At 40.9% G+C, this 62,230-nt stretch overlaps 1 protein-coding gene across 1 annotated transcript; it reads left to right on the top strand.

Annotated features, from left to right (window-relative positions):
- Positions 1-28,750: 28,750 nt before the first annotated feature.
- SP4 (Sp4 transcription factor) lies at positions 28,751-58,872 on the top strand. The gene is made up of 6 exons (XM_074574828.1): positions 28,751-29,235; positions 29,909-30,009; positions 30,495-32,049; positions 50,940-51,168; positions 51,404-51,603; positions 55,551-58,872. The coding sequence occupies exons 1-6, from the start codon at positions 29,229-29,231 to the stop codon at positions 55,796-55,798; spliced, it is 2,340 nt and encodes a 779-aa protein (XP_074430929.1). The 5' UTR covers positions 28,751-29,228; the 3' UTR covers positions 55,799-58,872.
- Positions 58,873-62,230: the final 3,358 nt, after the last annotated feature.

A 62,230-nucleotide genomic window follows, 5' to 3' on the forward strand; every position in this document is an offset into this window, starting at 1 on the left:
GCTTTTACTCTGACATATTTACAAAATCAATCTGATTCTTCTTTGACATACTAAGACCTATGTTTACAATACAGACACTCATCTTCTTAGCAGTTGTAAGTTTTCTCTCTAGGCACTTCCTTGTACTTCCATTTCTTTCTGAACAAACAGTATTTGCAAGTTGTCAATGCTGCCTACGGTACCTCCCACTATTTTTTTTTTTTATTAAATATTTTGGTACCATAGCTATACATGTGAGAAAAACAACACCTGTTGCCAAAGTACAGTACGGGCCAGGTTTACAGCTTTCAGCATTCACATGTGCGCACATAAACTTGGGCAGGTACAGTTTATATCCGTGCTTTGCGAACAGGAAAGATTTCCCATTCTGAGCATCTGGTTATCCACAAATACTGTCTCTCTGGCCTGTGAAACACACACAGAGCAACATGCTTTGGAGAATCCTCTCAATTGCTTCAAAATGCCACTTTCTCCTAGGACTGTAAGACGTGAAATCTTTCAGAGGAAAAAAATAATTTATCTTTATCTCTAAACAAGGTACAACACAAGCATGAAGATTAGGCTTTGCTAGAAAACTTCTAAAATTGCTTTGCTTTTACTCTGCATTTTGGTATCAATCTTCTCCAGCACTTCCCCTGTAAATATATTTTTACTCTGAAACTACACAGTACAGTAATTTCGTCCTGTATGTTCTCTTACAGCAGGGTGCAATTGAGGTAATCGTCTTGTCACTGATTAAAAGTTCCTCAGTGGGGAACTTTGGTGGCTACTAAGCCAGGAGACATTTTCTCAACAGCCCATTGCATTTCCACATAGATACCAGCTTGTTGACACGGCAACTTGAACTCCATCCTTCTGCTTTATATAGAGTTACTATCTACTGTCTACTACACTGATGCTGGAGCTTCACCTTTTCATGGGAATAAAATACAGACCACAACCTCCAGTGGAAATAATTTTGTTTTATCAAATGTCACAACAAGAAGGAAAGCTTGTTCTGTACTAACACACTGGACTGGCTACCAAAGACAATTAAAACATTATTCCTGCCCTTTATTCTCTCCATATATATACACCCCATTAGCCAGTTGCCTATAGTTGCCACCTGTTACTATAGGGACTTTCATCCCAGATTTTTAATCCTGTGGATTCCTAATGTAGAACAGAGAATAAGCACTACCTTTATTTATCATCAGCATTTCAAAAATACTGTCAATGCCATCATATGTGGGAATTAGATCATTCTTTGCCTTTTAAGCATCTCTATGCTTAAAATAACAACATTTAAATGAGTAGATGGCATTATATTAGCCTCTAAAGTTCTAAACTTTTACGAAGCTCTTTCACCCTGAACAGTGTGGAAGTTATGTCAGTTTGAGAACATAGCCTTCCATCCTGCTCACTACTGTTTTGGCGCTCTGCCCCGACTCCTGTCTCATGATCCTGCCCCCAGGTGATATTCCCAGACTGACAGTCTGCAGATGTCCTTGTCCTCCCTTTATCTTTAAATCCACTTGCTCAGTTTCATTCCAGCCTGTATAGTCACTTACTTCACAGCTATCCTTTGAGAAGCTCCTCCTCCAAAAGCATCAATGAGAAACACCCCTGGCATTCACCTTTCTCTGGTGAACTCTCTTTGACCAACTGGTGGCTCTGAAACAACTGATACAAACAGCTGCACAGTAAAAGTCTGGCTCCTCGGATGTTGAGACAGCTAAGATTACCCTGGAACTCCCTTCTAGCCCTGTTTTACTATGTTTCTATATTTAATCATTATGATATTGATGAAAAATATTTATCAAGTAGTGCTTCTTCATGATACCATACAATAACAGTTGCATGCATTCTCCTGCACAGCAGGACAATGCTTGCCAGGAAGGGGCAGATACAGATCAGGAATGTGAGATTGATGGTACCTCCCTCTAATTAATTGGTGAGCTTGTGGTTTCATCGGTCAGCTTGCCAGGTGTGAAGCTTGAATTATATGAAATAGCTCTCAAAAGTGACTTCAGAAAACAAAACTTCAGTAGACTTTCTTAGTACAGAGCTATCAACAACATGTTGTAAAATAACTTTTTGTCTACAGAAAAATAAAAATAAAGACATTCAAGAACAAGTTTTCATCCAGCCTGCACAGTTTTAAATGTAAGAGTGTTAAAAATGGCAAGACACAAACTAAATAAAAGAAAACAAAGCCTATAAAAATGCATCCGGGGGAAATTCAAATTAAGTCGGTATATGCTTTTAGAGATAAAAAGGCAATTATGAACAATTCCGAGCCAATTTTTGAAGACAGACATATCTAAAAAGTTTGATTAGGTTTTGGGAATCAGTGAAGGCTCATTTAGGTTTTGTAAGGTGAATTTCTTTGCCGGTATGGCCAGCCCAAAGGCTGCACACTGCATACAGCCCAAATTCATCTTCTCCCCGGGGCTTAATTAATGAGATTGTAAATTAGCAAAGGTGCAGAGGCCGCTCTTTCCCCATGGGTGTTTTTTTCCTGCAAATACTTTCTCAGGCCTCTTCTATCTACCATTTCATTCTCATTTCACTCTTTGAACCTTCTGTTTTGAATGAGGTTATGAGCAACCTGCCAAAGGGACTCTGAAGGCATCACTTAACTCTTCCTAATCAATATCAGTAACTGCCAAGCAAATAAGTTTCAGAGAAATATTGAGAGTCTAAGGGAACCATTTGAGGAAACCTGAGGACTGTGTTATTTGGGATCATCACAACGGTCACTTCTGTCCAAGATAATATGCAAAACAGTAGAAGAGGAGCCCCCCTTTACCAACGCTTCTTTCAAAACAGCGCCGAACTGGAAGAAATACATTGATTGCATGAAACCCGGGTGCTTCTAAATAGACATTTATCACAGCAACATTGTAATAGAAGAGAGAAGCGTCTTCTCCTCCCTCTTTATGCTGTGAAGAAACACTGGGTGTGGCAAACCGATGTCCTGCCTTGGATGCCAAAATATCCTTCTGTAGCACTGCCCCTGGGCCTGTACCTATTAAACAGTTGGTTGGTTGTGTCTGTTTCTGTAGGTTTACTTTAATGGAAATAACAGCATCTGAAACACAAAAATGTTCTTTCAGCACTGAAAAAAATTTCACACATAGCATTTTAAAGTACCAATATAGGCTGTAATGTGGTTCCTAGTCTCTCGGGTGTTTTAAGTCATGGAAATATGGACAACTGGCGTGAGACATACTTCCTCTTCTTGCTTCTCACGAGTGTGTTCAGTAGCCAGTGCTTGCTTTATTCAGAAAGTGAGTAACAAAGATCAAAGTTCATTTCCAAGGATGGAAATGAATTAGATATGCTTTAAAGTAGAGATTTCATTTTTTTGCAAGTACTTAAAAAAAAAAGTCAAAAGTTACAGAATGTGATGATTTCTTTTTAAAGGAAAACCCAAACTTGGGCCCTTATTTAGAATCCCTCTGTATTGAAAGTGTTACAGCATGACTAATATCGTTTACCAAGATCTGTAGTACCTGTTAATCCATTTATTTTTTCTTAATACTGTCCTGCAGGACATTCATCATTTATGTATGCAGAATTTGAATGAAATTAATTTTATTTAAAGATACAATATTTCTACCTATAATTCGATAGCAGTACACAATTTCAAGTTATTAATCTTGTATTTCACGTTTCCATGTTGAAATTTCTATGGATCTCATTCCAGATTTATGCCAGAGATTAATTGCAAAAAGACAGCGTAAGTAATTTTCATTTGCGTATTAATATATCTTGGTTCTTAACCTCATCATAAATACTATATTCAACATATGTGACTCATGAAGGTACACAGCTAGTAAATTTTCCTGTGGCAAAGTGCATTGAAACTCTTTCTGTATACCTTTCTTTTACAGGCATATTAATAAGACTTTTTACTACTAGACTGTCAAATACTGACTCTAGGACTACGTCCATTTCAGGAAAGAAGGCATTAATATTATTTCAGAAGGCCATATTTGTAGTTTTACTAAGTATTAAAAATTGTGTGAATATTGTGTTACAACTTACCGTTTATCTACTTTAAGGAGGATAATTCTCAATTGAGTGGTCTCAACTGCCACTGTGGTTGTGCTGCATTTAATGGGAACCTGTGGTGCTCATCACCGTGCTGGGATGAGACTGAAGGGAACAAAACACTGCATTTCACTGTAAGCTCTGTAAGCTGGCTGGGGTTTGGATCAGATCCTATGTACTTTAAGGTAGAAAATCCCTCAATTACCTTTAGAAAAGCAGTTTCTAAACAAACAAGCAAGCAAAAAGCCCTGCTTTACAGTAGTCTCTGTTGCTGAAAGGAGTCTGGTGCCCAGTTCCTGATCCGTGCTTACGCACCTCCTGAAATGGATCGGGATGCTCCTAGTTCTATAGAATTTCTTGGGGTACCATAACCACCCTCTGGAACTGTCAGATTAGCCTGTACAAGTCTGTATCTGCATTTTGCCTAGTGCATGCAGAGATTCCACCTAACAGTGTTGAAGACCAGACAGCTATACATTTAACATAAGTACTTATCACCTGTCTATCCATAGGTGGAGACATAGATCTTCCAGGGACTTGTATGACTTCCGTGCTGCAACTTGGTTTTTGAAAAGCAGACGTAACACATGTTTTCAGTAAACCTAATTTTCTAGCCTGCTGCTCCTTTCTCTATAGGAATAATAGATGAAGTAAAATGGGTAGCATTGACCAGCTCCCTTTTTCTTCCCAGAATTCACCCCACAGGCTGCTAAGGAAAGTGCCAGTGCTCAGACATGTTGACCGCTGTCCTGGTCCTGTTTCCCATCCACCTTGTGCATTTTCTGGCAAAAATAAAGCGCCGCATTTTTATCATATGCATTTCATATCTTCTTCTTCATCTTTGCAAGGCCTTTTTATGGTTTTCCCAGCCTTAATTCATTTTTCTACCCCTTTTTTGCTGCCCTGCACAGGCAGGTGTTCACAGGTCACCTTGACATCAGCTGACTTTTTCAGCCAGATGATGATATTTACATTGATATTAGAGGCAAATGCTTTAATAACCTTAAATTAGGCAATTACAGTAAAGTTAAAATCTAAGATGCATGCTAGAGACCCAGAATAATTCAGGTGACTCAACTGAAGCTCATGCATACGGGCGGTTTATCAGCAACGAGACGTCTAAGACTATGAGGGACTCTTGTCGGAAAGAGCTGTCATTCTCTCCTGATAGAGCCTGAAAGAAGCCGGCTTCTCCACTTGCCTTCAGAGCTTGATAATGACTGGTAGGCTGCAGAAAAAGGAAAGAGTATGAGATTCAATGAAGAAACCAATAGCTCTTATTTGCTTCCTACAGGCTGGGGTGCTGAATTCAATATCCATGTACTAACATCCCACTATTACCCGGCCTTCTGCATGCGCAGTTGAACTGCTTCATGATCTCACTACGCTAATTGTGACCCAGCACTGGTTAGTTTCCTTAATGCAGTTTCTGAAAAGGCCAGCCACCAAAATTTGAGAAAATAAATGGTTAAAAAGTATTCACATCCTCACCACAGATACAGCATAATAACTGCACGTACTTGTAGCTCTCTCACCACAATAGTAATTCATACATAGTGAACCATAGAGAACGTAAATGCTTTTAATAGACAATTGGGGGATTTTGTACAAGATGGGTATGACATATCCTTCTTGGTATTTACGCTGGAATGGTGGTCTGCTCTGCCTGTCTTCAGTAGGTGGGATGGCTGCTGGTGGGTACGTCTTAGAGCAAGTACAACCTATTTCTAGAGACAAGGTTAGGAGGAAAGTCCAGAAGCCATAAGTGATGGTTACTGCTCATTCTCTTCTACTGAGTCACTGCCACAGATGCGCTAGAAAATTATTTCTAGAGACTACAATGTCATCTTTTTGCAGAACTGCCTTCCTTTCTCCATAAATTTCCCTCTCCAGACTGACTCACTCTCTGCACTTAGTGTCTGTACACAGAAGATATTTTCACCCTAGCTCTAGGCTGGTCTCCATTTTTGCAATTTTTGGCCAAGAGCTATTTTTGCCAGAAGTCACATGTATGTGGGATTCTGCCACAAAACCAACCTTTTAAAAACCACTAGTACCAATAATAAACTCTAAAATTAAAATGGGGAGGAGGACTGAATCTAAAAGTGTGGTCTATTTTAGGTAATGGATCGATGTTCCTATTTTGAAGTAAATTATCTTCCAAATGTGGTTCTGTTTTTCAGCAAAAGAGCATAATATCAAATTGAGTAGATTATTTTTCAGCAAAACAAAGGATATGCACATGAGTTTTGGTGACTGCCTGTCCCAAACTTACAGTCAGATGTAGAAACCTTGATCCAGGCTACTAGAAGATTGTAACTCTTTAAGGAAGACATTAGAAATTTATAAACTATCTCACTGATTTGATCTCAAACAACAGATAACATTTATGCAGCAACTTTAAGACAAAAATATTTCATTTCCTTACAAACTTCCTATTGAAATTAATCCCGTTGCTACTATTTTTTTTAAGTATATTTGAACAGCTTTTGTACGGTAAATCAATCAATCACAGCTATATAGTCAAGCCCTTTGTGTATCAATCTTTTCACATGCTAGTCAGGATCTTATCCCAAATATTTATCACATAGTAAATACTAGCAATAAAAAGTCCAAGTATCTAAACCTATTGGCTTTATAGACAGTTGCTCTGTGTAAAGATAGGTACGGAGCCAAGGCTGACAGAAAACATCGTCTTTGTACTTTTTATTAGCCAAGTTCATGCTACTTGTATGAAAACAGTGATGGCAACTGTTCTAACCCTTAAAAAGAATAAAAAAATATCTTTCTCTTACCTGAATAAATGAAAAATTTATTTTGCATAGTGGGGTAAAAATAGCAAAAATTGAGATAAAAGCTAGTGAAGTTTATGCAGAGGTACCTGTGGTGGACAGCACACAAACCGAGGTGCTTAATAACAATATTCCTAATAATTTTAGAACAAAACTCTTGGCGATGTTTATGCTGCTGACACCCATGAAAAGTATAGAAAATTACAAGATGGCTTCTGCAGAGACAATAAATGTTTGCAGTAGTGTTATCCGTCATCTTTCATATATACATCACCTGTTTGTGACATAGTTTTCCAGGATGCAGCCATGCTATAATCATATATTTATGTAGACCAAATAATTCCTCTTTTGCCTTCAGCTTATTAGCTCCTTTTTCAGCTGACACAGTGTTGTTGCAAAATTTGATTGGAAAGGAGTAATTTTCATCTGTGGCCACATGGTGTCTGTGACCATGGAAATTCCAAATACTTTCTGATATTTCTATGCTACCACATGGTTAAAGGAGAACAATCCATTGTTTTACCTGTCTTCAATCTCTTTTCCTCATCTGCCTGGAAGTTCCTGCAGGACATGCCTGTTTTCACTCTGAAATAGATGGAATTGTTAGGGCACATTCTCCCAAGGGGGTGTCTGTCCGGGTTTTGGGGACTGAAAGTGGTAGCTTCAGGTTTCCTTTCCTTACAGTGGTAACAAATACAGAGCTGTGGCTAAGAAAAGGCTGGACAGACCACCTTGCTGAGAGAGCCCAAGGGCAGAATGTGGTTACTGAGAGTCCTCTGGTGAGTTTGCATCAGGGGGTGTGTCACCACAGCCCTTCTGTGCCTCGTTCTCTCCTGAATCACTACCTCGTCCTTCAGCTTCTGCTACCTCCATCTCCTCACTCGAGCCTACCATTACTCCAGATGAGTTGTGTTGCTGCTTTGCATTTGGCCTGACTGGTACAGACAGGTTACCAGACGAAGCCACAAGAAAGCTGCACACTCCTACTGACTCTGATTTTTACTTACGTGGCAAACCAGAGCCTAGCCCAACATCTGGGCCGTGATCAGAACTTGGGACTACTCAACAACACTAACAAAATTGCAGCATTAAGAATTACTTTAAATTAAGTAAAAAGTCTTCCTATTTGCCTTATGCAAATAGTGCAATATGAAACTGGATGCAGCTCAAGGAATTGGGGCTTGTGTTTTTTTAACATGCTTAGGTCAATTTCTCTATGACTGGATGTTGGTTTTGTAGCCACCAAAGAAATAACTGAAAGTGTTTATGATATTCTCTGGAAGCCTCATAAAATGAAAACATAATGTTTCCAGAAAACATTAGTAAGTTGGCTTTGCTATCTGTCATTAGAAAATCATTTTTTTGTGTTGCTTGCAATCTGATATACTTGCAACTTATCTCTTCTTCATAATAATTGTTCTTTTTTCCACCTCAGTAAGCTAACAGCAAGATCTGGGTTCTGAGCTCGTCATTCCTTCTTCATTCACTCTTCCTTTCAACCAGGCACACAGAAAAAAACCTCTTATTAAATACCGAAGTACTGGATCCTATCTTTTCAATGCTGAAAAGAAAAACCATTGGCTTTTTTAATTTAAAAAGCCACACTTGTTATTCTTCCCCTTCAAGCCTAATCACACATATTTAAGGTGTCTGACAGACACATGTGACATTGCTTACAGTCTCTTGAAGCTTGCATTCTTGATAGCTTTAATATCCTTTTAAATAACTGCTACTTGTAACTTTCCTTTAAAAGAGAAAAGTGCCCATTTTTTTAACAGTACTTCATTAGTGCAAAATTAATCCTTTTGGATCTGAAAGAGCTGTCTATTTATAAACCTATCTCTTCTTGTACCTTCTCTGAAGTTGGCAGCGGAGCTGGCTGGAAGGGGCCAGTGGGCTGACCTGGGCAAGTCCCCTTTACACAACCCGTTGTGCAAGAGTGTCCCCAGTCGGCCCAACGTGCCTCAGATGATCAGCCACTCTAAACTAACGCTTTAGTTTTATTTTCTGTTTCTTTGTTCAGTTGGAAAGAACCTACAACGACCATCTAGTCCAACTTCAGGGCTGACTAAAAGTTAAAGCATGTTAATAAGGGCATTGTCCAAATGCCTCTTAAACACTGACAGCCTTTGGGCATCAGTCACGTCTCTAAGGAAGCCTTTGGCTCTGGTTTAGCTTGTTTTCATGCCTTTACTGACGTATGCCTGACCCTTATCACTGTCTGCAGCCATACAGGCCTTCCCCCTGAGCGGCAATGAGAGGCTAGTTCATGAGGAGGTAGAGGAGCTGCAGTTTCTAGCACGCTTGGTGAAAGGAACAAGCCACATTAGCCCACGTGGAACAGAAGCTAGGGAAACCGAAAAATAGTTCTGCTTTCTTGTAGTTTCACTTTTCCAGTTGCTCTGAACACCGTAATATCCAGAGACTAGAGATACGGCCCCGTAGGTGCTGGCTGTGCTTTGAACCGTACCCTCAGTAGGTACCGTGACTGCTGGGAGAAGACTTGCATAGTCCTCAAAACTTTGTTAGGCTGCCGTGAAGAGCTGGCACTGGCAGCGTGCACATTGACAGAATCGCAGAGAACTAGTCCCACCAGCAGCTCCCCTCCCTCACCCTAATTGACTTAGCAAAAAAAAGCCCTTTCTTTTTTCACTAAACCTACTTGGAGGGTGAAGTTACATTAAACAGGGTGAGCTGATGAAACCACTCCTCTTCACTGAAAAGGGAAGAAGCCTCCTTGTCTTTTACCTCCTGTGTGTTCCCCAGCACCTGGCCCCACCATGTAGATAGCACTGCAGACCTCTCCATGACCCTGTGCAGCTCAGTAACCCAGCACACAAGCCCAGGAGACCAAGAAAAGGAGCATATTCTGCATTAGTTGGCTCAGGGAGGGGATTGATGAGTATTAGAGCAAGAGAAGGAGAAAGGACTGCGTGGTCACTGCCAGTGATTACAGAAGAGAGACTTGCAAGGAGGCCCTCTGAGCACAGGAGGAGCAAGACCGCCCCTTCTCAGGGGGCAGTGAGATGTTAGAAAAGCCCAGAGGCTTATGGAAACACACCCTGGAAAAATTCAGCCTCTGTTTTTTTCAAACGTGTCAGCGTTTACTTGTGTGAGTGTTGCCAGGAATAATACTGATGAGAAGGAAGAAAGACGAAATACAGTGAAAACAGATTGTCTTTGTAAAATCGCTGGAACAGTATTAACCTGGACAAGTATAAGAACAAAAAAACCCCCACTGCATATGTTCAGCACATGTTTTTCTTTTTTTTAATATATTGCTGCTTTCTGACAAGTTTCATGTATTTAATATTTTTTGTTGTTTCAAGGCTACCTAATACTAACTGACTTAAATTCTGGCATTTAAATCTAGTTTTCACTTACTAAATCAAACCCTTTGAATGTCCTGAAAAGAATAGCTCATTATTATAGCACCAAATAAAACCTAAATACATTACCCATACATTACCCATAGGTTTGGTAAAATAACAACACTTAAATACTGATTTTCTATACACTCTGCATTTCATAAAACCAGATTTATTAATAAAATTTTATTTTAAAAAATAAAATAAAATGCCAATTATTACATTATGAAAATATAAACAGATTTATTGAGCTAAAACTTATATTCTGTAAAGTAAGACCAGTGTGTGCTGTCGATTTTGTACAGCTGTAATAACCTTAATGCTTAGATAAAAATATTAAAAATAATTATATGATTTTGAAGATCCACAGGTCAACCATCTATACACCAGTCTGAAAGTGGCTTCCAAGAGGCCGTAAGTGTGGCGTTCTTCACCTCTTTCTACCTCGCTGTGCATGAAGTTTGTTCACGCAAAGCCTGACGACTTCTGTGGGCTACCAATGGACAGCACTTCTGAGCATCCTGAGAGCGGACCCTGAAGCCAACCTTTGGACCATTCTCAAGAGGCGATGTCAACATACCTGTGTGTGCATCTGCACACCACAGATAGGCCTGGGGAAGACCATGCACAGCTCCGAAGTCCTACTCTGTTACCACTGATATTTAAAACCCCCAGAACGAGGCACAGTAAAGCATATTCTATCTATCTACTACATTTTTTGAATGTTACCTGTTAGGAATTCAACTTTTTTGTTCCTTTTGGCTGGTCTCCTACATCCAGCATAAAAAATTAGAAGTCCCATCAAGAATTCCTTTCATGCCAGGGAAAATTCCTTTAGAAGATATTTGCTCCACGCTCTATGTACGTCCATTTTAAATTTCCTTTCTTAGCCATAAAAAAATGTATGCAAGCCCCCTCTAAATATCTCTACCAAACTGATTTAATATATAATAAAGCTACAGATTTAGAGCCATGATTATATTCATAAATGATTATAAACGCTGAGAAGTATTTTAACACTAATATAGCAAAGTGAGCTCAGAAGATAAGAGCATCCTATTTTTTAACAGTTTAGATTTAACCTTAAAACTGATTCTTTTTTTTTTTTTCCCATGCTATACATTCCAAATAGATGTACAGGCTGTCACCATACTGGCTTCTGAGTAACAGCAGCAACAACAACAACTTGTTCTAAAGCAATGTTAAGATAATCTATGGAGTATCTCTTTTTTTTTTTTTCCCCCCAGAGGAATGCCTCCACTTCCCTGACTTCCATCCCTCAAGGCTTCAGCATAACCCAGTATTCCCTAATTGAAGCTTGGTTTTGATGTCATGGATGTTATTTTTCTTCAAAACTTTACAGCTTTCATTTTCCTTAGTCATGAAAGGCATCATATGCATCAGCAGCTATTTTATATCCTTTCTGCCCTCCCGTGACCTATATCCAAAACTCCTCCTACATGAAAATCTCTTTACACACTCCACAAAGTACTTTAAACCCAGCTTTAAAGGAACTCTTTGTCGCAATCTTATTGAGACAACAAAGTCTAGTAGTAAGGAAGATCCTCTGGGATTGGGCAGGTTTAAGTTCAGTGCCTGTTCCCCAGCGGCTTTTCTTACCACCTCAGGCAAGTCAGCTAGTGGGATCCATGCACTTAAATATCTTTTTTGAATATGGACTTTAACATCTCTGTGTTTTGATATCCCAGCTGTACTGGGGGTAATAAAACTCCCTGATTTCACCAAAGTGTTGTGAGCATAAGAATGTCAAAAATTAGAGGTGTCTCACACACCCTGGAAGAAGCATTTAGGGATAAGAACCCCTTTATGAGTCTTCTGGGGCTCTGACAGATTACAATGTATAGAGTCTCAAGTAATTGTTCAGAATGTATGTATGTAGGTATGTGTGTGGGTTTTATGAACAACAGAGAGATCTTGATTAAATTTTGATGCAAAATGGGAATTATGCAAAAAAAAGTGCAATAAAAAACAGCTATTGCATTATTAATTAAGAAATAGAAGTAATAATTAAATTAAACAATCAGTGTACTTTTTACTATTAAATTAATTATTAAATACTAGAAATAGCTTAAGCCTTCCTCAGTGTTCCAGTTATGTTTCAACTGCATACTACTCTGTTATCAGTGGTACATCTGCAGCGAATTAAGACTTGAATAACGTTACCTTCCAGCCTACATCAGTAATTGCAGCAACACTGTTAACCACAGTTCATAGAACCTTACTGATAAGTATTTTCACTGCCCTCGCTTGCGAGACAGACTGTTCAGCTTTGAGGGGATGGTTTCACAGCTCTGGTAAGCTGAATTAACACCCTGCCACGGCTGATGCACACACTGCTCCCTGCCCTTCCCACCCTTCCTTTCTGCCCCAGCGCTAACCACTCACTCCTGCTGTTTACAGCATGCCAGCTCCGGAGCTAATGAGGTACCTCTGCGAGCCAGTTTCAGTCACTTAAACAGCAGAAATCCAACCCAGCAGTCAGTTAGATCAGCTTACAGCAAAGCCTGCCTACTGTCAGAGCTGGAACGAGGAAGGATGGGGGCTTGAGGGGACAGGAACACATGGATGAGGAAAAGCGGGAGCAAGGGGATAGGGAGTAAAGCTTTCTTGGCCACTGAGATCACTTTCATTCACTGCTCACTCTTGTCTTTAGTGCGTTCTTTCACTAATAGTAAATACATGCTGAAAAGATCAGAGGGCAGGGCAGGTTTGTTCATGCTGAAGTGATACTTTTGGCAGTTCTTTCCTGAAGTGTGTTTGGTACAGAATCATAGAATAGTTAAGAGTTGGATGGGATCTTGAAGATCATCTGTTCCAACTCCCCTGCCAGAGGCAGGGACACCTCCCACTGGACCAGGCTGCTCAAAGCCCCATCCAGCCTGGCCTTGAACACTTTAAGGGATGGGGCATCCACAACTTCTCTGGGCAACCTGTTCCAGTGCGTCACTACCCTCACAGTAAAGAATTTCTTACTAATACCTAATCTAAATCTACCCTCTTACAGGGGTATCTGCTGATGAGTCACATCCCAGACACATTCTTCAGGTTTTGGGGTCTTCTTTTGGTGAACTAGAAGACCAGACACTTGGGCTAACAGCAGCCTTGACAGGTTCTCCCCAGACCGCAGGCACAGCTAATGGCACAAGCATCCTTTCCCCAGAAGCCAAATAGAGGATGTCACAATGATGGTCCTTAACTCGTGTGTGTGGCTGGGAGGTCCTGGGCTGGTCAAGAACTGGTTTTTCTTGAAAACAAATAATATTGTCTGTAATTAAAAAAAAAAAAAAGATGACAGATTTTAAATCAGATCTTAAACAATACAAAATGCCTAGCCAAGGAACTTCTCCAAATTACAAAATACCTTGAGACTTGTAAAACCAGTGGAATAGCAGTGCCTGATCACTCAGTTCAGCTTCTGCCATAAGAGAAATGGCTGGGAGCAAGGCCAAAGAGCATCCTGGACCAGCTATTCTCACACACCACGGTAGCTCTCCAGGGAATGTTACTGTGTTGTATCAGTTAAAGCAGCATTATCCTCTCCTTGTAAATATCTGGATCAGAAACGTGGTAGAGAGGATCAGCTTTCAAAAATGTTTTGAGAAGTAACAGTAATTGTTTCATCCATATTACTTATTTGTAGGTTCATCCACATATTGTATGAAATTCAATATATGTCCTTTCAAATTCCTGTGAGGCCATCACCTGTCCTGATGCTGCTGGTATACAGTCAATACAACAATCAATACAACACAATATATCAACAATCTTGGTCAACAGGGGAGGTACAAGATGACTGGAGAGTGGCTGATTTGACGCCCATCTACAAGAAGGGTCGGAAGGAGGATCCAGGGAACTACAGGCCTGTCAGCCTCACCTCTGTACCAGGAAAGATCATGGAGAGGATCATCTTGAGTGAGCTCTCACGGCAAGTGCAGGGCAGCCACGGAATCAGGGCCAGCCAGCATGGGTTTAGGAAAGGGACGTCGTGCTTGACCAACCTGATCTCTTTCTATGACCATGTGACCCGCCTTCTGGATGCGGGGAAGGCTGTGGACGTTGTCTATCTGGACTTTGGTAAGGTCTTTGACACCGTCCCCCACAGCATTCTCCTGGAGAAGCTGGCAAATCATGGCATAGACAAGTGTATTCTTCGCTGGATTAAAAACTGGCTGGATGGCCGTGCCCAGAGAGTTGTGATTAATGGGGTGAAATCCTCTTGGTGGCTGGTCACCAGTGGTGTCCCTCAGGGCTCAGTTTTGGGGCCAGTTTTGTTTAATATCTTTATCAATGATGTGGATGAGGGGATTGAGTGCACCCTCAGTAAGTTTGCAGACAACACCAAACTAGGTGGGAGTGTTGATCTGCTTGAGGGTAGGAAGGCTCTACAGAGGGACCTGGACAGGCTGGATCCATGGTCCAAGGCCAACTGTATGAGGTTTAATAAGGCAAAGTGCCGGGTCCTGCATTTTGGTCACAACAACCCCAAGCAACGCTACAGGCTTGGGGCAGAGTGGCTGGAAAGCTGCCCAGCAGAAAAGGACCTGGGGGTGCTGGTGGACGGCCAGCTTAACATGAGCCAGCAGTGTGCCCAGGTGGCCAAGAAGGCCAACAGCATTCTGGCTTGTATCAGGAATAGCATGGCCAGCAGGAGCAGGGAAGGGATCGTGCCTCTGTACTCGGCACTGGTGAGGCCTCACCTCGAGTACTGTGTTCAGTTCTGGGCCCCTCTGTACAAGAGGGACATTGAAGTGCTGGAGCGTGTCCAGAGGAGAGCTACCAGGCTGGTGAGGGGTCTGGAGACCAGGTCATATGAGGAGAGGCTGAGGGAGCTGGGCATGTTTAGCTTGGAGAAGAGGAGGCTGAGGGGAGACCTCATTGCCCTCTACAGCTACCTGAAAGGAGGTTGGAGAGAGGTGGGTGTTGGCCTCTTCTCCCAGGTGAATACTGACAGGACCAGAGGAAATGGTCTGAAGTTGCGGCAGGGGAGGTTTAGATTAGATATTAGGAAGAATTACTTTACTGAAAGAGTGGTCAGGCACTGGAACAGCCCTGACTGGAACAGGGCATGCTCTGAAGGGCAGAGATTGTAGGTTGTTGATTTTTGGGGTTTTTTTTTTTTTTGTGTGTGTGTGTATGGTTGGACTCGATGATCTCAAAGGTCCTTTCCAACCATGAAGATTCTATGATTCTGTGATTCTATACCACGTCTCATGCAAACTCCTTGTGGGGCATCCTTTATGCTGGGCTTAATTGTTATGTATAACTTAAGCTAACTCTGGCCCATGTGGCCTATGAAGGTCAGACTAATTTCTCCGGTTTGCACTTCCTAGTTGAGTTTCACCTCCTAGCACATCAGTCAACTTGTCCTTATAAACAAGTTGAAGTGAAATCTACTGTGGATAAATGCGGAGCCTGCACTTGAAACCTGAGCTGAAGTAACAGCCATAAGGTACTCGTGTGGCGCATGCTGCCAGCAAAGGCAGGTGAAGGGTCCAAATACAACGTGCACCTCTTCTCAGCTGTGCTACAAATACAGTCTCACAGCGTGGCTGAGCCTATTATGAAGGAGGGAGAGAAGAAAAGACCTCACGACAGCAAGGGAAATTGGTGCAGAGGCATTCTGCTAAGCCCACAGTGAAGAAGCAGTTTCACATCTCTTGTAGCTGAACTCCCCTGCTGCTGAAAGGTGCAATTCCAGTCTCTGCCTAGCCATGTCTTCTCACCTTCCCTTTGTGTTGGGGCTGTGATGCTTTGTCAGCACAGGCAGCTGCAACAGCTTGCTGACCCAGCTGAGAACATACCTTTTTTGTGGTTGTTTCTTCCAGCTGGGTCAAGTGAGCTCCTCTGAGTCACTGCAAGGCCACACAAGCGCCAGTACTACCACAAGGGAGTCAACGGTGACGCACACCAGGGCAAGAAGGAGAATCACTCTCTTTGTAAGAGCATCTTCCCAAGTTGGCAAAAGATAGTTGTGAAACCACACAGCTGAATATGAACCCAGCGCAGGTAAATATGTGGCTGTGAATCAGCACACAAAACTACATGCCAAACCCAGAAGATTTTAATTAGGCTATTGTTAATGTAGCACTGCAGTTGGTAATGACTAGCGCTGCAAGGACCAGTGAGATCGGTATAGATGACTGTGATTTGCAATATCATGGCTTTTCTGACGGTGAGAGTATTGTTAAGTACAAGCAAACTGAGAGAAAGCACAAATGTTAAAAGTTTCTGAAGTCTTTCTGTTACTAACAATGGAAGATTATAAATTCTAGCAAAACTAGAATAATTTTTAAATAAGAGTTGAAACTACGGAATCCAAAATATGTCCTCAGATACAGGATAGCAGAAGGGATCAAACTGGCATTAAGCTCCACTGGGCTCATTTTTTTCTGCTTCTAGAGATGCTTCCTGCTTTGTTGTGTTCGAGGCTGGCCATCTCAGCTTTGGGGAGAGACTCTGCAGGAACTTTGCACAAAGCTTATGCTGGTCACACAAAACAGAAGGTGTCAGGTTTGACTTTGGTTATCCCTGTCATTCCCCTTCTCTGTCTCTGTTCGAAGCAGGAAAAATAGGTAGTGTCAATGTAGGCATGGGGACCAGGGAATTCAAGCTATGGTATAATTTGTTGTCAAACTGACAAAATATTTTAGCCGCTCGGAGCCAGATCTTCCATCTGCATCACTGTGTCATGACAGCAGCCACTGCCCAGCTGTTTTGTGCCCTTACCTCTCCCTAGTGATTAAACACATGCATTCCCTCCGAGGGAGACTTAATGGCACCCAAAGAGTTGGGATCTCCATGCCTGCTCTTTAGTCATGAGAGGCAGCAGAGCAGTGCTTACTCCAGAGCTGTGAGGTGCCCTTGTGGAGTTTGTGGGCAGACTTTTCTCTAACGAGAAAATCTTCCATTTTTTTAATATGTAAAATATACACATTAAAACAGAAAGCTTATATCTCTTTCTCTTAATTAGCTTTTAATTATTATTTTTCAAGTAGGTAAAGAGAGAAGTTATTTCCATATTGTATTTTATGTTGCGCTTAGTCACTTGTTTGGCAAGTTTAGTGTTTCATTGTAGAAAAAAATGCCAAAATATGAAAGATATCTTTCACTATCTAGTAACTGAATTTTGCAGTGCTCATACATTTGTCATTGCAAATATGTATTTCAGCAGGAAACCACACGAGATGAATTAGATTTCCTGTTCAGCTTAGAGAGTAGCAGAAGGCTATTGATGCATCTAGCTGGTTCAGGGCTGTTATCTACCGTTACAGGAGATACAACTCTGACATTAAAACTCTTTAGTTGTTCTTCATCTGAAGACTAAAGCGAGTGGGCTACATGGTGTCAAATTGGTTCTGTCCACTTCTGTGAGCTGCTTGTTGCAACGTACAGATATTGAGGCAGCAAAGTACAATAAATTTGCGGCCTAGGAAAGCTGCCTTTGATGTCAGGCAACTGTGCCTGTGCTCTAAAATAAAAATTTAACCACGCAGATATAAATTGAGGTGCTCTTCTAAGTCAGATGGAGAGCTGTTCATGGTCACATTCTTTTGCCAAGCAGAAAAGGTCAAACTCTCTTATTTCTTAGCAACAGCATCTTATAGCATCACATAATTCCAAGGAGTATCCAAAAGCGATTTCCTTTCTTCTTTCTCATAATAACTAATACTTGATGAAAAGAGAAGACTTCTGTAATGATTTAGAATGTGACTTTTACACTTTGGAGGTGAATCTTAGCAATCTGCATAAAGCTCTTTATAAAGCAGAAGGGACTTTTTACATTTCCATCATAATTCAACACAAAAACAAGTTAAAAAATACTGAAACAAAATGACAAAAGGTGTCATTTTCTTCTCTGGTTTTTTGACAATTTTTCCTTAAAACAGAAGAAAGAACAGATTCAAGTAATCATTGGACCTTCCACAGCCCATAACATCAAATGGAGATAGCTTTGCTTGCAAGGCCAACAGTAAACAGGTGCTTTCCAGAGAGGTTTAAATTTCACTAACAAAAATCAGTTATGTTTGAAAGGTTCCAACTGTATTTTTTATGTTTTTTAGTATCCAGAGTCCCATCTGTGGCAGAAGAGCTATTCTGTGCTCACTTGTGTGATAAAGCTCACCTGTGTGTGATAAAGCTCACCTGCACACCCACAAAGATCCTCAGAAAGACAGTGGTAGCAGAAAGAACCGAAATAATACCCTTCCAGGCTACCCTCAGGCCCATCGCAGGGGGCTCACCGAAGGCCCACCTCCACAAGCCCAGGGGAGCACAGCGACGCAGGGTGGCAGGCAGGAACCTGAACCTGAGGAACCTGAATGACCACTGAGGAACAAACACCTTGCCCAGTCTCCGCCATGGGCTGTACCAGCAGAGCCTCACACCTGGTATCCAGGTAAAAAACTCATCATGATGAGGCACTGTGAGCGAGCATGTCTCTGGATCACCTTTTGGACCAAAGCGGGATTGCTGCCCAGGGATGCAGGAGAAAAGCAGTTTGGGATTATACAGGACATACTACGTGATGTTTAGGGGAGGAACCAAAGGTGGGAAAAGGGAGACTTAGGTGATTTGGAAAGGAACGAGAGTGGGAAAATAGAGGGATAAGGGCAGAAAAAAGGCTGGTTGTGTGCAAATAGTGTGTATTTCAGTATTTCTGTATCTCACTACCTGCATCCTAATGTTTCGTTCACCTTTTTAACTCCTTTCGCCCATCAACCTCTTGCCAGTCAACTTTCAAGTAAGCAATTTGGCAACCAGCACTTTAAAAAAGCATAGTTTTGGGAAAGAAAATTAATAAGTATTTAAATGGCTTCTTGTAATAACTGTTGGCAATATTTAGAAAGAAAAGTCTGCTAAGTTACAAAGAATACTAATGCACTGGTCGTACAATTTTCCTTCTGATAAGTTATTCTACTTTATTCCTTTCTGTCTTGTAAATTTTGTCTTTAACAACACTTACCTAATTTACCTCTTCTTACACCAAGAGTCAAATATTCATTTTAAGCACAGGGTCGTCATTTCTATGTTCACTCTTTATCTAAATATGTTCACTCTTTATCTAAATATTCAGCTTAGAAATTTTCTGTGGAGTGGTTCTAGAATTTAAACATTCATAACGCTTCATTGCCATCACTGTCTTCAAGAATTCATGGAAGATGGGTGAGTCTGAATAGAGGAGAATATAATATTATCTTAAGAAAGAAAGGAGGAATCAGCAGTCAACACAATTTCAGTATCAAGAGCAATAGTCAAATTAATTATTAAACAGCGACACTAAAAGCACCTGGAGGGTCAGTGAAAAAGAAACAGACAGTAAGGATTTGTTGCAAACAACAGTTTGTTAAACTGCTGCATTTTCCTTCTTTAATAGACTATCTGGGCTGCAGCGAAAGAGGAAGTAGAATTGATGTGTATTGACTTTAGGGAATCTTTGGGCACTATCTTACATGACATTCTCATAAACAGCGTACAGAAATATTTTATTCTCAGCTAAATTGCTACACAGTAGGTGCACAATTGCTTGCAGCAAATACTCCAAGACTTATCAATATTGTGTTTTCAAACAAAAAGGATATATAATATAGAATTCCGCTGGGGTCTAGCCAAGATCTGATACAATTCAACATTTTCATTCATGACTTGGTTGATGGAAAGGAGCGCACACTTACAAAATTTGCACAGGATGCCAAAGTGGAAGGGGCCGCAAGGGAGCTGAAGGATTAGAATTCAAAATGACTTTGATAAATGGGAGAAGTGGTCTGTAATCAATAAGATGAAACTCAATAAACACAAGTACCAAGTATTATATTGAAGCAAGAAAAAAATCAAATGTATAAATACAAAATGGAGAATAGCAGCACTGTAAAAAGAGGCCTGGGTGTTGCAGTAAACCACATATTGAATATGAGTCAACAATATGATGCTGATGCAAAAATAGAAAAACTCATCCTGGGACATTTTAATACGTGTGTCATATGCAAGACAGGGTTAGTAATTGTTTTTCTTAACTCACCTCTCAGAAGTCTTAGTTTGGTGTAGTTTAATAGGATATTACAAAAAGAAGTTAAAAAAAAAAGTGTAAAAGGTGGAGAATAATTGAAAAAGGGAAAGGATATATTTGCTCTAAAAAAATAAAGGCTGATGGCAGGTGTGGATGTGATATGATAACAACCTTCTGATAAGTAGAAGGTTCTCATAAACAGGGTTACCACTGATTGCTCTTCATGACACTGAGGTCATGACAAAACCTAACTGGCTTCAATTGCAGCAGGAACGGTTTAGGCTAAGACAGGAAAAACTTCTAACTCTAAGGACAGCTATGGACAGAAATAGGTCACCTAAAGACGCAGTATAATCTCCAACATTCAGCTTTCTAAGAAGAGGCGAAAAATATACTCATCAGAGATTCTCTGTTCCTTGGAGCATGAGGCAAACAGCGTGACATCCTGCAGTTTTTTTCATTCTAGCTACTGTTGTTACAGTATCAAAGAAACAGAAACTTGTAACTTAAATTAGCTTTTTTATTTTAATACTAAATATGTTCATGCCAGTTTCTGACAGTGACTTGCCTTTCTTATCTGCAAAAAGAAATTCACACCCTGGTGGTCTGCTTCTTGTAAGTAGTAATGTCTTCAGAGAGGTTAGGTCTGCTGCTGACTTTGATCCGTTCTCTCAAGACAGCTTAATGCATCTCTTGATGTCTGCAGGTTTTTGATTCCAAATATTTATCTTATTTTGGATTTATTTCTGGCCACTTGAATTTTGTGTTTCCCCACAGAGCCCCTCTGATACACACATCAGCTACAGAATTCAGCTGCCACTGTTCACGACACTCCCTCCTGGCGTCACTGGGGCTGCTGTTAAGTCTTCGTAGGCTTATTCATTACTTGAATAAGTTATCTAATGCAGTTTGTTTGTTGTTTTTACCATTCTACTGTGGTGTGATTAAATAGTTACCAAGTTCATTTAAGGATTTTATTTTCTTAAATGTTTTGCCTTTGGTTTCACAGCTTTATGCCTTTGGACACTCTTTCTGCAGTTAAGATCACTACACTAATCTTGACTATCTTGCTGCTACTGTGACAGAGGGAGTCAGCTGTAATTACTTCTTAAATCAGATCTCATTTGTTACTTACAACTAAATCTCTTGTGCACCAGCAAAGCTACCTGCTGCTTAAAGCAGTCATTTGTAGTAACCAGAATTTGCTACTCTTAGCTATATCCTTCAGTGGCATTTGAGCTACTAATCCTGGGTACTTGAAACTATCTATTACTACTAGCTTACTTCCATTTGTACCCTTCTTTGTGCAATTCTTTTAAAAGGGTCATTCTTCTACCTCAAAATGCGCTGAGACTTGGATCTACATAAAAATGGAGTCTATGGCTCATGTTCTCAGTTCTTTCACCTCAGAAACTTCATTAAAGTAAAACTGCATCATATTGAAGAGTCGAGATTAGAAAATATATTTGAGACTATGGAATGTGCTTGCTTTGTCAGTAGTTTTTTTTCTATTAGAGTTCAGGGGTAAAAATTCTACCTCACGTTCTCCTATACACCTGCTGTACTTGTAGACTTGAATTTACAGTTATAATAATGGATTTTCTCAAACAAGAACTGCTGTTATTGACATGTCTCTCGTGGAACATTTTTTTTCATTTATTAATACAAGATTTGTGCAGAACTGGGTCATCAGTAGCATGTAAAAAAAATGGGTCACAAATTGCAAATTATGCAGAGCATAGGATATCCTGCCTATGCTTACCTGTATTTTAGGCATGTTAACTAGTACCTTAGATTGTACCGCATCCCACTTTCCCATCCTCTGGCTCTTTGTAAGCTGCCAGCCCTGTTTCGCGGCAGGGAACAGGGGAGAGGGATCGTGCTTCTGTCTCTGAAGCACACAACAGCTTAAAAAAAGCTCATATAAAATACCACAGAACTGTCACCACACTCACCATCAGAGCCTCTCCATTTTTGCAAGACGAACTGAGCAAGAAGCACGTATCTGGGCACGCAGCAGCGCTTTCAGGGGCAGCGCAGATGCATGCAGACTTCCTGAGACAGAAGCGTTGTTTCCTGCGCACAATGGGACACATGAAATAGGCTGCAAAGTTGGAGTTACATCAGGCATGACCTTCCGAATAGTCAGATATTGTCACTGATGACAAAGACGGGATCCCGTTGAGCGTCGTGCCTGGCTCCGTGAGAAGAGTTCTGCAAACCCAGGTGGGGCAGCTCAGCAGCAAAATGAGATTTCTAGAATGGGAAGTACAATATTAATGGTAGATTTGTGATAAGTTCAGCCCTTATTTGGTGAGGCAATCACTAGTATAAGCCTGTTGTTGAACAAGTAGAGTAGGACAACTAGTCATGCAGAGACCCAAAGCATACTTCCACTATATTAGTGCTCCAGCAGTGTGTTGTGACTGGAAAATCAAAAGCAAGCAAGGTTATTTAGGAAATTAAAACAACCATTTCAATAAGAATTGGTAGCAGACTCTTCTCGGATACTTTCTCAACTGTATCAGGGTCAATGAAGGGGAAAAAAATACTCCCCACATATTCAGGTCTCCGTGCTCGAGATCAAAAGGAAGGAGTAATTGTGTTGTAAGCGTTGAGGGATATTAATTGTTTTGCATAAATAAGGTAAGTTTTAAGTAGAATAAATTACTTAGGATAATAATTTGGTGTGATTTGTGCTGCTTGCTTAGCTCTACTCAACCTGAGCAGCTAGATCTGCTGAAACCTTTAGGCCGTGAGAAAGCTATTCTTCTCAGTACTTTTCCTAGCAGATGGTACAGTGTTGTTTAATCTTTTAGCATGGGAAAGTACTGGATATCATACTGATGTTTTGGTAGTGTTTCTCTCAAGTCCAGGACTCTTCAGTTCCCCATGTTCTGCCAACAATGACAGGTGCACAAGGAAAGTAACCAGAAGATGCAGAGGCTCTAACCCTTGATGTAAACTGCAGACCAACAAGATAAGAGCCTGGCAGCCTGGACATAGAAAAAGAATCCAATTAGATGTTAGAAGACCCCAGACCACAAATCACCATTGGACTAAAAGATGCATGGACAGCACATGAAGGGCATGTGAGGGGTGGGTGTACGGATCACAAGGGTATAATTGCCCAGCGATTTCTTTATTCAGAGTCCCTCTCTTTGGAGGCACCCAGCTCAGGCTGTTCTTGCTGCTGTACCTTTCAATAAACTATTTTATGAAATCCAGTGCCTGAGACTGCTGCAGGAAACCTAGGGTTGAGCCTGAAGAAGGAGGAAGCATGCCCAGGAGTAAGTGTGTGTGTGTGTGTGTGCAACACCACAAATGGTGAGTGAATGCTTGGGCCGCAGCTTCTCTTTTAGCAATAAGCTGTTGTAGATAACCACGGAAGACAAAGGCAGTGTCAGGTGATTTAGCAAGGTGCATGATGTCAGGGTGTCCTACAGCGCTCTCCCAGCCATACTGACAGAACGAGGCTATGATCCCCCAAGTTTCCAGCATGCAGAGATCAACAGACTGACCCATCAAGAGCCACGGGTGACTGTGCCTGCACCCCGATGTCCAAGCTCACGAGCTCATCCATTGGCAATCTCCACTGAGACCTTTTCAATTACTGCTTCAGTTGCTTGTCAAATGGTAGCTGGATGTGTGTGCTCAAAGAAAAATCACTGATCTTCTGTCAGACTTGATTCTAACTACGGCCTTCCTACCATTTTTTTTACATATTTAACAGTATCTATCTCCTAATTGTGAGGATTAGGATCCCAAGGTTTTTCCTTCCCTAATTAATTTTGCAGTAATGATGGTAGGTTATGTCACATCGTTAGCAGCGGGGGCTCTCTGGCTTGGGAGAAAGGAGAAGGCAAGATGTCTGCAGAGACTTAGATTTGCCAGAAGTTAGTGACAGCAGAAGAGAAACCAGACACTCAATAATGACAAGCAGAATCAAGTAGCTCCTTGAGTTCAAACAAACTTTGAGCAAGACTTTATTTTAGTTTTCAAATTTGCAATAGGTCAGGCATAGAAAACTGTACAGAAGAGAATGATCACTGCCTTACAGAAGAGAATGGTCACTCTGCCTTAAGGTATGCACATCACTTTCATGCCGGGTGATGTGATTCTGGGTGATGAAAAAGGACATCTTTGACTAAGCCAGGAGAAGCTCACCAATGAATGTCCTTGAACTGATGTGCATGCTGTGCCCTTGGACATGCTGGATCGCAGCTGTGACAAGGAATGAAGTCCAATATCTTGAGTAATGTCAGGTGGATTCCAATTTTCTACCCTAAGCTAAAAGCTCACTTTTACAATATCTGACACAATATCACACAGTGGTCAGGGTTGATTTGGTGGGCCCTGTCTAGACTCACATTATTGCATAAATTCTGTTCAGAATAAATAAATGCTTGATTCAGTGTCTGAGACAGACCTGTTTTCTCATAATTACCACCACGTAGTTATGACATGAGAAAATTCTAGGAGAATATCAGGCAAGTGAGAATGAGGTGCAATGGGCATAGATGTGGTAGAAGGGAAGGGGAGATCTCTGCTTCAGGCTTGGACAAGTTAGGGCCATGGTAGGCAGAACTGGAGCATTTACTTTTACCATTGGGTCTTTCTGGAGACAGAATTCTTAACCCAGTCCCCCAGGCTGATGCATTTACAAAAAAAACAACACTACAGAAGAATTCATTCCTTGAGTTCCCATGGTGTTTTTGATAGATGTTTTCCACAGAATCCAATCAGGTCAAATACCTCTGACTTGGTCCACTTGGGTTCATGTGGAATAATGCCTATGGAGTGTGCTTGCCAAGTACACGATTTCCACTGTGGCTCTGGTCCAGGCTCTGTCTGATCAGTAACGCTATGCCGTCACCAAATTCTTCGAAGCTCCTGTTGTTAGAGCCAAGACATTTTACAACACAACACCAGACTCCAGCAAGGGCCCAAATAAAAGAAGAAAAATATGCACCCAAACCTGCATGTACACAAGGAAAGTGATTCCTTGGAAACTTTGGGTAGCATGACAAAGCAGCATCAACAGCAAAAAGGGAGCATGAAAGAATTGGCAAAAGAGCCTTTGGGCTGCTGAAGAAGGTTTGTTCAGAAATACCGACATCTGACACCTGATCTTGCATAACCCTGCCAGACAAAAATTATTCCTTCATTTGTTTATTTCTATATTCTTACCCCAACCTTCAATCAAATGGAGTGGTCTTATACTAGTTCAACACCTTGTGTCTAAGGGCTGCAGTATTTTTAATCTAGTACTAGCTACCCTACAACCAGATTTACAGTTTCGCAAAGCCACTGTTTCAGTACTGTCTCTGCTGTTTACAGCTGCTGGCCTCTCGGCTCTCTCTGTCCAAATGCAACCTATGTAAATGCTGGCAGATAGTAGAGAGGGTAACCAATGAAACTGGAGCACGCAGCCAGCTGTCTCTCCCTCCCCCTTCACACCCCCCTCTTTTTTTTTTCTTTGTAAAGATATTTAGGTGTTGTTCTGTTCAGCATTACAAGCCTCACTGTGCTCTGTAGAGCAATGCCTAAATATGCTGAAAAATCTCAGTCAGTGTGCTAGGTGAAAAATCAATGAATGCTAAGAGAGCAAGCCAGAATTAACATAAAGGAAGACAGAAGACAGTTTGGGAGCTTAAAAAAAAAAAAAAAGAAATGCAAAACACAGGTAGGAATTTTGGGTAGAAGAGTATTTTTGAGGTGGGGAAAAGAGTGGGTATTAGAACCAGGAAAGAAAGAGGCAAAAAACAATGGGAAAAGTAAGATCCAGGGAGGTAGCTTCACAGGGGAAAAAAATGAAAAAATGGAGAAGAAGATGATGAAATCATGGTACTAAAGAATGTCATCAAAAGATTAGAAAACCAGAAACAAAATGTAGAACTGGTAAACAAAGAGGCAAAAAACTGCCCACATGAATACAGAGAAAGGATAATTAAAATACTAAAACCAAGAAGCTAAACTCTTTGTAATTAAACAATACATATATATATACTATGAGAGATGCCAAACTGTACAGACTCAGCACTAAGTAGATTTTCTTAGTTTGGGCTGTTGTGCAAACCAGCCACCCTCATGTGATACTATGCCTGAGCTACATCTTGCCAGGAACCTCGCATTTCAGTGGGTCTCTGCTCACCCACACATTTCCACGTTGTGCTCTCTTCCTGGGTATCAACACACTTTTAAAGTTCTGAGCCTGAAAGACTGTGGTAATGAAAACCTTTTACTTAATTTTTCCCTATTTCTGATATTTTTCTTTCATCCATTCCAATAGCAGTTGGGGCTCCTGTATCAACAAATACACATCCTCAGACCTAATCCTACTTCAACAGGTGACTTCTGCTGACTTCTACGAGAGCCCACAGAGAGCAATCAGTATCAGGGTGCACAGGGTAGGTACTGGTTAATGTGGGAACAATGCTGAAAGAGGCAGGCTCAGAAAGCTTAAGTTGGCAGAAAGAATTTAAACAAGAGTGACATTTGGAATTTGGGAAAGAGTAGGTGATATAGGAGTAACTGTGGATTGTAAAAATATATTAAAATTATGATGCCCCTACTGAAACCACCTACACCACCACCATCTTTTATCTGTTGCTTCAGTCACTTCCCAAATTGAGACAGAGCTTTTACTCTTTGCACTCTAGAGACAGATTTTTCAAAAGCACTGTACCTACAGCCACCGATCCAGTGGAATCCAGTGAAAGTTTAAAAACTGTCTCTCATGAAAAAAATGGCCTTGCTAATACATTTGCCCATTCTTCATGCAACTTCTCATTCAGGAGGCCCTTCGTATCCCGCCTTTCAGAGCCCTGAGGCAGGGGTAGGCTGCGGTGCCCTGACGACTCTCACCCAGGACCCCCACCTGCTGCCCTGGGGCCAGAGCTCCACCAGAGCTCAGACCTGGCCCCAGACCCAGCCCTGTGGTGGAGCTGACGCCATCTCCTGCTCATCTGATGACCACTGGACCATCGGCAGGTCCTGTTGCCACCCTGGCCCTGCTCGGATGTGGGGGACAGCACCCTGACTGCAAGGACACTGCCGTGCCGGGCTGGGGTTGCCTCAGCAGCCGGCTCCCTCCCAGGGCAGCTCCACTCTTCCCGCTCCCTGGCACTGCCTAGAAGGCACTGAGATTTGGCTGAGCTGTAAACTGTGAGATATTACCATTTGCTTACCTGAATTTATTCAGCATTTGTAAGGTCATTTTCTGCTGCACCTTCTTGCGACCTGTCTGTTCTGACTGCATACAATGCCTGGTAACAGCCTGTGTTATGTTTATTTCTGATCATTTTCTTACTCTGCAATAGACAAGCTTAACATTTCTGCATTTGCCGTCTTCCAGAGGGTGTGCTGGAGGCCTGGGCTGGAAATTGAGGGCGTCCTCATCCCTTTGAAGGATGAAACTCTTGGAACAGCTGGTAAAGAAATTCTTTGGCACTTTTGTCACTGACTTGTGGTTAGTAGGTGCTCTGCATTACTTGACAAAGAATTTAGGTATGTAGTATACAAAAAATTAAACTGACAGATCAGCACACATGTACCACTACCATCAAATTTCTTCCAAATTTGAATGGTGTTAACAGGCTTTGCCATGCTGCCAGTTTTTGCAGGTGCACCATTTCTTGCACCGCACCACAGCCACAACCAGTTTCGCTTTACCCAGCTGTCCTTCCAAACCAGCCAGGTTGAGCAGGCAACACCGGGGCCTGCTCCCACAGGGAGCGGGCAGCATGACAACTGGAAGAAACCAACACCACAACCATATTTTTTTCTTCTCGTAACGCAACGACGACCAGCCTGACCCACCGCAGGGCTGACTCCCGCTCTGTCACTCTGCAGCGAAGGCTACACAAAACGCTGACCCGCCGGGACCCGAGGCCCCGCTCCCTGAGCCCGGCCTGCAGTGCCGCACCTGCCGCCCAGAGAGCCCCCCCCGCCCTCTCTGCGCATGCTCCGCGCCCACGCCAGAACTACATATCCCGGCGTGCCGCGCGCGCCCGCCGCGGCGGCTGAGCCAATGGGGAGGAGGAGGCTAGTTCCCGCCCCCCTCGCCCCCGACTGCGGGAACTGTCCCCAGCAGGTGTGGAAAGGAATCCCTGGGCCGCCCTGCCTCTGCCGTTACTGGGGAAAGCTGTTACAACGGAGGAGCGGAGCGGGGACGGTGGGGGATAGGCCCTGGCTTCCATCTGGGCTGGGGGGCGGTTTGAGCAGAGCAGGGTGCGGGGGCAGCGCCTCAGAGCGGGGGGAAGCTGCCTTCCCGCGCGCTTGTCAGTTACGAGCGCTCGAGGCCGGCAGGCGCCACCCGGTTGGCCCCAGCGCCGGCCGCGGCCCCGCCTAGCCCCTCGCCCAATTGGCTGGTGGCCTCGTCAATCCCCATCCCCGAAGGCGCGAGACGGCTCCGGCTGGGCTCCGCCCCGCGGCGGCCGGGCCCCGCCCAGCCCCGTCCTCCACCCGCGCGCTCGTCGGGCCTCGGTTGCCACGCCCCCTCTGGCCCGGCTAGCAGACGAGGAGGAGGAGGAGGAGGAGGAGGAAGACGAGGGCTCTGGGCCTGCCCCGCTGCTTGCCGGGGCCGGGCTCGCCGGGCGTCTGCGTCCCGCCCCCGCCCCGCCTCCTCCTCCCCCCCTCCGCCTGCGGCGTGGTGGAGCCGGGCTGAGGCGGAGCGGGGCGGCCGGAGAGGCTGGCGGCTGGGCTCGGTTTCCTGCTCGGTGGGCGTCAGCCGGGCCCCGGCGGGCCCCGCCTCCCCCGGCCGCCCGGCCGGCCCCGCAGCCGTCAGTCAAGGCAGCGGGCTGAGGCCGGCGGCGGCGGCGGGCGGAGAGAGAGGCAGCTACGCCACAGCCCAGCGGCGGCCATTCGTGGAAAAATAGGCCGTCCCGCTCCTCCCAGCTCCGGCTGCGACCGGCCTTCTCCCCGCTACCCCCACCCCACCCTCCGCCTCCTCCTCCTCCTTCTCCTCCCCCCTAGAGCGGCGCCTCAGCGGGGCATTAATGCGGGATGAGCGGTATGTAACCCCCTCCCTCTCTCCCTCCTGTGCACACCCCTCCCTCCCTCCGCTCCTCCCTCCACCCTTCATCCCCCCTCTATCCCGCCCTCCCGGGTTCCCCCTTTTCTTCCCCGCTTCTCCCCCTTCTTACCCCGCGCTTCTCTTGCTGCCCCTCCGCCCATCCGTGCTGCCTCCCCCTGTGCCCCCTTTCTTCTCTCCCTCCCATGCCTGCCCCTCCGACTTGCCTCCTCCGTACCTCCCTCCTCCATTCCCCCTTTCTTCGCTAACCCTCCCTCCTGTGCACATCCCTCCCTCCTTCATTCCTCTTTTCCTCCCTCTTTCCCTCCCATGCACAGCCCTCCTCCTGCCCCCTAAAGCATCGACGGCCACTCAGTGGCCGTCGATGCTTTAGGGGGCAGGAGGAGGAGGAGGGTTGTGGGTGGTTTTTTTCCTGCTGTCTCTGGGAGAGGAAACCAAACCTCCCCTTTCTGGGTGTTAACTCTCCAGCCCCCATGGGTTGGGTTTCAAACCACGTTTCTTAGGACTCGTTCTTTTGTAATAATGATTTGCGCTGTTGTTTTTATGAAGAGGTAAAGGCGACAAGCTGGAAACGAAAAAGGATATATGCTCGTAGGTTTTGTTGTATAAATGAAGGTGAATAATTAACCTGTTACACTTGATATTTTTGCAGATCAAAAGAAGGAGGAAACTATGCCCACAGAGGGAGAGAAATCTCCCGAGGCAGAGAATAACAACAATAATAATAAAAAAGGGAAAACTGGAGGCTCACAGGTAAAGCACACACACACGAATAGGGAAGTGCCCAAACTATTAGCATTTAAAATGAAATGTTCAGCTTACAGCATTTCCTGCTCAAGGCATCTTTCTTTGGGTTGGATGAGGCGTAGTTGGTTGGGTGCAATATTTTTACTGCCTGGACATGTTTTTTTGATTGTATTTTGCAGTGATCAGCTGCAGTAGAAGCATTTTTAAAATTTTTGTTTATTTTAGGGGGAAAAGAAATACTGGATTGAGGATGCAGTTGATGTCCTGGCTGTCGCATATTCATCGATAATTGAGGGCTTTATGTTTACAGATTATATACAGAAATACATACTTCCTTTTTCAGAACCATATCATTGGTCTCTATGCAGAAGCCCTTTTTTTTTTTTTTTTTTTTTTTTTTTGCTTCCTGTGTAAACCTTAATGCTTACTTCTGATGGTTCATACTCATGCTTGTCTCCTGAATCTGTTCTGTTTTCTCTCTCGCCGGATAGGATTCTCAGCCTTCACCTCTCGCTTTGCTAGCAGCCACTTGCAGCAAAATAGGAACTCCTGGTGAGAATCAAGGAACTGGACAGCAGCAGATTATTATAGATCCAAATCAAGGTTTGGTGCAGCTTCAGAATCAGCCACAGCAACTAGAATTGGTAACAACTCAGCTTGCTGGAAACGCTTGGCAGCTTGTTGCCGCTGCTCCTTCTGCTTCAAAAGAAAATAATGTTGCTCAACAAGGATCTTCCGTTGCCTCGAGTGCAGCAAGTCCCTCCAGCAGTAACAATGGAAGTGCATCTCCTTCAAAAACTAAATCGGGCAATTCTTCTGCAACAACCCCTGGACAATTCCAAGTCATTCAAGTACAAAATCCAAGTGGTAGTGTCCAATACCAAGTGATCCCACAGATTCAGACAACAGAAGGTCAACAGCTTCAAATCAATCCCTCTAATGCTACTGGTCTGCAAGACATACAGGGTCAAATTCAGCTTATTCCTGCAGGGAATAATCAAGCTATCCTCACAACTGCAAATAGGACAGCTTCGGGGAGCGTTCTTGCTCAAAACCTAGCGAATCAGACAGTTCCAGTCCAAATTAGGCCTGGTGTTTCCATACCACTGCAACTGCAAACTATTCCTGGTACTCAGGCGCAGGTTGTAACGACGTTACCTATAAACATTGGTGGGGTAACCCTAGCATTGCCTGTGATAAACAATGTGGCAGCTGGAGGAGGTTCGGGTCAAGTTGGCCAGTCTACTGAGAGTGGAGTTTCTAATGGAAATCAGCTAGCATCAACACCCGTCACTTCTGCCTCTGTTACTACAATGCCAGAGTCTCCTTCCTCATCTTCCACCTCTACGACCACTGCCTCAACATCTCTAACGAGCAGTGACACGCTAGTAAGCTCTGCAGAAACAGGACAGTACACAAGCACAGCAGGCAGCAGTTCAGAGCAGACAACTGAGGAACCTCAAACCGCTACAGACTCTGAAGCACAGAGCTCCAGTCAGCTTCAGTCCAATGGACTACAGAATGTCCAGGATCAGTCGAGTTCCCTTCAGCAGGTCCAAATCGTAGGTCAGCCTATTCTGCAGCAGATACAGATCCAGCAGCCTCAGCAGCAGATTATTCAGGCCATTCCTCCACAGTCGTTTCAGCTCCAGTCAGGACAGACTATACAGACCATCCAGCAGCAGCCTTTGCAGAACGTTCAGCTGCAGGCAGTGAGTCCAACTCAGGTGCTCATCAGGGCTCCAACTTTAACACCATCAGGGCAGATCAGCTGGCAAACTGTACAGGTTCAGAATCTGCAAAGCCTTTCAAATCTTCAAGTTCAAAATGCTGGGTTACCCCAACAGCTAACCATTACCCCCGTGTCTTCAAGTGGTGGCACAACCATTGCCCAGATTGCACCAGTGGCTGTTGCTGGTACCCCCATCACCCTGAACGCTGCCCAGCTTGCTTCAGTACCTAATCTTCAAACAGTAAGTGTTGCCAACCTGGGTGCTGCAGGTGTTCAAGTTCAAGGAGTTCCTGTTACCATTACGAGTGTTGCGGGTGAGTGGTCTGACAAAGTTTTGGGGTTGTTTTGTTTTGCTTTGTTTTTGGTTTTTTTTTTTTTAAAAACTATTGCAAGAATACCAGACAGTTTTGAATTATACTTTTTTTTTCAGGATTTTCGGTAATAAATATTAAAACCTTAACTGTGAGGAAATACGTTATCACTAAAATTCAGATTTTAAAACAGCAGACGCTTCTCCTAAACATTGAGCTAATATTACCAGTTGCGTAAATTGAGATGGAACTGTTTCTATTTGATAACTATCCTTAAATGATCCTATTCTCCATCTTATTAAAGACTGGTAGGCTTTGGGAATGAACGTGAGACTTTACTGTCAGAGCTTTCATGTGTTTAAAAAACAACAGCAAAAAGCTTTTTCCAACGAGGTAGTATTCCTAATCTCTGCATGGGGGATGTAGGATGAGAAAGGTGACAGTGTGTGAACTGGCATGTCTTGTGTCATGGCATGCGTCTGTATGGAACTATTTGTTGTATTCTGCACTAGCTCCTAAAGTTGTTCCCTTAAAAGTTTGAGCTCTGCAAAGAGATTGAGTGGTATAAGGTATGCTTGTGCACAGCATAGTTCCTGTGACTTGTCCTTTTAAAAAAATAAAAACAACTGGTAATTGTACCTCGGTATTTGCTGATGAACTTTTGATACGTATTATGAAATGCCTGCTTGGTTATGCTGGTCTAATAGTTGGAAAAGGAGCTCTTGAAAGGCTCTAGGCTGAATAACAGAGTTTAGTTCTAAAATAAATTCTGTGCAAGGTCTCTGCAGTGTCTCAGTAGGGGAACTTTATATATAAAATTTGTAAACTCTTAACAATTCAGGTAAAACTTGATTTAGGGGTTCTCTCTGCCAGTTTGATAACTGCTTGCATAAGCTTGGTTTTATTTCGTATAGGTGAAAGTCTTCTGTTGTGGTAGTTACAATAAACTTTTTTCTTATAAACCGACAACAGATACAGTTTTTTAGTATAAGAAAGAAAAGTATATGGTAAGAAAAAACTCATGTTTAACTACTGTCCTGTCTGCATAAACAAATGTTAGTATCATATTGACTCTTAATCCTTTTTTTTTTTTTTTTTAATAATCATATGCTAAGATAAGAAATGTTTAACTAGAAAAAGGTTGTTCCCTTTAGTTTAAACACTTTAGAAGAGGCTAAACATAATTTGATAATAAGAAATTTGCCATTGGGAGAATTTCATCTGCTATGGTACTGTTCAGCACTTGATGGCATGAGCTGGGTTGGATGCACTAAACCTGGTTTACTTGCGGAGTGTTACAGATATGTTAATCTGGGTAATCGGAATTAAAATCTTGACCTTGTGTTTAGCTGTAATGGTTCAAAAAGAAGTTTCAGTCTGCTGGAGCTGACCAGCTGCTACAATATCTTGCAGTCCAATTTGCCTTGGAAAAATTTTTCTTGTTAAGAAGGTGGTGATTGACTAGTGTTGTTAGAAGTTCCTACTTTGGTAGGGGATTCTTCATAGCAAGCCTGCTTGGGAACAGCTTAGATTTGGGGGTACAGGAAGAACCTTTCTGTATGCAGGTTTTTGCTGTTTACTAATGGTGTACAACTGTTTAGTATGCCGTAATAGGTATTAGAACAAGAGATTCTGAATGTCATCTTGCTTAGTTATCTTGACTGCACCTCTGCTCACATGTCATATCTTTTGGAAAATAAAGAGATTGAAATTTGTAATTGAGGGTGAAAGAAAGGGAATGAGTCACAAGTATGGTCGTGGAGAAGCCAAGCCTTTGTCATACAGGGTTCATACATTAATTGAATTTAAGCTTTGTGACCATTGAATTCCCCTCCACGTTTTTTGGGGGTTTTTTTGTTTTGTTTTTTTTTTTTTCTTTTTTTAATCCAGGTAGGCCTTATGGCTGTTTCCGTAGCACTTACAATTTTGTGCTAGCAGCAGTGAATCCTCCCACCTTTTCTCCATTCCTTCGCACGTAAAATACTATTCCTGTTTCCCAAGGCTTGAGGTTATGGAGAAGAACGAACTTTGAGAATGTGAGAGATTAGTTATCATTTTTTCCTCTTATTTGTCTCTACTTCTCTTCTGTGAAACTTCCTGATGCTACACTTTGGGAATGGGAGACATGGTAGCATGGAAAGGAGGGTGAAGAATGTCATGTGCAGTCCTTAATGCTATATTAAGTATTCAAGGAAAGAATGGTTATGAAATAGAAAATTACAAACACGTTGAAATCTAAACTTTGCTTGCCACTATAAGGAGTAGCCTGTCTTGATCAGAGGTATTAACTTCCTCAGAATTGCTGGGCTTTATTTGAAAGGTTTTTTTGCTGTTATTGTTACAGGAAACCTTTTAAAAAAAACAAAACCAAACTGCTCAGTTACCTCAACATCTGCAGACTGGTATTTCCATTGTTTTTCTGCAGTACCTAAGACTGTCGGTGTGAACTCTTTTGTATATTAATTGAATTCTCCAAAAGTGGATAAATTGCTACAAATAAGCAGTAGAAGCAGGTGTTAGAAATAAGCCATATGGAGGATGTCCAGAAAGTGTCAGGGAAAAGACTGAGTGAAGGACTTATCCCATGCATTGATTCAGAAGCTCTAACTTTGTTAGAAAAATAAAGTTACTTTGTCCTTCAAGGAAACCCAACTGATCAAGCCAGCTGAGTTTCAGGAAAAAAAAAATCACGATAAGTATTTGTCTGAAATAACTGTTTATTTGTGTTGTATTTCTGTCCTATGAACATTGGTTTTCCTAGTTATTTCTACAATGGGATAATTTAGGTACCTTTTTCCTAGTTTTTCAGTAATAAATGAAATAGTAAAGCAACAGAACTCTAAATATTTAATTGCAAATAAAAATTCTCAGCTTAAAATTGTTAGGAAATGCTAAGCTATAGAACTCTTTTAGGAAAGTCTCTTTTTTTTGGTCAAATGGATTCTAAATTCCAAAAGAGACAAATTTCACATTGGAAAGAAAAATATTAAAATCGTCAAGTATGTTTTGGTCTGCTTTTTATAATCTGTGTTACTCAAAGTCTCTGGTCCCAAGCTGTGTAGGCTCTATTGTAAGCCAAGCAAGAAGAGTAAGTGTCTTTGGGTTTTCTTTTGTTTTGTTGCGTTTTTCAGTTAAAAGTTCAAACCTTGCTCTTGATAAGTATCACACTTTGGGTTGTATATTGTGTGTGGTCAAAAAGCAGGGTAAAGCGGAGAAGTTCTCACATCGTTTCACTTTCTGGCCTGAGGAAGAACTCTTTCAATATCAATGATATAGGGGAAAATTACTTTTTTTACTGTGAGAGTGACCAAGCACTGGCACAGATTGCTGAGGGAGGTTGTGGACTCTCCATCTTTGGAGATATTGAAAAACTGTCTGGACGTGGTCCTGGACAATCTTCTCTAGGTGACCTTGGTTGAGCAGGGTGGTTGGACCAGATGACCTCCAGAGGGTCCCTTCCAGTCTATACCACTTTGTACGTCTTCTCAGCAAAATTTCACAGAATCACAAAGCGTAGTCAAAGGCGTAATTAAATGTACAGAAAAAAGCTGGATGAGAAGATAGAAACGAAGTATCTGAGCTTTAAAGACAGATCTTTAAACAATTATTTTAATTAAGAGCTAATCAAACAACAGATGACATAAAAGCAACTGTGTTTACTTGAACACGCGAGGATCTACAAATACCTGCCTTGCTGTGAGATCAGAACCTGTCATGGACTTTAAACAAGCTCATTCTGTAAACTGCATTTCTTCTGTGCTGTGTGAATTGTTTTATACATGATTCCCTGTGGAATGGGATAGCCTTAATGTTAACAGGCGGTGACTTCGTGAATGTAGCCCCTGTGAGCTTGGGGACAACCAGGTACTGCACAGTTCCCTTGCGTTTTTTTCAAGGCTTCTGCTGTGACAGCTGCAGATGCAAGTTTAAAGGATTCTTGTCCCGTCCCCCTGCCCCACCATCCCCTTCTTAAAATAAGGTATCACTTGCCTTTTTAAAGCTTATTTTCCAGCCCTTTCATTTGTCCAGATGTGTTAATTGACAACATAAATGACTATGTGGGAAAAACTTGGTTTAGTACTAGATGGTGCTAAGAAAAATATATCATTCATAAAACCATTTCCTTTTGCTGGGCTAAGTTTCTTTGTCCCTCAACACATTGGGCTTGGAGTATACAAGTTTTAGGAATAGCACAGAATGTGAACATTTGTGTATGCTGAAGAATATGGGGTGAGATAAAACAGACCAGTTAAACTGTAATGCTGAGTATTAATAGCTTCCCGGTAAAAGTTTTATGTTCTGCCTATAGGATTTCTATCACTGGAGCCCTCAGAAGAGGTTGCAAGCTTTTTCTGAACTTGTTCATTGTTTTTGCTGATAGTGGGAATCTATCGGTGGTGGAGATGGTGTCTTTTCAGAATAATTACCTGTTTCTTACGCAGAAAACAAAAAGTAATAGATCCTACTTTAATTGTACATCTCAAAGTAATTTTGTTACATCATAATGCAAGCGTTTGTCCCATACAAAAGTGTACAAGAGGCTTTTGTTTTAAAAATAGTGAAAAATATTAGTTATATTTATGTATACTTAGTCCAGACTTTGTTAGTTGTTCTAGGCAAAAATCACCAGATTCCATCACCTTGCAATTCAAGTTCAAGCCATTTTGTTTAAGATGAGTGGTGACGTGGCCTGAATTAATGGGGAATTTGGAATTCATTCTCGAAAATAACCTGGAGGAATGACTTCTGTTCAGTGGAACAGTCCGTTGCCTGGCAATACTGGAACTGGAGAGTTTTAAGTCTTTTGTAGGGATGTGCTGTGGACTCTAAAACATTTATTAATGACAATGAAGTCTAATACCAAGCGTTCTTATTGGGGCACTTTAAAAACATAATGAACCTTGCCCTTTTGTTTCATACTTTGTAGTAATATGAGTTACTAAGACATTTTTCTCCTTGACCACTACTTTTCATTGCACTGCTATTGGTAGTTATGCAGTCTGTCAATACCTCCAGGTCTCCTACAATCTTGTGCCTTTTCTCATTTGTCTGCATCCAACTTCATCCTGTCTTCAAGGCTTTCTCTTCCCTTTCCTTCTTTAATAACTCTTCTTGTGTAACAGTCACTAGTTTTAGGACTTGCTGTTCAAAGACTGAAGACATTGTTTAGGTATTACTGTCATTCTGGTTAAAACTTTGCAGGGGAGTTTGAAACATTCTACCAAATTCTTTAAACAGGAATAAAATGATACACAAGATTTAATGCATGTAACTCCACAACAGTGACTGGAAAAAGGAAAACATGACACCCATTTTTAAAAAGGGTAAAAAGGAGGACCTGGGAACTACCAACCAGTCAGCCCCACCTCTGTGCCTGGTAAGATCATGGAACAAATCCTCCCAGAAGCTATGTCAAGGCATATGGTTGACAGAGGTGATTAGAGAGCGCCCACATGGCTTCACAAGGGTAAGTCGTGCCTGACTAATGTGGCAGCTTTCTACGATCAAGTGACTGTGGTGGTAGGTAAGGGAAGAGCAGCTGATATCATCTACTGTGACTTTGACATGGTCCCATACAATAGCCTTGGAGAGATACGGGTTTTGTGAATGGACTATTAGATGGATAAGGAGCTGACTGTATGGCTACATTCAAAGAGTTGTTGTCAATGGCTCAATCTCCAAATGGAGATCAGTAATCAGTGGTGTCCCTTAGGGGTCTGTATTGGGACCAGTACTGTTCAATATCTTCATCAGTGAGACAGAGAGTGGGATTGAGTGCACCGTCAACAAGTTTGCAGACAACACTGAGCTGAGTGGTGCAGGTGATGTGCCTCAGGAACAGGATGCCATTTGGAGACACCTGGACAGACTTGAGAAGTGAGCCCCTGTGAACCTCATGAGCTTCAGCAAGGGCAAGTGCAAGGTCCTGCATTTGTGTTGGAGCAATCCCCAGTATCACCCAGTACAGACTGGATGATGAAGGGATTGAGAGCAGCCCTGTGGAGAAAGACTTGGGCATATTGGTAGATGAAAAGCTGGATGTAAGCCAGCAATGTGTGCTTGTAGCCCAGAAAACCAACCATATCCTGGGCTGCATAAAAAGCCGCAAAAAAAGAAGCGAGGCCAGCAGGTTGATGGGTGGGATTCTCTCCTTCTTGTCTGCTCTTGTGAGACCCCATCTGTAGTACTGCGTCCAGTTCTGGGGTCCCCGGTGGAAGACAGACATAGACCTGTTGGAGAGGGTCCAGAGGAGAGCCATGAAAATGATCAGAGGGCTGGAACATGTCTCCTATGAAGAAAGGCTAACAGAATTGGGGTTGTTCAGACTTGTGAAGCTCTGGGGAGACTTTATTGCAGCCCTTCAATATACAAAGGGAGCGTCTAAGAAAGACTGAGAGATACTTTTTACCAAGGCTTCCCTTGGTAAAAAGGGGCAAGGGGCAGCAGTTTTGAACTGAAAAAGGATGGGTTTAGATTGAATGTAAGGAAGAAATTCTTTACTGTGAGGGTGGTGAGGTTGCCCAGAGAAGTTGTGGATGCCTTATCCCTGGAAGTGTTCAAGGCCAGGGGGGATGGGACTTTGTGCAGTCTGATCAAGTGGGAGGTGTCCCTGCCCACAGCAGGGGGGTTGGAACTAAATGATCTTTAAGGTCCTTTCCAGCTGTAACCGTTCTATGATTCTATGAATATGAGAGTCAGAGGTGTTTCTGACCCTGTCTGATGCTGACTGCAGGTGATGCATGCAAGAATAATCTGCTGAGATACTCTTTCCACCATTCAGTGATCTGCAGCTCAGATTTTCCTGTGCCAGAACTGGGAATTTTTATTTTTTATTGTTTATATTTAATAATCCTTTATGGATTTCTTTGCTTCAGTGAATTTGTCTTTTTTGAATCTGTAAATTTTTTACGTGTTCAATACTTGTCTGCAATAAATTGTCCAAATTGTTGTGTAAGACACAATTTTTATTTAATGTTCTCAAACTCCTGTATTAAGAAAAATTAAATTATCCGATTCACCTCTATACCACTCACAGTCTTCTATTATCTCTGTCACATATGCCAGTTATTAAGTGAGGGGAAGGTGTTTAATCAGAAGTGTAATATTCTAGGACTTCAGTTATTGTATGAAAGAAAGAGCATTTACATGAAAAGTAACTTGTGGGTCTCCTTGCTCACGTTAACGTAATAGTGAGTATGTGTAAAGCAGAACTCAGTGAGTTGTATTCTAAGCAAGGAGAGATGCCTGTAGGTGGTAACAAGGTGAAAAAAGTTTAAAATAGCCACAGTATCTACAAGCAAACTGGCAAATATAAATACCAAGGGTGGAAGTCGAAGGAGCTGAAGGATAGTGGTTGTGTGATCTTTTGAATAACATCCAGTGTTTCCCTGGATGTTCATTGGCAAACAAGCTGCTGCAAATACCTTGAAAGAAACAAGCTTCAAGCTATGGAATCTGCAGTAAAAAGCTAAGTACAAAGAACTGAGCTATTTTCCAAGACCAGAAAAAATGCAGGAGTTTTTCTTAGTTTTTTACTTCATAGTGTGTTACTTGGCACTCTGAGGGTGTAGTTGGGAGGAGTATAGAAATTTAGCATAGTTTTTCCAAAGTCATGAAAGGTCACCTGCAACTGTTTGCAGGTTGCCTTGAGCTGAGAATTGTTGCTGAACCACAGTGTTCTAAATATTGTAGCATTAGCATCCTTTTCAAATGCTTCAGAGCAATTATAGAAGCATTTACTTTTCTAATTACAAAATTGCTTTGGTTGTGGGATTTTCTTAAACTGAAATTCAAAATAGTGGCAGAAACAGTTTAACAACTGCTGGTGAAAACAAATGTTTGCCTTGATGATGGTAGCTTAAAAATAAAGTAACAATAAACTGTTCCTGAACTTCGTGCATAAGGAATGCATAATCTACCTGCTCAGCTAAATTGCTTGTGGAGAATAACCTGATAAAGGTGGCTTAGTAAAACAAGCCTTTTCTGCCTGACCTGTGAGTAGCAAGGCATGACTTCATCATTATTTCTAGATAAAGTGGGGAGGGGAGTAATTTCAAGTACCAGCTTTGCTCATAATTGTGAGGTGAAACACGTTTCTAATGAGTTGTTTCTATTCTATCAGCTGCAAGAATTAAATGTAAGTTCTTAAGTCTTCAAAGAAGAATGTTAGTAAAACTGTATTTCCCTGTTAGAGTACGTGGTCTTATAAAAATGTTTCATCAGTACAGATGCACTCTCTGAGAATATCGGGTTTTGACATCTGAGCTCTCATTCCTTATTGTCAGAAATTGGAGCATATAGACCAGAAAATGAGTTGGCTGAACTTTCTTGGTCAGAAAATGTCAAGCAAGCAAACTGAGTGATACTGCACATCTTCATCAGCCTGTTAGTATTATTTTATTTTTTTTTAAGGGTGCTTAGATCCACACAAAGCCGACCTTCTTGTTCTTCCATTACCACCCAGGGCAGGTGTGCGGTGAGAAGCATATTTAAAATCTGATTTCAATAGCTTCCCCAGTGTAACTTAACTTATAGAGTACTTAGCTTCATGTGACTTTGACACTGGTAGACAAGACAAATCAATTCTTACTGTTAATATATTTAAAACGTTTCATGGCAATGGCGATTATTGAAAAATGTAACTATATGTGGAATGGGATGTCATGTTCTAAAGGAAATGTTAATTTCAAGTGTAAACATTTTTATTATTGAAAAACAGCTACATTTTTCAAAGATCAGTAATTTTTAATGGATAACTTAGTTAATAGAAGTTGGTTTATTCATATGCTGTAGCATAGTAGCTTTGGAAGTAGTCAGGACTGCATAATGAAATACAGTTTTTTATAGGGAATATTTTGCTCTTGTCATGACACTTTCACCAAGACAATAGCTCTGGATATCTGCGGTCTCTTGAGAAATGTAGCATCAGCACACGCTTAGGTTAGTTTGGGCGATAGTTCTATGGATTTCAATATGCATCCGTTCTTAAGAATGGAGTTTCGAGTGATGTTTTGTACTACTGACGGTGGCTAAAAGTCATATACCTTAATCAGCTGATTATTGGTAAACCATGTTATCCCAACATGCATAATTAGTCTTAATAGATTGGCAGTCTAGTATCATTTTGTTGTAAAGAGAAAATGAACAGTTAATATCCTTCTGCCAAAACAAACTTGGGATACATGTTAGGTACAAGTCTGACTTTTCTTAATTATAGACTACTTTCAAGTGATGATGTGACCGCTTTTACCTTGAGCAAAATACTGAAGTCTAAGAAATATGGGCCTTGGTTGTCTTGTTTCTTTGGTCATCAAGAAGTAACTCTGACTAAACCATCAAGGTCTTAAGTTGTTCTGAACCAAAAAGGAAGATTAAACATACTGTTTTATAGGAATAACAATGTTACAGAAGGAGCTGGCAGAAATTCCAGGGGTTTGGATCCTGGAGATATGCATGGCCCTTCTGTGATTCTATAATATGTAGATCTGTTGGTCCGTGCCTGATGAAGGCTGTAACAAAGTTACAGTTTTTACATTTTTGAAAAACAAATTAGTCTTTGTATTGGTTAACCTACCTACCCATAGGCTGTTATAAAACCAAGGCTTGTGTCTCATGTTTAGTCTTACTGTAAAAGGTCTTTAAAAATGTTTTATGAATCTTGTTTTTCCCATTAATAACTTTTAATCACCTTGCCAGTGTGTTTTTTTTGTTCTGAATAAATTATCAACTGCTATACAATTTAACCTAGTTTTAAAATCAGCTATTTTCTTTTATGTTGAGAACATTTTGAATGTATGTATCTGTTAACTAATCCCTCCTGTGTATAGACTCGTGTTTATTTTTATCTTGATTAATGTAAAGATAGCATTTCATATTGCCAAAAAGTTTACTTCAAGGACATTTGTGAACCTTCTAGTGAGGTGTAAAATATGTAAGCTAGCTAAACTGTAGTAGAAAAACGCCACAAAACCCAACAAAAAATCCCCCACTCCTCCCCCCAAAAAAGCAAACAGGGTACTGGAAACTTACCTTGCATTTTTTTAATGTCAGCCTCATTTGGTCCTTTCAAGATTAGGCTATTACTATTTCCATGGTAGTATGCAGAAATGGAACCGAGATGGTGAAAAACAGGCTTTCTGAGACTACTATTTTATTTTCCATATGGTAGAAGTGTGTAAGGTAGGTATTTAATTATATAATTTTTTTATTGTTACTGTTTGTCAGGTATTGAGCTCCTCTAGTCAAACTGTAGAGACTAACAGTCAACAAGTTTTTTTTCTAGTCCCATACCCAATACAGATTTAAGGGGAAGAGTTGGAAAAAAGAACTGGTCCAAGTTCTGTTGTGGCTGTAAGCTGTAGAATGACCTGACAGTTTGGGTGGGGTGATGGGGTAGACAGAGATGTTCAGTAAAAGTAAACTTAAAAACCTACATTTCTTAGATCTATTAGTAGTTTCCATGTAGTGCATCTGACATTTGGTAGCACAGTTGGTGCTTGGGTTTTCAGTTATCTGTTTACTCTAAGGTTCAGTACGCAGGGAATTACTTGTGTGAGGAAGTATTCCTGAACACTCATTCTAAATGCACTTTTCTTTTTGACTGCTTTTTCAATGATGATGAAAATCAGGGATTTTTGTTATACTACTGCCTTAGCAGTAGTATAGCAGGTTATTTTTCCTCATTCCAACTTCTTCTTTAGAATACCTAATAAATTGACTGTATTTTCTTTACATTTAAAGCCACAGCATCCAGAACAACCAGAGACATTGCTTTGTTTTGACTGAAACCTCTACTTGGTTGTGCAAGACTAAATTTTGTGAAACTGTAACTCAGTGGTTAATTTTCATAGAATTATAGAATGGTTAGATTTGGAGGGCACCTTAAGATCATCTAGTTCCAGCCCCCCTGCCATGGGCAGGGACACCTCTCACTAGACCAGGTTGCTCAAAGATGGGGCATCCACAGCTTCTCTGGGCAACCTGTTCCAGTGCCTCATCACCCTCACGGTAAAGAAGTTCTTCCTAATATCTAATCTAAATCTACCCTTTTTCAGTTTAAAAACATTACCCCTTATCCTATCGCTACACTCCCTGATAAACAGTCCCTCCCCATCTTTCCTGTAGGCCCCCTTCAGATACTTTTCTGTATCTGAAGGCTGCTATAAGGTCTCCCCAGACCCTTCTCTACCCCCCGGACCCAACTCTTTCAGCCTGTCTTCACAGGGGAGGTGCTCCAGCCCCCTGATCATCTTTGTGGCCCTCCTCTGGACTTGCTGCAAGAGGTCCGTGCCCTTCTTATGCTGGGGACTCCAAAGCTGGACACAGTACTGCAGGTGCGGTCTTACCAGAGCAGAGTCAAGGGGCAGAATCACCTCCCTCAACCTGCTGGCCACGCTGCTTTTGATGCAGTCCAGGATACGGTTGGCTTTCTGGGCTGCGAGCACACATTGCTTTTTTATGTTGTTTCTGTATAGGTGTTGTATATTCTGTGTTGTATTTGTGGTAGCTCTTTCCTATGTTTAATAAAGTAATAAAAAAAAACCCCAACAACTGGCTTTCCATTTAAGGAAAGATACTACCAGCAGGGAAGACTTATTTTCTGTCTCAAAGTACTGAAGTGACTTCAGGTTGTCCTAAAACACCTGGGGTAAAGCCTTACATTTTTGAAAAGTCATTGAAGTACCTTCATGAAACTTCTTGGCCGTTTTGTGTTGCCAGTAAGATTCTTGCACAAAGGAAAAAGGCTTTATTTTTTTTTTAAGGTGTTTAAAACCCTTAAACTTATTTTTTACTGCATTAAATCTTGCACTTTTAAGTGATATTTTTCACAGAAGTTAAGCTTAATTATGATGCTGTTCAGTAATTTTTTGAACACACTGAAGCATTAGACATAGGAAGCTTTTGGAGGAAAGTATAGCAAGTTCTTAAAATTTTTGTCAAAGTTGGCAACAGGCAAAAGATCAACAGATAGAAACTTGCTACAATGTCCCTGTAGGAGGTAGAAGACACAGATGTCCCTTTTTTTGGAAAAAAAATTATCTTGGAATAAACTATTGCCGCTTTTTTTTTTTTAATTTTAAAATCTTGGTGAATCTTATTCAAAGCAAATTATCTGTATGTCATTGTGGAAGAAGAATGTTAGAGTAAAGAATGTTTGCAAGGTGACCGCAGTTGGGATATGCAGAGGAAGGAGAAATGAGAAACCTCTTTTCCCCCTTTGCTTTGCATCAGTAAGTTGTTGAATGAGTGAGCTGCTGCATCAGCTCCAATGCTTGCAGAGCTTTGGAACTCTACAGGCTGTCATTAACTTTACTTGTCTGTCCTGTAGTAATATACATTGAATTATGTATGTCATTGCAAACTTCTCTTTCATTTTTGGAATATGCAGTTGAACAAATTTTCTGTTTTGCAACATTAGCCACGCTGGCTCTAGGTATGTTTTGCAAAGCGTTCCTCAGATTTTGTAGTAATGTGCACGCCACTGAGATACCTCTACGTGATTAATGCTGTCATCTGTCTGACTGCTGAATGCTGGTTGCACAACAGCAACAGGAAATCCATATAAATTGTTCTGGGGAACTAAGTACCAGAAACCAGAAGTGTCCTTGCCTCAGTCTTAAATTTCTCTTCCTTCCAAGGTCCATTTTCTAAACATTGACTCCCATGATTTCTCTGAATCATTAAAGTTAAGTCTCTTTCTTTCCCTTCCCTGCCCTGTTTGTCTCAAAGAGTAGTTTTCCATGCTTGCTACCTCAGGTGAACTAGACCAGTGTGATAGCAATGCAGGTGCAATGTGTAGTAAAAAGAAACTTGTTCTGACTTACAGTGGATGGCCAAGCCTAATAACCATGATCTTCAGTGGCCAATCACTCCGTAGGAAAGTACTTCCTAGGTACCATGCATTAGCTTTCTTTAATCATGCAGGTGGTGTTATGGGAGTTATTTTGCAAATTAGCTTTGAAGCCTAAAATTGATTGAGAGGTGTATATATATATTATTTGGATTCATAGTGATTACTTAAAATTGTTGAGTTTTCTTGCATGAGTGTGTTGTAGACTCATGTATACGGGAAAGTGTAGACGCAGTTTTACTACAAAATTCAAAAGCTAAGTGATGCTGAAGAACAAAGGATGTGCAAGCCTTTATCTTGATAATTCTGGATCTTGTGATAGTAAGTAATGCATTTACTTAACTGCTTAAATGGGAAAGATTAGTGACTAAAATAATGCGGGTTCTTCTGTTTGAGGAGCTTGAAAAATTTCTATAATGTTCTTAATTACATTCAGTCATATATGCAATATTGCAGTGACTGAGAGTCTTGTTGCACTTGATTTGCAAAATAAATATTGTATCAGGTTGCCTTGTTGTTTGCATGTTGTCCTGTGGTCAAATAAATAGTTACTATCCAAAAGAAAGAGAGAACTTAGACCTGAGAGAAAATGGAATGCAATGGAGTAGTTTGTATCAGTGTTATTTTATACACTAGCATTTTGTTGTAACTTAACATTGTAACCTGAGAGAATGTACAATAAAGTTCAGTCATAAACAAGTTCAACAATTATTTTGTTAGTCAAGAATGTTTCACGCTTCTAGGAAAATAATATTAAAGAAGTCATAGGAACTTACAAAAACTTTTTATCTTCTAAGAGCCGGTGTAAATGTGTGGTGACTGCTTTGAGAACTCGTATATAATACACATACAGATGAACTGAAGTGTGACTCTGTTCCCTCATGTAATGGTTTGTTTAGATCTCTTTCTGACATCTGTGTTGAAACATGAGATCTCTTGTTAACTGAAAGGTTTGATTATGAATGGTGAAGTGTAGTGATATCAGGTCTTGCGGTTTGGTGTGTGTCAGGAAGAAGTAATGTCAAGTGATCTCATGATTGTAGCAGAATTTCTGGGAGGCTTTAAGTGGTATTTTAATGCCACTAGTAAGAAGTCATATGGATTATTTTAATAGGTCTTTTTTCTCCATCTAGAAGGTGTCAAGAGATCATTCTTTTCCTGTATGGATAACATTATCTCAGCCACCTGTTTTCAGAATAAGCAGCGTTTCTTTCAAACTAAAAGCTAATTTGTATCTAGATCCTCTCTATTGAAAAATCCTCAATTTTATAAACTTTCAGAAGGTGCCCCAATTTAATATTGTAGGCTGCTGATAAGCTTGTATCAACGGTTAAGTTTTCTCACTATCTTTTCTTCAGTAAACTTAATTGAAGAAATAATGAAATAACTTTGTCTTCCCTTAATAAGTATAAATGATGTAAAAGTTGAAGCCCTTAGTGATCCGTAGTGGATTTCAGTATATAGTTTAAAAAAATCAAAACGCCATGCAACTCAAGACTATAGAAGGCTCACTTTGAGATTTAGACTAGTCAGTTGTTTTGTGAAAGCTTCCTGATTTTTCTTCAAGAGAAAAGATTTTTCAGCTGGTCTAAAATACATTCATTTTACTCTCAAAGAACAAGAATGAAAAAAGTTATCTTTAGCAACTTTAAAATGAGATGCATTTATTTCTGTCCTGTATGCTACTAGTGTGCTGGCTTGTTGGGATGCTTTTTCAGGAGTTCAAAACAAAAATTAAGTCCAGGAATTACATTGTTGAACTTCCCAGTGTTTTCTGATAACTAATTAAAACTCTGGCAAAGAACATTTATCAGATATGTGTGCTTCCTTCAGTTAGTCTTCTACTTCAAAAAGTAGAGATTTGCTTATTGAATATTGTGGCCTGGATCTTTAAATAAGGCTACTTGTCTGATATTTTGAGTTTCAGAACCTTCTGTTCTGAATTTAGTAAGTGGAATACAAAGGAAGGGAGTTTAAAATAACAGCTCTGTGAGATTAGTTTAAAGAAGAAAATCAACATTCACTTAGAAAATGTAATAACTTTGTTACTGCTATCTAAAGAGCAGTCATTTAATTACTGTTTAGCTGAAACCATATGGATAATGTAATTGTCTGCTTGAGACCTTACTGTTGGCATTTTCTCTTTTGTATTTTTGTTGTCACCTTTACAGTTATTGTGAAGAATTTCTACTCAGATGTATCACTATAGTATGTTTAATGAATAGGTTAAGGTCGTAGCTCAGTAGTATGTATCCTATACTTCAAGATACGCATGGTCCTCACATGGGGGAGGGAAAGTTTGGAGCAGGTAAAGTTTGTGTCAGCAGTGCCACTTGATACTCTGAAGAAGTATTAGAAGACCCTTGTGTGATTGGTAGTCTCATGACTTAGAGACTGAAAGTTGGTTCATATCGAATCAGCACAATATATCGGATTTTTGGAAATGCTGAACGGGCTTCCTCATAAATGCGGGTTGGCCAGATCCAGCAGGAGTTATGTGCTAGACATTCATCACTCTAGCACTAGTCGTGGAGTGAAAAAATGAAGTCGTCCTCCTCAGGGTTCAAGTGCCTCAATTCACATCTTACTTGGAAAGCCTTGGTCTGGCAGCCAAGGGGAAAGTTGCATTGAAAATTTAATATCAATTCAAGAAAATCAGAGATAAAGGGAAAACTGAGAGAAAAATATGCTCTTCAGCTGTGTTCTGACCACAGCCTGGTTAGGTCCAGGGACTTTTTTTGCTCAAATAGGACTTTGTGACATGGATGGAGTCATTCCTCTAACAGACTGTAACGACAAAGGATAATTCTTATTAATGTACTTGAAAATGTGACTGATAATGAAAATAGCATAAGAGGCTGCAGTAGGTGTGGCCATAATACCTGTTGCATGTTTAACTTTTACAGCAACCATTTGTAGACTCATCATTTATAGTGCCGCTGTGTGAATTAAAGGAGTTTGCATCTTGGGTGCATTTAACAGACAGAAGAGTGGTTTGTGTTCTGCGAAAGACTACAAGCTGAGCAAGTTCTTCCTGTTAATTTATTTGCCTTTGGCTAACCAGAAACTGCAGCTGGTTTTCCACGCGAGCAATTACATTATCATGTTAAGATGAGCATTAGACGTGACAAAAATGAGCAGCCATCTTTGACTCTGGCTACTCACAGCACTTGGTCAGCACTTCAGCAGCTTAACAGCCTGACAAGGAATTGCCCCTGGACTAGCACTTTCTTTGGAAGCTCTTGTGTCTGCTTCTACCATTGTTAGACCCAAGCAGATATTACTATTTGCATTTATACCACAGTGTTCTCCTTACCCTGTCATATTCTTCCTCAAGGATTTTCATCAATGCTTTTCTTTCCCATTAGAATATGGGAAATAAATTGATTTCCAGTACTATTCTGAAAAGAAAGACTTTTTTCTGTCCTAGATGTGTGGAGGCTCTGCACTCAAGATTAAGCCTGTGATTCTTTTTCTGTGGTCCCTCTGCTGCAAATAGCAAAGTTTCTTTCGATTTTTTTTTTTTTTTTTTTTTTTCTTTCTTGTAATAAGTGTCTGTCCAACAGCAAGTGGGATTCAAACGTTATCTCTTCTGGGTTTGTCTTTGTTCTTCTCAGAGAACCGAAAGTACTCAGCATCTGTCAATGTTTGTGGCCTGCTTAAGAAAACAAGGAATTTGTATTTACTCATATCTAGGCAGATAGGTGCAAGTTCCAGACAGAAAGAGATAACCGGGAAAATTTGGTCAGTGCTTCTGGTGAAAATAACCTGGTGCTGACCTAGGCACAAGGCAGATTTATCCTATTCCTGTAGCCAACAGTGGTCTGTTAGAGGACAGTCAAGTCCCTTTGGGCAGTTCTCTGTATATCTTGTTCTGTAGTCCTAACCTATCTGTGTGTATATGGTGGCATTACGTGCTGTGTGTTAGGTTTCATCTATGGCTGTTATCAAGGTGTTATACAAGATAACGTACATTGCTCCTCAGCAATCCTGTGAATGAAGTAGTCATTATCCCTTGCTGTGTTGTGTATGGATGCACTTGGTAGCCAGGCAGTTTAGACTTCAGAGAGAGTGTTCTTCTCAGTCTTATCCCTGTTGATGGTATCTGATACACATGCTTGAGAAGTAAGTTGGAGTACCCATTTGAATCTCTCTGAATCGTGTTACCTCCAAGGGATTTATAAGTTTTGAATTAATGCTTCAATACTGAGGACTTTCAAGTCTTAAAATATTATAGTCTATTCTAAGGAATTCTGGTTGGTTATTACACTCTCTGAATAAGTAGGTAGTGTTTCCTCTTATTTCCCATGTGTATGAAGGCACTGAATTTTGGAAACTATCAGCATCTAATGATATTTTGTCCCATTCCTGTTACTGGCAGGACAGGCATTCAGTGTTGTCAGATTGCAGCTGGAAGTCATATCTCTGTGTCAGATTTATTTTGTCATATTATTTTCTTAGACCGTATAGTACTAACTTTTTAAGCAAACATAATATTACTCTGCTGCTCAAGAAACTACACTTCTTACCTGTATTGAAATAGTCTTTATTTTGCCTTCATATCAAGACGGTAATCCTGATTTGCTTTGATCAAGAAAGCCAATGAGATCAATAAACTTATGCAATGAAATTGAATTCTTAATTCATCAAGTGAATCTTAGAATTCCATTTAATTCAGTCAAGTTGCTTTCTCAGTCTTCTTGGAAACATACTCCCTTCTGCAAAACAGAATCATAGAATATCTCAAGGGACCCATAAAGATCATTGACTCCAACTCCCTGCTCCTCACAGGACTATCTAAAACTAAACCATATGACTAAGAGCGTCGTCCAGATGCTCCTTGAACTCTGACAGGCTCGGTGCCGTGACCACTTTGCCTGGGGAGCCTGTTGCTGGGACCGACCACCCTCTCAGTGAAGAACCTTTTCCTACTGTCCAACCTGAACTTCCCTGACGCACCTTCATACCATTTCCATGTGTCCTATGGCTGGTCACCAGAGAACGATCAGCACCTCCCCCTCTGCTGCCCCCCTTGAGGAAGATGTAGACTACAATGGGGTCACCCCTCAGCCTTCTCTCCAAGCTGAACAAGCCAAGTGACCTCAGCTGCTTCTTGTAAGTCTTGCCCTCGAGACCTTTCACCATCTTGGTTGCCCTCCTTTGGACACGCTCTAACACTTTGATGTCCTTTTCATATTGAAGCGCACAAAACTGCACGGAGCACTCAAGGTGGGGCTGCACCAGTGCAGTGTAGAGTGGGACAATCACCTCCCTCAAACAGCTGGCTATGCTATGCTTGGTGCACCCCAGGACATGGTTGGCCCTTTTGGCCGCCAGGGCACACTGCTAACTCATATTCAACTTGACATCAATCCAGACCCCCAGATCTCTTTCTGTGGGGCTGCTCTCCAGCCTCTCGCACACCAATTTGTATGCATAACCAGGATTACCCTGTCCCAGGTGGTGAATCCTGCAAAAAAAAACAAACCAACAAAGCTCTGGTATGTTAGCTTGTTCAAGTATAGTCCTACAACATTTATTTTTCTTTGTGGAAGTTCCTTTGTGGTTCAGTGTTGGTTCAGGACAGATTGTAGAAGTGACAATTCTGTATGTGCCATAAAGCAACTTTTACAATTAGCTAATTTTAGTTCTTTGAATATAGATAGGTTTTCAAAGGTTATTAGAGGGACATTAATTGGCAATAGATTTAACTATCTATTTGTCTAAGATTTTGTTTAGCGTTTTCTCATTTATCTCAACTTCTGAGAAAAAGAAAACACTTAAATCAGTTTACATTTCTTAATATCAGTCAGTAATTTTCAGTCTTGTACTGTTCTAATAGCAAATTACATAAAACAGGGCTACCTAAGGTAGCAGGTAAGTCCTCTGGTAGTGCTTCAGGAAAATGGGCTGGATTTTCTGTTGCTTGGTAGCTCTCCTTAACTTTTGGTGGGTTTTTGTTCTATAAAATGTGTGAAGTTTATTTGTGCATTTCATTTATTGAAATGACTAAAAAAAGTAAAAACACTTTCTTATTTTACAGGTCAACAGCAAGGACAGGATGGAGTAAAAGTACAGCAAGCCACAATAGCTCCTGTTACTGTAGCAGTAGGTGGCATTGCTAATGCAGCAATTGGTGCTGTTAGTCCTGATCAGATAACACAAGTGCAGCTGCAACAGGCTCAACAAGCTTCTGACCAGGAAGTGCAACCTGGCAAGAGATTGAGAAGAGTTGCCTGCTCATGTCCTAATTGCAGAGAGGGAGAAGGAAGGTAAATGTAAATTTTATCAGTATATATTTAGGCGTCTTATCACAGTTTGTCTCATTTGGGCATGAGATTTTCTTATATTGCCTACATTTTTTAATGCTTTTATTAGAATGTATGTTTATATATTTCTTTTTAGACAGGGAATTGTAATTGTCTCTATTAGCATGAAATATTTTTCCTAATAATTAATAATACTTTAGAATATAATTGCCTGCCTGTTTAAATTTGATCATTTTAGAGGCAGCAATGAGCCAGGAAAAAAGAAACAACATATCTGCCATATTGAAGGATGTGGAAAAGTTTATGGCAAGACATCTCATCTTCGAGCACACCTGCGCTGGCATACTGGTGAAAGACCATTTATATGCAACTGGATTTTTTGTGGCAAGCGATTTACAAGGAGCGATGAGTTACAAAGACACAGAAGAACCCACACAGGTTGGTCAGCCTTCTCTGTATGTATAGTACACCAAGTCTGAATCATAGTGGCCATGGTTAAACAGTGTTATCAAAGAGACCACTTATTAGGAGCTCTGAAAACTTCTTTTAAATCTAAATAAAGTAACTTTAAAACAGAGTAAGTGGTAGGTTTCAGTTTTCATCAATGCAAGCTGACTGTGATATCAAATAAATAAAATGAGATCTATTCAAACGGTTCTTTACTACCTGTGTTAGAAAAAGATGACCGTTTCATCACAGACAGGTAATTTCCATTAGCTAATGAATGCCTGATCTAAATTTGGCAAATTTTCTTGAGCATGTAGGTAAGGGTAGCTTTAGAATAAATATTAGGAAGAAATGCTTTACTGTGGGGGTGGTGAGACACTGGAACAGGTTGCCCAGAGAAGTTGTGGATGCACCATCCCTGGAAGTGTTCAGGGCCAGGCTGGATGGGGCTTTGAGCAACCTGGTGTAATGGGAGGTGTCCCTGCCCGTGGTAGGGGGGTTGTAACTAGAATTTAAGGTCCCTACCAACCCAAACCATTCTATGATATGGTTCTATGTAGGATTGGCCATGGACCAGGGTTGTAATTTTCTCACTGGAACTAGCTCAATCCTTAAGAAATTTATTAACCTAGTCCATACATCAGATTTGATCTTCTTGGGAAGTTTCTTGAAGTTTCAGGTGAGAACTAATAAAGCAAGTTCTCTTCGCAGTTCAGATTGGAAAGGTGGACCTTTTAGAAACTGAAAAATTTATCAGCCTTCGTATTTCTAGCCCCAAGAAGGTTGCCCTCCTGCCCAACTTGTAGCATCAGAAGATAGCACTCAAAGTCTAATCACTAATTACATTTGAACAAAGTGACAGAACTTCTTAGTACGGTAAATTAGAAGGACTGGTTGGGGATGTGAAGGCTGGGGTCAGCCTTGGCTGCAGTGACCATGAGTTGGTGGAGTTCAGGATCCTGCATGCAAGAAGCAGGGTAATAAGTAGGATTATCAGGACTTTGGCCTCTTTAAAGACCTCCTTGGAGGAATCCCATGGATTAGTGCTCTAGAAGGTAGGGGGGTCCAAGAGATCTGTTTAGTATGCAAGCACCACTTCCTCCAAGCTCAAGATCGGTGCATCCCTATGAATAAGAAATCAAGCAAAGGAGGCAGGAGGCCCGCATGGATGAGCAAGGACCTTCTGGAAAACTCAAATAGAAGAAGAAAGTTTACAGAACGTGGAAAAAGGGACTGGCCACTTGGGAGGAATAGAGGAATGTTGTCAGAGTATGCAGAGATGCAATGAGGAAGGCTAAGGCATACTTGGAATTCACTCTGGCAAGGGATGTCAAGGACAATTAGAAGGGCTTCTGCAAGTACATCAACAGTAAAAGGAAGACTAGAGAGAATGTGGGCTTGGTGCCGAATGAGGTGGATGCCCTAGTGACTGAGGATGCAGAGAAGGCAGAATTACTGAATGCCGCCTTTGCTTCAGTCTTTATGCTAAGGCCCACCCTCAGGAGTCCCAAACCTCGGAGGTAAGAGAAAAAGTCTAGAGAAAGGAATACTTTCCCTTGGTTGAGGAGGATCGTGTTAGAGATCATTTAGGCAAACTCAAATGGGCCCTGATGGGATGCACCCACAAGTGCTGGGGGAGCTGGCATATGTTAGTGCTAAGCCACTCTCCGTCATCTTTGAAAGGTCATGGAGAACTGGAGAAGTGCCTGAGGACTGAAGGAAAGACAATGTCACTCCAGTCTTCAAAAAGGGCGAGGAGGAGGACCGGGAAACTACAGGCCAGTCACCTTCACCTCCATGCCTGGAAAGGTGATGGAACAGCTTGTTCAGGATGTCATCATTAAGCATGTGGAGGAAAAGAAGGTTATTGGGAGTGGTCAACATGGATTCTCCAAGGGGAAATCATGCTTGACCAATCTGATAGCCTTGTATGATGGCATGACTCAGTGGGTAGATGAGGGGAGAGCAATGGATGTTGTCTACCTCGACTTCAGCAAGACCTTTGACTTTTTAGCACTGTCTCCCATAACATCCTCTTGGCTAAGCTTAGGAAATGTAGGTTAGATGGGTGGACAGTGAGGTGGAATGAGAACTGGCTGAATGGCAGAGCTCAGAAGGTTGTGATCAGCAGCGCAGAGTGTAGCTGGAGGCCTGTGACTAGCGGTGTTCCCCAGGGGTCCCCAGTACTGGGTCCAGTCTTATTCAACATATTCATCAGTGACCTGGATGAAGGGACAGAGCGTACCCTCAGCAAGTTTGCTGATGATACAAAACTGGGAGGAGTGGCTGACACACCAGAAGGCTGTGCTGCCATTCAGCGAGACCTGGACGGGCTAGAGAGTTGGGTGGAGAGGAACCTAATGAAGTTCAACAAGGGCAAGTGTGGGGTCCTGCACCTAGGGAGTAATAATACCATGCATCAGTACAGATTAGGGATTGACCTGCTGGAAAGCAACTCTGTGGAGAAGGACCTGGGAATCCTGGTGGACAACAAGTTGTCCATGAGCCATCAGTGTGGCCTTGTGGCCAAGAAGGCCAATGGTATCCTGGGGTGTATCAAAAAGAGTGTGGCCAGCAGGTCGAGGGAGGTTATCCTTCCCCTCTGCTCTGCCCTGGTGAGGGCACATCTGGAGTACTGTGTCCAGTTCTGGGCTCCCCAGTTCAAGAAATCATAGAATCATAGAATCTTCATGGTTGGAAAGGACCTTTGAGATCATCAAGTACAACCATACACACACAAAAAAAAAACAAAACCAAACCCTCAAAAAACCCAAGAAAACAAACAAACAAAAAAACCCAACCTACAATCTCTGCCACTAGAGCGTGCCCTGAAGTGCCACATCTAGACATTTCTCAAATACCTCTAGGGATGGTGACTCAACCACCTCCCTGGGCAGGCTGTTCCAGTGCCTGACCACTCTTTCAGTAAAGTAATTCTTCCTAATATCTAATCTAAACCTCCCCTGCCGCAACTTCAGACCATTTCCTCTGGTCCTGTCATTATTCACAAGGACAGATATTATTCACAAGAAAGACAAGGAACTACTGGAGTGAGTCCAGTGGAGGGCTACAAAGATGATCAATGGATTGGAGCACCTCTCTTAAGAGAAAAGGCTGAGAGACCTGGGTTTGTTTAGCCTGGAGAAGAGAAGACTGAGAAGGGATCTCATCAGTGCTTATAAGTATGTAAAGGGCTGATGTCAAGAGGATGGGGCCAGGCTCTTCTCAGTGGTGCCCAGTGACAGGACAAGGGTCGACGGGCACAAACTGGAACGCAGGAAGTTCCATCTCAACATGAGGAAAAACTTCTTTATTTTGAGGGTGGCAGAGCACTGGCACAGGCTGCCCAAAGAGGTGGAGGAGTCTCCTTCTCTGGAGATACTCAAAACCCGCCTGGATGTGTTCCTGTGCAGCCTGCTCTAGGTGACCCTGCTCTGGCAGGGAGGTTGGACTAGATGATCTCCAGAGGTTGCTTCCAACCCCTACCATTCTGTGATTTTGTGAATGTATCTCTCTTGACGTAGATTTCATACATCCTGATGGAGCTTTGGGATTCATGTTTCCAAATTCCCTTTTTAATCTGAATAACAAAAGTATTCTTAAAAAAAATGTGATCAAGTAGTTCTTTCAGGGCTTTTACTTGTCCTACTCTGTCAGACTTATAGAAGTTTATGAAAATTCTCTGGTGACCTGAAAGTCAAAGCTTCTCACCAGATAATCACAGCGTAGCAAGTATTTGTTGAGAACATTTTAGTAGTGAAGAGTGGATTTCCAAAAGCCTTTGACCTGGAAATCAGACAGGTAGAGAAGAAAACATTGTATCCTTTTAAAGACAGTTCAAACGTTGAATAGAAAAAGGTCAGATTCAAATGACCAAGCAAAAAGTGTTCAGTGCTCTCTTTCAGTAACATTTTGGTTTTGTTCTTCTTTTAAAAAAGGTGAAAAAAGATTTGAGTGCCCGGAATGTTCTAAAAGGTTTATGCGAAGCGACCATCTCTCAAAACACGTCAAAACTCATCAGAACAAGAAGGGTGGTGGAACAGCCCTTGCTATTGTTACCTCAGGAGAACTGGACTCTTCAGTTACTGAGGTTCTTGGTTCTCCAAGAATTGTCACTGTTGCTGCCATTTCTCAAGATTCAAACCCAGCAACCCCTAATGTTTCAACAAACATGGAAGAATTCTGAAAGGATCATTTATATGGATGCCTAGTGCTGCACTTAAGTTTACATACCTTTCAGGATATGGAAGTGGGCTGGTAAAGTGGATTACAGAGCAGGAAATCATGTTTTCAGTCATGACTTCTGTAAGTGTTCCAGGTTGGAGGGTCAGCATGGGAAGTGTACACCGGTGCAACAAGACAAAAATTTCAAAAATACAAACAGCGCAAATTGATGTACTGGATAAACAGATGGGGGAATATTATTTCCATACTGTACTTTTTTAGTTATATGTCTGTATGTCATGTAATGATTTTAAATGAACTCCCCCCCCCCCCCATTTTAGCATTGTATGTTAATGTGTTCATAAAATTAGATAATATCAATGTAAAACAGGGTGGAGCTTGACTAGGATTAATATCATTTGATGAAGGTACTTTGTTTTTATAATAAATTTGTAATATTTTCATGAGAACATCATTTTCCCATAAGGCACAGCAAAGCCGATTGAACGATAGTGGAAATATTTTAGGGTTTTGCTCAGTCCATAGAACACGTCAGTTGATTTTGGCCGTCTTTTCTCAAGTTTTGGAATTACTCAACTAGCAGCTGGATGATGCATGCTGCGAAGTGGTTCTGAGGTGGACCTCAGATTAATGTTGACCACTACATTATAGTAGTGTGTATAAATGACAATCAGTGAGTTCTAATTCCTCTCTTTGTTTGGAGAGCTAAGGTTATGTAGAATTAGTGTATACAGTAGGAAAGATAAACCCATAGAAAGATAGTAACATAAGATTTTACAAAAGTAACGGTATCTTTATGTAGGATGAAAAATGAATATGGCAGCTTTTGTGTCAGTTTTTGGTATTTCATTATATTTTAAAACATTTGTGGTCCATTTATAACCTTGTAGGTAACATGAATCATTAAAACTCGACCTTGAGTATTTAAGTGTTTTAATTTTGTTAGAATTCATGGAAATTAATGAGACAATTGAGTGTTGTAGCTCATTCTCCAGTATCTTCTCTCTGTAAATACTAGTTATTATATTGTGGTTAATGTGCTGAGTTCTTTATGCTTTGACTTAATAGCCAAAGAAAAGAATTAATTATCACATTTTAACCAAAAAAAGGTATTGACAGTAAACATTTTCTCTCTTTTCCCCTAAATATTACTGTCTTTGTTTTCTCTTCAAGGATAATATGTGGGCTGGTAATAAATATCTGTTACCTATCAAGTCTTACATTGAGCCTCCAACCACAAAACAAACTGGGGAAAGACAAATATAGTTATCTTTTTACTACATGACTTTTTGATTTCAAAGGTTTGGTTACATTTTCAGATGTACCAGTTTAATAGGAATATAGAGGAAATTAAAAACAACGATAACAAAAACAAACTGCATTTTGTATGTGAAAACTCCAGTACATACAAGGAGGAAAGATGGCCAAATATTTCATACTCAGGATTTATAATTACTTCCCATAGGTATAAATATAACCTTTTACACATACAGTCATTTGGTAATAATTCTCATGACCATTTTTAGAAAAAATTTCTACACCAAAATATTTTTGATGTAACTAAAGGAAGTACAGTGCAAGAAGGGTAAGTTGGTTTTTTTTCCCAGCAAATTCCAAAAGGATGAATGTGTTTGGTAGCTGTTGGTTTGAGAGACGTAACAGATACCTTGTGCATTCCCTCACGAAACATATATTTCTCATCTGAATACTTTATCAATCTTGTGGTGTTTTCTGTATTTTTGAAGCAAGAGAAATACCAATCATTGTTTACACTGTGTACACTTTAGGCCAGCCCTTTGTAGCAAAATACTAAGCTGAAGGTATTTTATACTTTCAGTTTACATAAAAAGCTTTGAGATTAAAGAAAAACAATTTTACACTGTGGTTATAAATTTCAAGTTTCTTAAAGCTTTTGTAGACTTGTAACAGAGTCTTTAAATTTTAGTTGGGTTTTGTACATTATTTTGTATATTTTATTTAAAGTACTCTTAACTGATGTATCTGGATTTAAAACATCAGAATCAATTAGATGTTACATTTAATACAGATGAACATTAGGTAGTATTAACTGTTAATTTTATTATATAGGAAATGAAACGTCAAATATATATTTTATCATTAAGCTTCACAATCAGTGCTATAAATTTCTTTATGCAAAGAAAAAACTTTCCTAATGTTAATACCATGTTTCCTAGAAATTAACAATTTTTGTAAATGGAAGTTACGAGCATTCTGCACAGCCATTTCATACATAATTTTTTCATGCATACTTATGTATGCAGATAGGAAACTGAAGTAATTTTTAATCTGCGATGAGTCCCTATTATAGATGTATCAGACCCTAAATCTGGTTGGCTTCATAGCATCTCAAGTACATTAACTTGTGTTAGCAGGTGCACATTTTACCACTGGAATTAGAAGCATTTTGCCAGTCTGTTCTGCATACCATTCTGAATCCACTTTTCTGTCTTAAAAGGATCGTAAATTTCAATGTCCTTTATTTGACTCAGTGGGATATAGCTGTTGTAAGTAATAGGGCACAGATGTGCAGTAGTATCTTGTTTAATGGCATTTCACTGTTCATTCCCTTTGCCACTGTTAAAAATTTTGCTTTATTGTAATTATCAGTGCAAAGTGTATTTACCATGGTAGAACTCCAGTGTTAGAATAGTTTTTTTCTTACAATATACTTTCTTTGGTTAGGTTCGTGTATGTGTTGCCGATTACATTAGAAATTGGTGTTAAGTCATTATTTATCACATTCTTTCACGAGAGCAGTAATAAAAGTGTGTAATCTAGGAGAAAAAGTTAATTTGTCAAAGTTAGGTAAGCATGATGTTTAGGTCCTATTTTTCAATTTTATAACTGTTTTATTGCAACAATATTTGTATTTAAGTCTTCATTTTAATGCCTTGTGGTGTTTTTTTATGCATGTCACTGAATTGTCATCCCGCAAGAATTGATGTGCAGCATAGGGTATTAAATCTACATAATGATTTTGAAACAGAAAAATAGTTGATGGTAAAAATGTAAATGTTTTGCAAAAATTCCTTATAAAAAAGTTTTGTAGTAATATTTCACTTGTAAATTTTTCTAAAAAAATGGAAAAGGAAAAAAATGAGAGTAACGTTTCCCCACATCTAGAATTTAGAAATTCATTCTGCCAGAAAAGCCTGTAAGGCATTAATTTGACACTTTTACAATGCTGATTTGTATAATTTTTTGGTGGGTTTGGAACTAAAATCATGTACAAGTTGTTGCCTGCAATAACATTTTGCAAGTAACCTATTAAAATTCCCTTGAGTTTAAAAGGTTTCTTCATTTAATTACTTACAATATAAAGCAGCAATAAATTATGTTTGAGTGATAATCTGTTCATCAAGAAGAACACTAGAAAGCAAATGCCTCTCAATGGGGAAAGGTTGGCAGCAGCTTCTGGATTTGTGTAATTAAGACCTGTACTTGCTGGTCAGCGTTTCCCAACTGGCAAACTCCCAGCAGGGAATTAAACCAGCAGATTCTAGCTCAGCACGAATTCTGTGGGATTCGTTCGGCCCTTGGGAATGGAAGTTACGGTTATTCCTGAACATAGGAATAACCAAAGGAATAACCAAAGGAAAAACTTTTCTAAGGTAAGGAGTGTGAACGCACACAGAAATAAATAATTAAAAGTAAAAAAAAAAAAGGAGGGGGGGGTGGAGAAAAAGATAATTCAGTTTGAGAGAGAGAGAAATAATAGAAGTGTCATGATTGTATTGCAGTCAGGGAATGAAACGAACAAATAAATGGAGATCTCAAAGTACTGACTTGAACTCATATAAAATATATTGAGTATTTCTTAGTGAAATGTAAACAGTCCGCTGCATTGTGTTATACCAAAATAACTTTGGTGGTATAGTAAATTGCTAATTATAATGTTTTTTAATACTAAAAAAAATTTTATGGTAAGCTTTGCCATGCTTTTGCAGTGAACAAGTAGTAGGATTTCACAAAAGAAGAAACAAATATGGAATCACAGAATCTTCTAGGTTGGAAAAGACCCTTAACATCATTGAGTCCAAGCGTAAATCTAACACTGCCAAGTCCACCACTAAATGATGTCCCTAAGTGCCACATCTACACCTAACACCACCACTTGCTTGTTCCATCTTCCAAAAGAAGATGGAATTTAAAATTTGTGGCTTCTGGCCTCGTACTGCAAGACAGAATCATCTTTCCGCTTTCCTAATTGAGACCTAAAATCAATTGTCTTTATTGTACATTTGCTGAAATACCTGTTTAATTTTAAGTCTCATTAACCTCTATTTGAATTCAACGATTCTAACATCAGACAGACTTATTAAGTAAAGTCAAACTATGTCATAATTCAAAGTAACTGCATCTGACCAACTAGTATGTCTTTATTGGCCAGTTCCTTAGTATTGTGGCACTGGTATTTTTATTGTTAATAAATACAGGGGGTTTTGAAGCAATTTCTAGATTATTGAGAAGAGAGTAGTCCTCTACTTGTGCAGCCACCATTGTACAATATCAGAAAACGTAACATAATCTAGCATAAGGACATTAAGGATGAATATGCATGTTGCATTTTACCCTTTTAGTCCTTTAAATGTGATTGTTCTACTCAGTGAAAGATAGAGTATAACACTAAATTGAGTCATTTCTTCTGCAACTTTGGATCCAGTAACATTGCTATAATTTTCTGAAATTATATTTTATACTTTTATTCCATTAGCTTAATTTTATGTACAGGTAAGTAGAAAACACCAGGGTGGGTTTTTTCTATATGTAATATTCATATTTAATTCATGTTGAAATTCTGCTGTCACTGTCATTTCCTTATGCTTTCCATATCCCCGCTTCCCCAAAGCCATTTGCATCGTTTCCCAATATCCTGAGATTTGTCAATGCACGTGGAAACAGTGTGGGGACCAGCAACTAGCACACGCTATCTTTGCTTGCCAGAATAGCTTTTGTGGGGAGAGAACAGCAAGATACCTTCTCTAGCAGGACTGCTTCTCTCTAAAAATGGCTAGACATTATTACCGGCAGCTCAATTGGTGACAGAATCGACTGATATGAATGTCGCTAAAGGCACTTTCTTCAAGTAAACCAACCTGAGGGGGGGATTTGGCTCCGTGTGCCCACTCCGTAACGCAAGTTATTCACCATTAACAAAAATGGTGAAAGGTCTCTCGCTGGGGTGGTTGCCCCACCATTTCATGGTGGACAACAAGTTGACCATGAGCCAGCAGTGTGCCCTTGTGGCCAAGAAGGCCAATGATATCCTGGGGTGCATTAAAAAGAGCGTGGCCAGTAGGTCGAGGGAGGTCATCCTCCCCTTCTGCTCTGCCCTGGTGAGGGCACATCTGGAGTACTGTGTCCAGTTCTGGGCTCCCCAGTTCAAGAAAGACAAGGAACTACTGGAGTGAGTCCAGTGGAGGGCTACAAAGATGATCAATGGATTGGAGCACCCGTCTTAAGAGAAAAGGCTGAGAGACCTGGGTTTGTTTAGCCTGGAGAAGAGAAGACCGAGAAGGGATCTCATCAGTGCTTATAAGTATGTAAAGGGCTGATGTCAAGAGGTTGGGGCCAGGCTCTTCTCAGTGGTGCCCAGTGACAGGACAAGGGTCAGCGGGCACAAACTGGAACGTAGGAAGTTCCATCTCAACATGAGGAAAAACTTCTTTATTTTGAGGGTGGCAGAGCACTGGCACAGGCTGCCCAGAGAGGTGGAGGAGTCTCCTTCTCTGGAGATACTCAAAACCTGCCTGGATGTGTTCCTGTGCAACCTGCTCTAGGTGACCCTGCTTTGGCAGGGGGGTTGGACTAGATGATCTCTAAAGGTCACTTCCAACCCCTACAATTCTGTGATTCTGTGATTTTGCCATGGAATTGCCTGTCTATTCTCCAGAAACATTTGGGATAGATGTGTAGCTTGCAAAGGATTTTTAACAGGCTCTGATACTTGGGAATTATTAAAGTGAAATGTTTCTTCAAATCACCCCACTAGCATTGCTGAGGTGTTTTTCTGTCTAGTTTTATTTTAGTTTGTTGGGTGGGTTTTTTTAGCAAGGATCGAAAATTACCTACTTCTGAATTGCCAGATCAAGGAACACAGACATTTCTATGACATATGAGCAGCAGTGTGCAATGTAAGAGTCATAATATGTAGATTCCAAGCTTTGCCTATCATTTATGCTTTTATGTATGGAAAATGCCCAGCCTTCAACCATTTAATAATTTCTTATAATAATGGGTTTTGGCACAACTTTTTCATTAAAAAAAACAACACCAAAACCCACAAAAATTATGTCAACTTTTAGAATTTCTCCAAGGAAGAAATCCTTTCTGTTCTAAATGAAGTGTATTGGAGACCATAAATACTCAGGAACTCCTTTACCAGCAATACATTTTATAGCATTTCTAGAAT

Source organism: Larus michahellis, chromosome 2 (genome assembly GCF_964199755.1).
Source record: "Larus michahellis chromosome 2, bLarMic1.1, whole genome shotgun sequence".
Classification (NCBI taxonomy): domain Eukaryota; kingdom Metazoa; phylum Chordata; class Aves; order Charadriiformes; family Laridae; genus Larus; species Larus michahellis.

What these genes read in the sequence shown, in the direction of transcription:
- SP4 (XM_074574828.1), top strand. An exon ending in GGAAAACTGGAGGCTCACAG is followed by an intron (nt 30,010 to 30,494) that starts GTAAAGCACACA and finishes CTCGCCGGATAG; the next exon opens with GATTCTCAGCCTTCACCTCT. An exon ending in ACACAGAAGAACCCACACAG is followed by an intron (nt 51,604 to 55,550) that starts GTTGGTCAGCCT and finishes CTTTTAAAAAAG; the next exon opens with GTGAAAAAAGATTTGAGTGC.